Source organism: Trichosurus vulpecula, chromosome 1 (genome assembly GCF_011100635.1).
Source record: "Trichosurus vulpecula isolate mTriVul1 chromosome 1, mTriVul1.pri, whole genome shotgun sequence".
Taxonomy (NCBI): domain Eukaryota; kingdom Metazoa; phylum Chordata; class Mammalia; order Diprotodontia; family Phalangeridae; genus Trichosurus; species Trichosurus vulpecula.
Window position 1 is genome coordinate 439,762,432 of NC_050573.1, and position 60,948 is coordinate 439,823,379.

At 40.0% G+C, this 60,948-nt stretch overlaps 1 protein-coding gene and 1 non-coding gene across 4 annotated transcripts; both read left to right on the forward strand.

Moving 5' to 3' along the window:
- Window positions 1-25,019: 25,019 nt before the first annotated feature.
- ZBED3 (zinc finger BED-type containing 3) lies at window positions 25,020-60,608 on the forward strand. 3 transcript variants are annotated; one of them, XR_005010670.1, is made up of 3 exons: window positions 25,020-25,122; window positions 54,293-54,394; window positions 60,529-60,608. XR_005010670.1 is itself a non-coding variant. In XM_036763225.1 (3 exons), exon 3 carries the CDS (start codon window positions 56,451-56,453, stop codon window positions 57,108-57,110), a length of 660 nt encoding a protein of 219 aa, XP_036619120.1. In that variant the 5' UTR covers window positions 25,020-25,122; window positions 54,293-54,394; window positions 56,417-56,450; the 3' UTR covers window positions 57,111-57,143. The 3 variants fall into 3 exon arrangements, 2 of the variants coding, with proteins under 2 accessions (XP_036619120.1, XP_036619124.1); XM_036763225.1 differs by lacking the exon at window positions 60,529-60,608 and adding an exon at window positions 56,417-57,143; XM_036763229.1 differs by lacking the exons at window positions 25,020-25,122; window positions 60,529-60,608 and adding exons at window positions 49,886-49,959; window positions 56,417-57,143.
- On the forward strand, window positions 49,945-50,086 carry LOC118835123. Its single transcript, XR_005009465.1, has one exon. It is a non-coding gene; the product is annotated as a small nucleolar RNA SNORA47 (small nucleolar RNA).
- Window positions 60,609-60,948: the final 340 nt, after the last annotated feature.

Consider the following 60,948-nt stretch of genomic DNA (forward strand, 5'->3'; position numbering starts at 1 on the left):
TGGGGATCTCCACCCAACCTTCCACACAGTAGTGACAACCCCCTACCTTACTCAGAACCTACCAAAAGCAGCAGACACCAATACTGCCCACTCACACAAAGGAAAGAGAGAGAGACTAGAAGTGGATGTAGAAGATGTTGGCAACACAGAGGGAAGTGCAACGGTACAGGCTAGAGCAGAAAAGAATATAAATGCTTGAGGAAAAAGAAACTGGAAACCTAGCTGGAGCTAGCCCTTTTCTTCCCCAACATTACCAAGGCAGGAAACCAGGTTGACAAGCCTCATTCCCTCCAAAGCAAGGAGGGTGAGGAGAACCAGCATGCCCCCATTTTAAAGGTTGGTGGATCTTTGGAAGAAACCAGAGTAAGATAGAAGTGGAGACAAGAGACTGGCAGTACAAAAGACTGAAAGACCAACCCAAAGGTTCTTCATCTTTTTTATGCCGTAGATCTCTTTGGCAATCTCATAAAACCTATGGGCCTCCTCTGAACAATGTTTTTAAATAATTGAAGAAAATGCTGAATTTCAGCTGATTAGTGAAAATAAGGCTGTATTTTTTTTTCCCATCCAAGGTTGCATACGCCGTGAAATCTATCCATGGACCCCTTAGGGGTCTTATTCTCAGATTAAGAACCCCTGGACCTAATGTTCAAGAGAGAAAGCCTGAATAAAACTCTAGCTCACAATCAGATAAACCAGCAAAGAAGGTAATAAAAAGAAGAAAGAATGAACAAAACCTCGAAGAGGTTACAAACTACTACGGTCAAAAGGAAGGAAAATGAACAAAAATTATATTATGAAAAAAGAAAAGAGAATTTTAAGAACTTCTCAGAGATTACAAAACAAGAGCCAAAAACTCCAGAAAGCTCAAAATCAGACCTTCCAATGAAGTACTTTAAAATACAAAAAACAACCAGAGTGGGAAAAATTCAATATATAATGGAAAATCTCTACAAAGTAGTAGCAGCTCTGAGAGAGAATAACCAATTTAGACCACAAAAGTATAGTAGTGCAAGAAAAATATGAAGATAAAACTGGATGAACTCTAAAGTGCCTTCCAACTCTATTTCCTATGGCTTTATTTTCCTCTGGTGATTGGTCTATCCAAACTTAAATAAGTCAATCCTCAGATATTCGAAATATATTCTGTCATCAGACCCATAGTCAAAGTCTTTCCAATTTGGTAGGACAGGCCAGAGATTGTACTCCACTGGCATTGTCTTTAAGAACATAAGGTCACCTCCAAGCCACCATAAGGCTTTGGAAGGAGACTTTAGGAGTAGAAAAATTAGGGGAAAAACCCCACAATTATACCAATTTTCTGATAAAAGAGGTAGAAGGGACATCGAGTCAAGATGACTGCTCAACATGAGTTAGGCTGCTCACTTCCCGTATACATATGTCAGTAAACTGTGAAGTTCACACCAGAGAGAAAAATGTTTTTTTTAATCCACTGAGAAACTATAGTAAATTACTTATTCTACTTCAGAACTGCACAAAAATCCAACCAGATGCCCACATGGAATAACAACAAAAGCAACAACCACTATTTATACAGCACTTAAAAGTTGGCAAAAAAATGAACATTTTATTTTATCCTTACAACAACCTTAAAAGGTAGGTGCTATCGTTATCCCCAATTTGCAGATAAGGAAACTGAGGCAGACAGAGTTTAAAAGCCTTGCCTACTGTCATACAGCTAGTAAGTATCTGAGGTCAGACTTGAACATAGATCTTGCTGACTCTAAGTCCAGTACTCTATCCATTCTGTCACCTCATTCCAAGAAGAAAGGGCCTCCTTTGCCCTACCCCCCATCAAAGCCAGCTCTAGGGCCTACCAGCACCAAGATAGACTAGGTCTATGTAGCCTGAGAGGTTCTGTGTCCAGAGGCATCAAGAACCTGGGGGTCCCCTAAGAAAGCCCAAGATTAAAGACCTTGAAGCCTCAGGGAGTGTCAGCAAAAAACACAACACCACAGAACTCAGACTGATATAGCCCAGACCCAGGGGCTTTGAGATCCCTAACACTCCATTGTGAGATGTCAGAGGGTGCCCTGAAGTTCCAGTACTCTGAAGCTCAGTGATATGGGAGAAGGAGAAGGGGAGGAGGTTTCAGGTGGAAGTCATTATAAGGACCTCAGGGATCCAGATGAGATCAAGCCCAAAAGTACAGAAGGGAGCAAAATCTGTCCCTGACAAAAAGATCCAGGTCAAGAGCTCAAAATGGAGAGGTGAATAAATCAAAGAATGGACAGAAAAAAACTTTACAACTCTGACTCCATAACAACTGTAAACAGAAATTCAAAGAAAAAAATGGATTTTGCACATAGACTATATGAATACCTAGAAGTAAGAAAGAATAAAAAATGAAATAAAAGGTCTTGAGGAAAGAATTGGAAAAATGAAGAGCTTAGATGAGAAAGTGGTCAATTTTACCTAAGAAATCTAACCCCCTGAAATAGACTGGACCAAATAGAAATCAATGACTGCATGAGACAAAAAGAAATATTAGAATGGCTGAACAAACTGTAGCAGACAGATATAACAGAATATTATTATGCCATAGATAATGATTTCAGAGAATTCTGGGTACTGTGAATTGATGAAGAGTGAAATGACCAGAACCAGGAGAATAATTTAATCAACCATATTGTAAAAGAAAGAAACAAGCATTTATTAAGCACCTACTATAAGGTAGGTGCTCTTATTCTCCCCATTTTACAGTTGAGGAAACTGAGGCAGACTGAAGTTAAGTGATTTACCTAGGATCACTTAGCTATTAAGTCTCCGAGGTCAAATTTGAACTCAAGTCTTCCAGACTCCAGGCCCAGTAACTCTATCCATTGAGTCACCTAGCTACCCAGAGAAAGGAAAACAACTTTGAAAGACTTAAAAACTCTAATCAAAGCAATGTCTAATGATGTCTCCAGAGGAACAAAGGAGAAGTGACAGGTGCGAGGTGCGGAGATATTCCTTTCTGGCTACAGCCACTGTGGGGATCAGTGCATGGCGCAAAGTAACTGCTTAATAAATGGTTGACTTGACTCTGTTTTGCTTGACTACACTTATTTGTTCCAAGAGATTTTTCCCCCTTTCTTTCTCCCGGTTAATGGGGGAGGGGAGAGCAAGAGTGAGAAGGGATTAGCAATGATGATACCAGAAAAAAAAGAGAGGAGTGTTGTAACATTATTTTTTTTTCAATGAACAGACCAAATATGGTGGCACACACGCGTAATCCCAGCAACTAAGGAGATTGAAGTTGACGGGTCTTTCGGGGTCAGGAGTTCTGAGCTATAGTTTGCTATGCTGATTAAAAGTTAGCACAAAGTTCAGCATTAGTAATGGCAGATCTTCTTGGACTAGGGTATCACCCCGTTGTCCACGGAGGGGCAGACAGGCCCAGGTTGGAAACAGAGCAGCATAAAGTTCCCAAGCTGATCAGTAGGAAGATCAGAGCGGTGCAGTCAGATGACTACTGAGAGAGATGGGAATACCCAGTCTTTCACCAAAAAAACAAACAAACAACCAAACAACCAAAAACAACACTGAAGAGGACAAAAGTCATTTCAGAAGGAAACACAGGCAAGCAGGAAACTTTTGAAATTAACATGTAGAATTTATTTTGTACTTTTTTTTTAAAGCAAGCAGTGTGAAATGGAGATTTTTAGTTTCAGATAAAATCCTCTTTTTGTATGTATGGAAATGCTCTTTTTTGGTACCTAAGTTCAGAATAAAAAATACGGGGGGAGAAAACACACTGAAAAAATAGGAAAGTTTAATGTGATGTATAGTTTTGTAACTTTATAAGTAAAATAGTAGGACAGCAGAAAACCACAAACCCCACTAGAGTGATGAAATTACAGTATGCAGGCACTCAGCAAAGGGGTGGGAGGATTGACAGCAAGGACTGCCATTATCGCACTGACATCCAAGGGGAAATTGTCAATCAGTGAGTATTTATTGAAAACCTGCTCTCCTCTTGCCACCGCGCTAGTCTCAGAGAGCCTAGGGAGCCTGCCTAGGGAGACAAAACCAACATATAGAAAATAATGAAATGCAGTACTGACTCTAAGGTCATTAGAAGTTCAGAGAAGGGCAGATCAGTCTGGACTGGACTGGATTTTAACATTTAGAGTTGGAAGGGATTTAACAGTTTACCTAGTCAAACCCTTTAACTTAAGTTTTTTAAGTCCCATCATTTTATTTTATTCCACATCACATTTGGACCTTCCTTCTCTCCCTCCCTTCTCTCTGAAACCCATAAAAATCCTTTTGATAAGTTATAAAAAACCAAGGTAGACATATGACTTCTACATTTTGAAAATCCCTTGTCTTAAACTCTCAGATCTGTATTGGTTTGACCCTGGGTACGGAGGGTGAGATATCTTTTTGGAGCACCCCTCTTCCCCTCCCACTGTGAAACGCTTTAATTAAAAAAAAGGAAAGGGAACTGAGGTAGTCAGGACTAGGTGGAGCAGTGGATAGAACTATGGTCCTGAAGTCAGCAGGACTTGAGTTCAAATTTGGTCTCAGACACTTACTAGCTCTGTGACCCTGGGCAAATCACTTCACCCTGTTTGCCTCAGTTTCCTCATCTGTAAAATAAGCTGGAGAAGGAAATGACAAACCACTCCAGAATCTTTGAAAAAAATCCAAACAGGGTCATGAAGAGTTGGACACAACTGAAAAATGACTAAACAACAAAAAGAAGTGAAGTTCCACCAATCAAGACAGCCTTGCCCCAGGGAGGGAGTTCCCAAGTTCCTCCAAGTTCCAGTGGGAGGGCGCAGCTACAGAATGCCATATACGGTAAATACTTAACAAATGATTGAAAAGTTGAATTAACCGGATATCAGTCCAAACAAAAAATGTTCACAAATAAAGCCACTTAGGCTAGACCAAGGCAAATATTATTCTGAGAGGATCAGTAATCAGAGAAGGTATCCAGATAGACAAGGCACCTAGAATACTAGGTACGACAAGATCAAGGTTACCTTATAGGAATATGTGATCTCATAGGTCTGACATTTTCTATCCCTCCCTTTCAGCCTTAACTATCCTAGCTCATCCTCTTCATGTCTTAACTAAACTATGACAGTAGTTTCCTAATTGGATGCCAGACTTCCATTCTCTCTCCTTTCTACTTTCAGCACAGCCGTCAAAGTTCTACTCCTAAAGAAAAAGTTTGACCATGTGACTTTTATGTTCAAGATTCCTTACTGTCTCTCCATTGCCCCTATGATAAAATATAAAGCCCTTAGTGTGGATTCTAAAACTTCATAATTTGGCCTCAGCCTCCCTTTCAGACTTTTGTTGTTCAGTCATTTCAGTCATATCCAACTCTTCCTGACCCCATTTGGGGTTTTCTTGGCAAAGATACTGGAGTGGTTTACCATTTCCTTCTCCAGCTCACTTTAGAGATGAGGAAGCTGAGGCAAGCAGGGTTAAGTGACTTGCACAGGGTCACACAGCTAGTTGTGTGTCTGAGGGCAGATTTGAACTCTGGTCCTCCTGATATTATACATTATTTTCCTTCACACACACTACATTCCTGGTTTTAAGTCCTTCCTCTCACCCAAATGAGACATGTGATGAGTTGTGTGACTGTGGTCAAGTCACTTAACTTTTAAGTTCCCTAAATAATTGTCTAAGACTGTAAGTTAGAGATGTGTTGCTGATCTGTACCAGAGGAAGATTCCACAAGGAAATTCATATAATCATAACTTTCAAGATCAAAGGGAGATCATCTATTCCAACTGCCTCATTTAACAGATGTGGAAACTGAGCCTAAAAAGAGTAAGTGATTTCTCTAGAGTCGTACAAGTAGCAAATGACACAGGTAGGATTTGAATCCAGATGCTCTGGTTTGCTTCTCACAGCAAACCTGTGAGGTATAATAGCATCATTTCTGTCATGTCACGTATGAGAAAACAGGCACAGAGATATTAAAGGGTTTGCACATGGTCACACAGTCACTGAGTATCAGAGAGAAATCAAGCCCAAGTCTCTACTGATCCCAGGCCCAGGGATCCTTCCCATTCTAGCCTGAGGTCTGGCATAGTGGACAAAGCAGTCGACTGGTGTCAGAAACACCTAAGTTTGAATCCCGCTCCAAACGCTTACTTGCTCTATGACCCTGGACAAGTCATTTAATCTCTCCCAGCCTCAGTTTCCTTATCTGTAAAGTGGGTACCATAATAGCATCTACTTCACAGGGTTGTTTTGAAGATCAAATTATGTAATTAAAGTCTTTTGCAAACCCTTTAGTACTACATAAAATATTAACAGTTTTCCTTACTTCCTTTACCATTTAATCTTAGCTCTTAAACAGTCAGGATTCCTTGGCTTTGCAAGCCCCTCACACTCATCCCAGTGCTCTATTTCATATTACATCTAGAGGGTCCCAGCCAGAGCAGATAAACATTTATCCTCCACTGCACTAAGGCACCCAGACCACCCCACTAACCTACTGTCAATGTTTTCATAAGATATTATCTCTTCTACCCTGTTCCACTTTTATTTTCCGAGGCAGACTTTGACCCTCACCCCAAATCACTACCACAGCCAAAGGGGACCCAGACTATGGGCTGCACTCCAATCTTTACCCTCGTTCTCCCCTTCCCAATGGGATTGAACCTGTCTCCTCTGGGCTTCCTACTCTGCAAAGCACACATCAGCATGCACCCTCAGCCCCCCCGGGCTTTCCCCTCCACCCTTCTGCTGAACCTTTCTGTAAGTATTGCCTACCCTCCAGTTAGATTGTGAATGCCATGAAAACAGGGACTGTCATCTTTCCTGTATGATACCTAGTAAGGGCTTAATAAATGCTTACTTATTCATTCATATTGTTTCCGTTGATCAATTCTGGGGAATGGGCACACTGGCCTATGATTCCCTCATCCATTCCTTCAAAGAACTGACCTCTAAATCATAGTCTTCTGAGCACTATCCACTGAGCTAACTAGCCCATATTGCAATTGGAAAGCCCAAGGAAAGAAATAGCCTGGTTACTCTTAGCATCAGGGCAATCTAGACATAGAATGGGCTGCCTGAAGGGTGAAGGTTAGTGATGGGATTTCCCCCTCTCTGAAATCTTCAAACAGAGGCTAGGGATGCCTTAGAAGTATTTTCCTTGAATAGTGAAAAGTGTAAATATACAAAGAGATCAAAGAAAAAAGAAAAGGGACTCTATGTATAAAATAATTATAGCAGTTCTTTTTGTGGTGGCAAAGAATTGGAATTTGAGGGGATATCCATCAATTGGCTGAACAAGTATGATTCTGATAGAATACTATTGTATACTATATTAAGAAATGATGAGCAGGATGCTTTCAGAAAAACCTAGGAAGACTTACACAAAATAATGCAAAGTGAAATGAGCAGAACCAGGAGAGACATTGTACACAGTAACAAAGATTCTAGATGATCAATTGTGAATGACTTAGCTATTCTCAGCAGTGTACAATGATCCAAGACAATTCTGAAGGACATATGAGAAAAATGCTATCCACCTCCAGAGGAAGAGTTGAGGGATTCTAAATGCAGATTGAAGCATACTTTTTAAAACTTTCTTTATTATTCTTGTCTGTGTTTTCTTTTGCAAAATGGCTAATATAGAAATGTTTTACATGGCTGCATACATGTATAATTTATATCAAAGTGATGGGTCTTTTTAAGTAGGGGGAGGCAAGAGAGGGAAGAAGAGACTTTGGAATTCAAAATTTAAAAAAATGAATGTCAGAAATAATTTTTACATGTAATTGGAAAAGTATGAAAATTTTCACATAAAAAAGGGAAAAAAGAATTGCAGTACAAAAAAAAAACAAATTTCTAAATATGATTCTGAAAACCAGGATGAGTAAATGGGGGACAGGTTTAAGTATTCGAGTGTGAACATAGCACAATCAACCCTCAATTTAGTTCTGAGAACATGGGGGTAATTATGAAAAAGGGTATACGCAAATAATAACCACTTTCCCCCAACTATACCCCCACATCTCCTGTATACCGGAGAAAACATGCAAGACTTGCAGTGGAAAGGAAATAGGCCCTAATAAAACTGAGGGAATGAGGTGGAAAGAGGAGAGTTTCTGTGAGAAACTAAACAAAAACAAATTTAATTGGACCTGGCCATTCAGAGGGAAAAAGAAATAAAAAGAGAGAAAGATTGTTTGCCTCTTAAATTTGTTGCATGAAAAAAAAAAGATTACATTCATAAAGTTGGATAAGAATTTCCTTACAGGAAGGTTTTAACCACCAGGTGGCACTGCCAGTCATAATTCTGGATCTGTCTTAATATGAAGTTTTTGGAGCCTGTATTTCATGTCTGAGCCTCATGGAAGGAAATGTCAAGGAAGTCCAAAATTCTCTGTGATCATGAAAGAGAAGATGACCTGTCCCTCAACTCTGCTTCTCTGTATGCATTGGTAATTTTTTATGGGTAAGGGAGTTTAGATTGTTGTGGATCTACAAGGATAACCTTGGAGTGGAAAAAAAATTGATAAATGTGATTGTTCAGCAGCTGTCAGTGATAGCTGAAAGATCATGGAGAATAGGAAAAGCATCATAGGACTGATGAAAGGCAAATGTGGTCTTAATTTTCAAAAAAAGAAAGAGGATGGAATTTGCAAACTCTAGACCAGTGAGAATAATTTTAACGCTTGGTGAAATTCTAGGGCATAAAGTCTGAGGTTCTGCCTCCTTGACAAATGTAGCCAAAATGGAAATGACAAATATTGGAGGGGCTGCAGGAAAAACAGGCAAACTGGTGCACTGTTGGTGGTACTATGAATTGGTATAGCCATTCTGGAAAGCAATTTGGAACTACGCCACCCAAGTTACCAAACTGCATACAGCATTTGACTCAATGATACCCTACTGGTTGCAAAGGAATCAGAGAAAGAAGGAAAGTTTCCATTTGTGTAAAAGCATTTATAGCATCTCTTTTTTTTTGTGGTGGCAAAGAACTGGACACTAAGGAGTTAGTCCTCACCTAGAGAATGGCTTAACAAATTAGAGCATGTGAATGTAATGTAATACTATTATGTGATTAAGAAATAAAGAAGGGGTTGATTTCAGAGAAACCTGGAAAGACTTGTATGAATTGGTACAGAGTGAAGTGAACAGAACCAGGGGAACAATTTATGCTATATCAACCAGGATTCTAAAAGATGAATAATGATGAATGCTACTTACTCCCTGACAGAGAGGTGATGGACAAAATATGTAGGATGAGACACACATTTTTGGAAATAGCCAGTATAGGAATTTGTTTGGTTTAATTATGCTTATTGGTTATTGGAGGTTACCATTTCTTTGTTTTGTTTTTGTGGGGGGAGGAAGTGGGAGAAAGAGTAAATAAGTGCTTGTTAATTGAAAAAAAAAATCAAATTGAATTAGAAACTTCTAGTGTTTAACATCATCTTCATTTTCCAAAATATCCCTCTCCTCTCCCTTACCCAGTGATCCGTGTCTTATAACAAAGAAGAAAAAAAAAGAAAACAAAAGACAGTGAGTAAAACTAACCAACACATTAACTGGGTCTTGACAGACATGTCAAGACAATCAATGAGTATCTAGAGAAGGAACTGGTGGTCAAAAAGAATCAGCAAAGCTTTAATGAAAGCAGGACATACCAGACTAACCTTCTTGCCTTTTTGACAGCTATTAAATAGGGAATGCTGTAGATATAAAGGTTTATGGGGTTTTTGGTTTTTAGAAGTAAATTCATTTTTATTTATATTTCTAATCTGTCTTCCTCACCTTTATCCCCCAATTGAAGAACAGCAAACCCTCAGTCTAGTAAAACGATGTCTACATTGGCCATTACATGCATGCACATGTGCACACACACATACATACACATACAGCTTTCTCTACATTTTAAGTATGTCATGTGTTTTAAAAAAAATTTTTAAAACACAGAGACCTTTTTCCATTCTAAATTTTCACCTTCTCTCTGTGCCCTTCTCCACCCATTGAAAAGGCAAGAAAAAATTACAAATATATTTAGTCATGTAGACAAATTTTTGCATAAACCATGATAAAATAAAAGCAAGAAAAAATAGTTCAATCTACATTATGAGTTCATCAGTTTTCTCTTAAGATGGATAATATATTTCATCTTGACTTCCTTGGAATTATGGTGCATCATTGTGTTGATCAGACTTGCCAAGTTGTTCAAAGTTAATTATCTTTACAATATAATTATTACAATGTATATTGTTCTCCTGGTTCTGCACACTTTACTTTGCATCAGTTCATATGTCTTCCCAGATTTTCCTGAAACCAATCGCTTCATCATTTCTCACAGCACAGTAGTATTCCATCACATTCATGTACCATAATGTATTTGACCATCCCCCAACTGATGGGCATCCCCTTTAGTTTCAAAAATTTTGCTATTACAAAAAGAGCTGCCATAATTTTTTTTAACATGTGAGTCCTTTTTCTCTTTGTTTGGTCTCTCTGAGGTATAACCCTAGTAGTAGTTTTGCTGTATCAAAGGGTATGCATGGCTTAATAGTTTTTCAGGCACAGTTCCAAATTGCATTCCAGAATGATTGAACTAATTCACAGCTCTACCAACATTGCATTAGTGTACCTGTTTTCCCATATCTTCTCCAATATTTGTCATTTCCCTCATCTTTTTAAACCATATCAGCCAATATGATGGATGTGGGGTCGTGCCTCAGTTATTTTAATTAGTATTTCTCTAATTACTAGTTATTAGAACATTTTATATACCTATTGGTAGCTTTGGTTTCTTTTTCTAAAAACTGCCTATTTATGTGATTTCATCATTTATTAATTAGGGAATAGCTCTTATTTTTGTACATTTGACTTGGTTCCCTACATGTTTAAAAACGAGACCTTTATCTTTTTTCCAGTTTCTGCTTTTTCTTCTAATTTTAGCTGCATTGGTTTTGTTTGTGCAAAAAACTTTTTTATTTTATGTAATCAAAATTATCCATTTTACCTTCTGTGAACCTCTCAGTATGTTGTTGGCCATGAACTCTTCCCCTACCTATGGATCTGACAGGTAATTTCTTCTCTGCTCTACTAATTTACTTATGATATCATCCAATAATGCACCCATTTTGAGCTTATTTTGATATATGGTATGAGATGTGAATCTATGCCTAGTTTCTGCCATACTACTTTCCAATTTTCTCAACAGCTTTTATCAAATGGTAAATTCTTACCCCAAGAGCTGGGATCTTTCGGTATAACAAACACTAGCCAACTGTGTTCATTTTCTTTTGTATTTTGTGTTCCTAATCTTTTCCACTGATCAATCTCTCTATTTCTTACCCAGTATAAAATTGTTTTGATGATTATAGCTTTGTACTATATCTTAACATCTGTTACTGCCTAGGGCTCTTTCTTTCCTTTTTTTCCCATTGATTCTCTTGATATTCTTGAACTTTTGTTCCTCCAGATAAATTTTATTATTGTTTTCTAGCTCTACAAAGTAAATCTTTGGTTGGATTAGTATGACACTGAATAATTTAATTTAGGTAGTATTGTCATTTTTATTCTATTGGCTCAATCTACCCATGTGCACAGATATTTCTCCAATTATTTAGATCTGTCTTTATTTGTGTGAAGAGTGTTTTGAAGTAATTGTCATATAATTTTTGTGTGTGTCTTGGCATTTAGACTAATTTATATTGTCCATAGTTATTTTAATTTCTCTTTCTATCTTTTTCTGCTAGGTCATATTAGTAATATGTGGTTGTTGTCCTTCTTTCTTGAAGAGGACCAAAATTATATCACCATGCTAGGATTAAGGTACAGTGTGTCCAATTATAGCTGATCAGAACAATACAAACTTGGAAGTCTTTACCACAGGTTGAGCACTAATAACCCATATGAACATTTGGAGTGGAGATGACTCTAAATTTGTGCTTCTCATGTTTCATTTGAGCTACTGCAATTCTGCTTTGCTCAAAGAGCACAGTACCTTCTTTGATGTGGGCACATCATGCTTGGGTAGTCCTGTGCCAGTGTCTCCCATGTCTCACAATTGATTCCAAAGACATATTAAGAGTGTCCTTATATTGATTTTCCTGACCTCCATGTGAATGTTTGCCTTGTGTGAGTTCTCCATAAAATAAGTCTTTTAGGCAAACATACTTTTCGCATTGGAACAACATGGCCAGCCTATTGGAGCTGGACTCTCTATAGTAGAGTTTGAATGCTTGGCAGTTTAGCTCAAGAAAGTTCAGTATCCAGTATCTTATCTTGCCATGTGATCCTCAGAATCTTCCTAAAACAATTCCAATGGAAGTGATTCAGTTTGCTGGCATGGCCCTGGTACATTGTCCAGGTTTCACAGGCATACAACAATGAGGTCAGCAAAATGGTTCTGTAAGCCTTCAGTTTGGTGTAGTCTAATGCTTCTTCTTTCCTACATTTTTCTTTGGAGCTTCCCAAACATTGAGCTAGCTCTGGCAATGCTTGTGTCAACCTCATCATCTATGTGGACATCCCTGGAAAGCATACTGCCAAGGTAAGTGAACTTATGCACAGTATTCAATATTTCTTCATTTGCTGTAACCAGTGGTTTTATGTATAGATGGTGTGGTACTACCTGGTGCAGAACCTCTGTTTTCTTGGTGTTAATTGTTAGGCCAAAATTAGCACAAGCAGCAAAGAACTGATGCATGCTTTGTTGCATCTCAGCCTCAGAGGCAGCATTGAGTGGATGATCATCTGCAAACAAAAAATCATGCACCAACTCTCCTTCCACCTTAGTCTTGGCTTGTAGCCTTTTCAAGTTAAATAATTTATTGTCAGTGTGGCAGCTGATCTTGATACTGTTTTTGTCCTCATTGAAGGTGTCCAACAACTTCATGGTAAAAAGCTTGGGAACAAGCACACAGCCCAGCTCACCTCCATAAGTGACTGGGAAAGTTTGAGAGCATTGTCCATTATACAGAACCTGAGCTAGCATGGTAATATACAAAAATACTGATTATTTATGTGGCTTTATCTTATATCCTGCAACTTTGTAGAAGTTGTTAACTGTTTTGATTAGGTTTTTGGTTGACTCTCTAGGGTCCACTAAGTAAACCAGAATATCATCTGCAAAAAGTGATAGTTTTGTTTCCTCATTGCCTATGTTTATTCCTTCCATTTCTTTTACTTATCTTATTGTGATAGCTATCATTTCTAGTATGATATTAAATAACCAGGGTGATAATGAACATCCTTCCTTCACCCCTGATCTTATTGGAAATATGTATCCCCGTTACAGAAATTTGTTTGCTGTTGGTTTTTGATAGACATTGATTATAATTTTAAGGAAAGTTCCATTTATTTCTATGCTTTCTAATGTTTGTTGAGAAAAATAGATAGTATATTTTATCAAAACCTTTTTTCCACATCAGTTGAAATAATCATATGACTTTGTTCCTTTTGTTATTGAAATTTTCAATTACGCTCATACATTTCCTAATGTTGAACCGACTCTGCATTCCTGGAATAAATCTAGTCTGATCACAGTGTATGATCTTTGGGATATATTGCTGTAATCTCCTTGTTAGTGATTTATTTAAAATTTTTTGCATCAATATTTATTAGGGAAATTGATGTATAGCTCTTTTTCTCTGTTTTGGGTCTCTCTGGTTTCAAGATATCAAGGTATCAAGATCACGTTTGTGTCAAAGAGGGAATGTAGTAAGACTCCTTTTCAAAAAAACTTATTTTTGTAAATAGAAATTAATTCCTAAGTGTTTGGTAGAAATGATTTGTAAATACATCTGGTCCTGTGTTGTTTTTTTTTTCCTTAGGGGGTTCATTTATCATTTGTTCAATTTATTTTTTCTCAGATAGGACTATTTAAATATTTCATTTCCTCTTCTGTCAATCTGAATGGTTTATATTTTTGTAAATATTCATCCATTTTCATTTAGGTTGTTGATTTTATTAATATATAGTTCAGCAAAATAGTGCCTAATAATTGCTTTTATTTCCTCTTCAGTGGTTTTGAATTCACCTTTTTTCATGTTTGATACTGATAATTGGATTTTCTTTCTTTTTAAAAATCAAATGAGTTAATGGCTTATCTATTTTGTTGTTTGTTTAAAAAATACATTTCCTAGTTTTATTTATTAGTTCAATGGGGCTTTTTTACTTTCATTTTGTTAATTTCACCTTTGATTTTCAGAATTTCTGTTTTGGTGTTTAACTGGGGGGTTAATTTGTTATTTTTCTAGGATTTTTTGTTGTGAGATGAATGAAAAGTCTGAGAGACATAGTTTCTGGGTAATTAATAAACAGTTTATGAATTAGGGTAGCAGATAATCCATCAATTGAGGTCAGTGATTGTAACCAAAGACGCTGCATGGCGGCCATTGAATGTTTAAATACTTTTGGAAAAGGGGATGTCCCTGAGGGTAAGAATGAACTCTGACTGGTTAACAGTTAATGAGAGGATGAATATCATAATGAGACATGGGCTTTTTCTTTTCTTGTCAGTTTGTTTTAAATTTATTTAATATTTTTAGTTTTCAGCATTGATTTTCATGAGATTTTGAATTACAAATTTTCTCCCCATTTCTACCCTCCCCCCCACTTCAAGAGGCATATATTCTGATTGCCCCATTCCCCAGTCAGCCCTCTCTTCTGTCACCCCACTCCCTCCCCCATCCCCTTTTCCCTTACTTTCTTGTAGGGCAAGATAGATTTCTATGCCCCATTGCCTGTATATCTTATTTCGTAGTTGCATGCAAAAACGATGGGTTTTTTTGAACATCTGCTTTTAAAACTTTGAGCTCCAAATTCTCTCTTCTCTTCCCTCCCTGCCCACCCTCCCTACAAAGGCAAGCAATTCAACATAGACTGAATGTGTATCATTATGTAAAACCCTTCCACAATACCCATGTTGTGAAAGACTAACTATATTTTTCTCCTTCCTATCCTATCCCCCTTTGTTCAATTTTCTCCCTTGACACTGTCCCTTTTTGAAAGTGTTTGCTTTTGATTACCTCCTCCCCCTATCTGCCCTCCCTTCTACCATCCCCCCAGTTTTAATCTCATTCCTCCTTCTTTCCTGCGGGGTAAGATACCCAGTTGAGTGTGTATATTATTCCCTTCTCAGGTCAAATCCTATGAGAGCAAGATTCACTCATTCCCCCTCACTTGCCCCCTCTTCCCTTCCTATAGAACTGCTTTTTCTTGCCACTTTTATGCAAAATAATTTACCCCATTCTTTCTCTCCCTTTCTCCCTCTCTCAATATATTCCTCTCTCATCCCTTAATTTGATTTTATTTTTTTTGATATCATCCCTTCATATTCAACTCACCCTGTGCCCTCTGTCTATATGTGTGTGTGTGTGTGTGTGTGTATGTATGTATATATATGTATGTATGTATGTATGTATATTCCCTTCAGCTACCCTAATACTGAGGTCTCATGAATTATACACATCATCTTTCCATATAGGAATGTAAATAAAACAGTTCAACTTTAGTAAGTCCCTTATGATTTCTCTTTCTTGCTTACCTTTTTATGCTTCTCTTGATTCTTATGTTTGAAAGTCAGATTTTCTATTCAGCTCTGGTCTTTTCACTGAGAAAGCTTGAAAGTCTTCTATTTTATTGAAAATCCATATTTTGCCTTGGAGCATGATACTCAGTTTTGCTGGGTAGGTGATTCTTGGTTTTAATCCTAGCTCCATTGACCTCTGGAATATCATACTCCAAGCCCTTCGATCCCTTAATGTAGGAGCTGCTAGATCTTGTGTTATCCTGATTATGTTTCCACAGTACTCAAATTGTTTCTTTCTGGCTGCTTGCAGTATTTTCTCCTTGATCTGGGAGCTTTGGAATTTGGCAACAATGTTCCTAAGAGTCTTCTTTTTGGGATCTTTTTCAAGAGGTGATTGGCAGATTCTTTCAATTTCTATTTTACCTTCTGACTCTAGAATATCAGGGCAGTTCTCCTTGATAATTTCTTGAAAGATGATATCTAGGCTCTTTTTTTGATCATGGCTTTCAGGTAGTCCAGTAATTTTTAAATTATCTCTCCTGGATCTATTTTCCAGGTCAGTGGTTTTTCCAATGAGATATTTCACATTGTCTTCCACTTTTTCATTCCTTCAGTTATGTTTTATAACATCCTGATTTCTCATAAAGTCACCAGCTTCCACTTGCTCCAATCTAATGTTTAAGGTAGGATTTGCTTCAGTGGTCTTTTGGACCTCCTTTTCCATTTGGCTAATTCTGCCTTTCAAGTCATTCTTCTCTTCATTGGCTTTTTGGAGCTCTTATGCCATTTGAATTAGACTGTTTTTTAAGGTGTTATTTTCTTCAGTATTTTTTGGGTCTCCTTTAGCAAGTCATTGACTTGTTTTTCATGGTTTTCTCGCATCACTCTCATTTCTCTTCCCAATTTTTCCTCTACTTCTCTACCTTGCTTTTCCAAATCCTTTTTGAGCTCTTCCATGGCCTGAGGCCAGTTCATGTTTTTCTTGGAGGCTTTTGATGTAGGCTCTTTGACTTTGTTGACTTCTGGCTGTATGTTTTTGTTTTCTTTGTCACCAAAGAAATATTCCAAAGTCTGAGTCTGAATCTGAGCCCATTATTGCTGCCTGACCATGTTCCCAGTCAACTACTTGATCCTTGAGTTTTTCATCAGGGTATGACTGCTTGTAGAGTAGAGAGTACTTTGTCCCAAGCTTGAGGGGCTTAGGTGTTGTTTTCAGAGCTTTTTCTACACAGCAAGCTCTGCCACACCAGCACTCCTCCTTCCCCAAGAACTGCCACCCCAGACCTCGACTCAGATCTTAAGCAGGCTCTGTATTCCTGCTCTGATTCGCCACTTAATTCCTCCCACCAGGTGGGCCTGGGGCCAGAAGCAACTGCAGTTGTAATTCTGTAGCTGCACAACCTTCGCTGCCCCCAGGGCGGTGGCCGAACCTCGAATTCTTTTCACTCTGTCCCTGAAGTTTTTTTCCCATTGACCTTCTCTGTTGCCTTTGGTGTTTGTGGGTTGAGAAGTCTGGTGACTGCCACAGCTCACTGATTCAGGGCACTATGTCCTGTTCCACCTGGCTCCTGGTGTGGTTGGTCCAGGGTGCAGCCCATGCTGGGCTCTGCTCCGCTCGCTCCCAGATCCATGCAATAGACCTTACCCAGTGACCATCCAGGCTGTCCTGGGCTGGGGCCCTGCTTCCTGCTGCTATTTCATGGGTTCTGCAGTTCTAGAATTTGTTCAGAGCCATTTTTATAGGTGTTTGGAGGGTCCTGGGGGAGAGCTTTTGATAGACTTTTTCTAATGAGAGATTGGGGGATGGTGACTCTAAGAAAGTCAGCACTTTACCAGCTCATTCTGCACTAAGCAATCTATACAAAAGAATCTATTCTCCACCCAGTCCTACCTGAGTAGAACAATGGTGGGATTACAAACTAGATGTGAGTGAGGGTCAGGTGGCATGAATTTTTGGGCAAGGTCAGAAATATCTTTGAGAGACTGGCCTTTGGATGAGCAAGGAAAAGGAGGATCTTTGAGTCCCATATGTAAAATTGTTTATTAATATAAAAGAAAATAATTATTTTTCTCAGTTGAATTCCCAATTTATTGACCTGCCCTTTCTCTCTTTTATTAGTATAAATGTTTAGAAATGTAAATTTTCCCTTAAGTATTGCTTTGGCTATATCTCACAAATTTTGATATGTTGTCTCATTGTTGTCATTATCTTCAATAAAATTATTATTTCTATGATTTTTTTCTTTGATTCACCCATTCTCTGGGATTGTTATTCATTTTCCAATTAATTTTTAATCTATATTTCCAATGATTTTATTGAACATAATTTTTATGATATTATGGTCAGGAAAAGATGTATTTAACATTTCTGCTTTTCTACATTTATTTGTCAGATTTTCATGCCCTGATACATGCTCAGTTTTTATGGTACCTTGCACAGCTGAGGAAATAGGTATACCCCTTTCTGTTCCCATTTAATGTTGTCTAGAGGTCTATCACATCTACCTTTTCTGAAATTGTATTTCTCTCTTTAATTTTGTCTTCATTTATTTTATGGTTAGATTTATCTAGGTCTTAGAGAGGTAAATTGAGGTCCCTCACTAATATGGTCTTACTGTCTGCTTCCTCCTATAACTCATTTAACTTTTCCTTCAAGAATTTGGATGTTCCAACATTTGGTGCATATATTTTCAGTATTGGTATTAATTAATTAATTGTGATACCTTTTAGCAAAGTGTAGTTTCCCTGATTATCTCTTTTAATTAGGTCTAATTTTGCTTGTCAGTTATGTAGCCTGGTGCTCAGCCAACTGGAAGAACTTACCCTACACCCTTGTTATCATATTAGACTGCTGAAGTCCGGTTATGCATGCCTATCTGGTGGTGGGTAGAAGCATGTATTAGCCAGGCAAAATGGCATTTTTCAGGAGCCAGCTCTTTATAGATTGTAAACCACCTGGCTGCTGAAGCCTCTAGTCCAATATCTGGAATCCTGCCTTCAATGGCATAGTCACCACCTATTTGTGAAAATCACTAACATCGGAAGGACTCAGGCAAGCATGATTTCTAATGTACCATTTCTGTTTAGCAATACAAGCCTCCTGTGCTCTACCCATCTTGTTAGAGGGACCACCTTGCATCACCTAGCCCATAATAGGCAATTCTGGACAAAGGGGGATTACATGACCCTGCGTCATCTATTCAGCAAGTCATCAAGGTATATTGACTCAAATGGTCTCAGTCTCCCACTAAGTCTGAGTGACTCAGAGTACTTGTGGCTGGGATTTTTTATGCTCCTAGTAAGATGGGGTCATCAGAGAAGCTGGGTTGCATAGGGTTGGGGGTGGGAAATGCTGGTCCTACCATATCCTCCTATCTATCTAACTATTCCTTCTCATTCTCCCATGTTAGATCTTCATCCAGCTCACACCACTAACTGTGAGTGTCCCCCAGGGTGCTGTCCTGGGGCCTTTTTCTCTTCTCCCACTTCTGTTTCACTGGTGATCTCATCAGTTCCTGTGGGTTCAATTACTATCTCTATGCTGATGACACTCAAATCTAATTATCCAGCCCTAACCTGTCTGCTGGCTTCTAGTCTTGCATCTCCAACTACCTCTTTGACATTTCAAACTGGATGTCCTGGTGAAGTCCCTCTAAAAACCTATAAAAAATGGCTCTGAACAAATTTTAGAATTGCAGAACCCACAAAATAGCAGAGGGAGGCAGGGCTCCAGCCCAGGACAGCCTGGATGGTCCCTGAATGAGATCTATCGTGCACAGAGCTGGGAGCGGAGGGGAGCAGAGCTCAGCGTGGGCAGCAGCAGGACCAACCAGACCAGGAGCCAGGCAGAACAAGCCCTAGCACCCTGAATCAGTGAGCTGTGGCATTTACCAGACTTCTCAACCCACAAACATCAAAGGCAACAGAGAAGGTCAATGGGAAAAGCTGCGGGGATAGAGTGGAAGGAGTTTGTAGTTCAGCCACTGCCCCAGGGGCAGCGGAGGTGGTGCAGCTACAGAACTACAGCTGCAGTTGCTTCCAGCCCCAGGCCCACCTGGTGGGAGGAATTAAGTGGCGAATCAGAGCAGGAGTGCAGAGCCTGCTTAAGATTTTCATCAGGTCTGGGTTGGCTGTTCTTGGGGAAGGAGGAGGGCTGGTGTGGCAGAGCTGGCTGTATAGAAATAGCTCTGAAAACAACAGCACATCCCCTCAAACTTGGAACAAAGTACTCTCTACTCTTCAAGCAGTCATACCCTGACAAAAAACTCAAGAGTCAAGTAAGTTGGCTGGGAACATGTCCAGGCAGCGAAAAAGAACTCAGATTCAGACTCACACTTTGGAATCTTTCTTTGGTGACAAAGAAGACCAAAACATACAGCCAGAAAAAGTCAACAAAGTCAAAGAGCCTATTACCAAAAGCCTCCAAGAAAAACATGAACTGGTCTCAGGCCATGGAAGAGCTCAAAAAGGAGTTGGAAAAGCAAGTTAGAGAAGTAGAGGAAAAATTGGGAAGAGAAATGAGAATGATGTGAGAAAACCACGAAAAACATACCAATGACTTGCTAAAGGAGAACCAAAAAAATACTGAAGAAAACAACTTAAAAAATAGACTAACTCAAATGGCAAAAGAGCTCCAAAAAGCCAATGAGGAGAAGAATGACTTGAAAGGCAGAATTAGCCAAATGGAAAAGGAGGTCCAAAAGACTGCTGAGGAAAATCCTGCCTTAAAAATTAGATTGGAGCAAGTGGAAGCTAGTGACTTTACGAGAAATCAAGATATTATAAAACAGAACCAAAGGAATGAAAAAGTGGAAGACAATGTGAACTATCTCATTGGAAAAACCACTGACCTGGAAAACAGATCCAGGAGGGATAATTTAAAAATTACTGGACTACCTGAAAGCCATGATCAAAAAAAGAGCCTAGATATCATCTTTCAAGAAATTATCAAGGAGAACTGCCCTGATATTCTAGAGCCAGAAGGTAAAATAGAAATTGAAAGAATCCACAGATCTCCTCCTCAAAAAGATCCCAAAAAGAAAACTCCTAGGAGTATTGTTGCCAAATTCCAAAGCTCCCAGATCAAGAAGAAAACATTGCAAGCAGCCAAAAAGAAATAATTTGAGTATTGTGGAAACACAATCAGAATAACACAGGATCTAGCAGCTTCTACCTGAAGGGATCGAAGGGCTTAGAGTATGATATTCCGGAGGTCAATGGAGCTAGGATTAAAACCAAAAATACCTACCCAGCAAAGCTGAGTATCATGCTCCAAGGCAAAATATGGATTTTCAATAAAATAGAGGACTTTCAAGCTTTCTCAGTGAAAAGACCAGAGCTAAACAGAAAATTTGATTTTCAAACACAAACTAGATGTCCTGTCCCATAGTCATTTTTCAGTCATCTCTAACTCTTCATGACCCCATTTGGGGTTTTCCTGGCAGAGATCCTGGGATGGCTTACCATTTCCTTCTCCAGATCATTTAACAGATGAGGGGCTGAGGCAAACAGAGTTAAGTGACTTTCCCAGGGTCACACAGCTAGTAAGTGTCTAAGGTCAGATTTGAACTCAGGAAGATGGGTCTTCCTGACTCCAGATCCAAAACTCTTTCCACTGCATCATCTAGCTGACTTTTAGACATCTTAAATTCATAATGTATAAAACTGAACTCATTCTTTTTCCCTCCAAATTCTTCCTTCTTTCTAACTTCCCTATTACTGACAAAAGCAACACCATCCTTCTAATCACCCAAGCTTGAAAGCTAGGTGTGACCCTCAATTCCTCAATCTCTCACCTCTCATTTCCAGTGTTGCCATGGTCTATTAATTTTACCTTCATAACATCTCTTCAGTATGTCCTCTTCTATCCTCCACCACTGCCACCTCCCCCAAACAGGCATTCACCACCTCACACCAGAACTATTGCAATAGTGTGCTGTCTGGTTTCCCTGCCACACATTTCTCCCTACTCCAATCCTTCTTCCACTCAGCTGTCAAAGTGATTTTCACCAAGTCACAGGTCTTGCCATGTCACCTGTTACTCAATAAACTCCAATAGTTCACTCCATATCTGGAATGCTCTCCCTCCTCATCTCCAACTCCTGGCTTTTCTTGCCTTTCTTTTAAGAGCCAGCTAAAATCCCACCTTTTACAGGAAGCTTTTCCCAGTCTGCCCTAATAGTATCTTAGCAGATTATTTCAAATTTATCATATACATACATACATATATATGTATGTGTATATAGACACACACATATGTATGAATGTATGTATATATCCTGTTTGTCCATAGTTGTTTGCAAATTGTCTTTCCCATTAGACAAAGAGCTCCTTGAGAGCAAAGACTGTCTTTTACCTTTATCCCCAGCACTTAGCACAGTGCCTGGCACATAGTAGGTGCTTGACAAATGTTTATTGACTAAACTGACTGCTTACTATAGGCCAGGCACCATGCTAAGGACTGGAAATACAACAACAAAGAGAAAGACAGTCCTTACTCTCAGGAAGCTAACACATAAAGTGAGTTGAAAGAGGGGAAGGGGAGGAAGAGGGGTTTAAAAAGGAAGAGAAAAGGAAAAGGGGGAGAAAGAAATTTCCCATTTGGGGGCAGAAGAGGAAAATCCAGAGTGGATCAGTGCCAAGAGAAATGAGAGGAAATTGGGGAGTTAATGCTTTTTTTGTAGAAATACAGATTTTAAAAAATCATTATTGTCTAGAAAGTTCACCAATTTATTATTTTTATATTTTATTTTTTCCTCAATTATGTGTTAAGACAATTTTTTTTAAACTTTAAAAAAAAATTTGAGTTCCCTCTTCTTCCTCCCTGTTGTGGTAAGCAATCCAATGCAGTTTATGCATGTGCAATCATGTAAAACATTTCCATGGTAGTCATGTCTTTACTTTTTAAATGAAAGGTGATAAAGCTGGGAGGCTTTGATTTAAGCCATTAAAAAGTATAAGAGGAATAGGAAATAAGAAGAGGCTAAGGCTAAAGAAGAAAGAACCTGGTGGAAGATGGAAAAGAACAATAGGTGGTCAGTTTTTTTGGAGCTGTTTGAAGAAACCAACAAAAAGCAGTTAGCTGACCAGAAGGTTTTGGCTGCTAGTTCCTGATTTGCTGAATGACAACAGCAGTTTCAGCTATTGTCATCAAGTTTACCTAAAGCTTAGGAGAGGTGAACTTTCTGAGATCTTTATTTTGCTATTGTCTGACTCTGATTTGAAAGGGAGAAGTAAAACCGGGAAAGAAAGGTACTGCTGCTACTTTGCTGCATAAGAAAGGCAGGCTAGGTGAAGGTTGGTGTGCCCACAGAATCAAGCTGAGATGTCTACTGTGAGCTCCACTGTATTGGGACAATACCTCCCATCCAGATGAGGCTGGCCTGATTTGTATAGCCCAGAGGACTGATGAGCTTAGCGATTCTCTGCCTTAAAGTGAGTGCCCTGTTGGGGACATTAAGACACAACCCTTTTGATTGTAAGTTCATAGAGCTTGCAAATGTTATCTGGTAGAGAAGCAGTTTTGTGTGGTTCAGGCGTCACTCAACTGGCCAATGACGTCAAAGCTTGAATCCTAGAGTTCTGAGTTACCCCAAGCATGTGAGTTTTCTTCCCTCATGCTTCCCTTCCAGGTTCCTTTAAGTGTGTGCTCAATATCTCCACAGATATTGAGTGCATTGGTGCAAAAATGTTACCCAGGTTTATGTGTGGATAGTGATATATCTTACTTAGGCACTTGCTAAAATGACTACTTCTATTGTGATGTAAGAATTGATGAAGAGGAGGATTTCAGAAATTGGGGAAGACTGATGCAAAGTGAAATGAGTAGAACCAGGAAAACAATCTTCACAGGAATAGCAATATTGTAAGGATAATCAACTGTGAAAGACTTAGTAACTCTGATTAATGCAATGATCTACCACAACTCCAAAGGACTCGATATAAAATTCTATCCACCTCCAGATAGGCAACTGATGGACTCAAGAGTACAGACTGAAGTATGTTTTTTCCTTTCTTTATTTTTCCTGCTTTTAAATTCAGAACATGGCTAACGCAGAAATATTTTTTTGCATGAGTGTAAATGTATAATTAATATTGCAATTGTTGCCTTCTCAGTGGGTGAGGGAGGGGTGTATAGAGAAGAGAATGTGGAACTGAAAATAAAAATAAAATTTAAAAATATAAGTACCTATAATATAATTTCTTTTGCCTTATTGCTAAGTGTTTAATTTTAAATTCTAAAAGTACAATAGCTGTGAGTAGATGATTGTCTAAATAAAAATGCCTAAATTGGGGGTTGAACTAGAGTGGTGGGTAAGGAAGTCTATTTCCTTTTAATATGGTGATTCCTAGGATCCTGAGAAAATTTTGTGGTAATGGTATTTCTCTGGAATTCTAGATATGCTAGTATGAGAGCAGGTTGGATTAAATGAGTCAATGAGGTGTCTACACTCTCCTTACAAATATAACTGATTATCCTAACTCCATTACTTGAAGGCCAGGTGGGTTACACTTCATGCTTCCCCAGTACTCTCCCTAGTCTAGTGTTTTTGCCATTAGATGAAGCCACCATCAATGGTGTTTCCCTCAATTTTAGGGGTTACCCCTGTCCTCCAGTTCCATTTCACCACTTAACAATTAGACCCCTGCTTGTTCTTCCTGGTTCATCATTCAGCCCAGGTTTCATTTATCCCTCCCTTTCATTTATCCTTTACTTTGATTATAGTTAGTCAGTTCAACAATGAGTAACGACTTCACGGAGTTGGAGCCAGAAAGGGCCTTAGAGGTCCCTTGTTCTGAGATGGTTCATCATTTATTAGGCACCTCTGGGGATACAAGGAAACACAAAAACAATCGAGGCTCCCAAGGAACTTACATTCTAATGGGGGACCCAACATGTACATAAATCTGTAGATGCAAGATACTTCCAGACTATTGTTAAAGTGTGTAAAGTGTTCTGTCAACCATAAAAGTTGCATAAACCCGCACCACCATTATAGTTATGGTTGATAATGTTAATGATGCTAGGATAGTAGTAATAACGACGTTAATCATCGCAACTCCTCAAACACAGAAATCCAGACTAAACACAACACACACCAATTGATCGTTCACTGCAACAGGTTCTAAGTTCGGACTCCAGCGGTTCTGACTGCTGGCATTTCCCCTTAATAACATCACTGCGCCTCCCACTTGAAGAGAAGCAAACAGTCCAGGAGAAACACAGACCTGGGAATTCAGGTCTTGGCAGATCACATTTAAAAAAAAAAAAGTTTACGTTATTGAAAAAAAAAAGTAAACCCGCTTTTTCTCTTTTAAGCTAATGAACACCTGTAGCGTTTCATTCTAACACTGATCTTGGGCTTCAATATTTTGTGAATGATTTGTCTTTTGTTTAATGAGGTCTGCGATACATTTCCACGCGTCCGGACCAGACTAGAGAATGCAGTGCTGCGTCTTTAAGGGGAGGGGGGCCCAGGGCAGCCCTGCACAGGATGCCCAGGGCTTGCCAGAACAAGATGTCTGCAAGGCTGGATCCCCGAGAGAATCCCGGGTCGCCAGCGTTCCATTGTGCCGGCTGCTGCCGACTGCGCGCCAGAGAGAGCGAGAAGCCTGCGAGTGGCCAGGTGGGTCCGGGGACGCTGGTTTCTTTCAGGTTTCGGAAGCCCTGAAATGGGTTGCAAGGCTGGATGGGGTTTGCTTTTTTTGTTTTATTATTGTTATTGTTCCGCGAGGGCTGGGACTTTCTCTCTCTCTCTCTCTATCTCTTCCCTGCCCCCCCCCCCCGTCCCCCATTTGTATCCCGAGTGCCCGGCACATAGTATGAGCTTAATAAATGTTTATTTGAATTGATCTGTTCTTGTGGTCGTATGCTGGGGGTGGGCGGGGAAATCCAGCCCCTGCATTTGTCCGGGGAACTTGCATTTCAGTCCGGGCGGTAAGTTGGCACTTAATGAATATTAGATGGAATTCAGTTGTTGCTGTTTCTTATTGTCGTGGTTGTTTGCTGGGGGAAGGGTGGGTAGGCGAAAACGCGGAGGTGTTTACTAGCCCAGCCTCTGGATTGTTTTTTCTCTTCTTTTGCGCCTAATTAGTCATAGCTTCCCCAGGTTTGAACGTACGGTGTGTGTCTCGTAGTAGTCACCTAGTAAATGTTTAGTGAATTGGGTTGTTGCTATTGTTCTCGTGGCGGTTGTTGGCGGAGGCTGGGGGAGAACGTGGTACGGCGGAAAAATCTGGGCTGTTTGCAAGCCCGGCCCTTGGATTTGTTCTTCACTTTGTTCCTAGTTTGTCTTATGTTTCCTAGTTTAGAATATACGCTCCCGGAGGGCGAGTAACTGTCGGCATTTCTGACTTTGTTCCCCGGCCCGGTGGTGCGGTACTTGGCACGTAGTAAGCACTTAATAAGTGTTTGTTAAGTTGAATTGAATTAAATTATTGCTGTTGCGCTTGTGGTTGTCGTTTACTGGGGGTTGGCGGGAAATCCAAGATGTTTTCAAAGCCAGCCCTTCTCTTGCGCTGCGAGTTCGCGCTGGCTTCCCTGGGATAGAAAGTACTGTCGCGGAAGGCGAGTAACTGTTGCATTTCTGCCTTTGTTTCCCAGTGGCACAAAGGAGACGCGTCCTCGTGGCTTGTAGATTGAAAACTTTTGCGGGGCCCGACCACTTTTCTAGTGGCTGGATTCCCAGGGATCCGCCTGGTGAAGGTGGGGGAGGGTAGAGGCTCTAGACGATCCAACCCGCGCACCAGCGGAGAGATGAATGGCCTTGGCCCGGGGCCAGGCTGAGGAAATCGAAACTAAGTTCACGCAGGCTGTCCCAGGACGGGCACGTAACCGAAGGGAACTAGGGCTGTTTGGTTTGGGAAACTAGCTCCAATTTTGAAACTTGCCACCAGAGTCCTCCTGGCCGGAGAATCCAGACCCTGTGTGTGACCCTGGGGGATCTGCCCTCCGGCCTCTGGCTCCCCTGTACTCTGGTCAATTACAACAGGAGGGTGGCAGGACTTACCTGTGTCAGTAAATCTCAAAGTGCCATAAGATCAGATGTTTAATTAACAACACATTTTACATTTTTGGTGGTGGAGAGGAAGAGAACCCAGGATCCTAGAACCAGGGCTGAAACGGAGACCCTCAGAGGGTTATCTAGCCCACTCATTTCCTTTTACAGATGTGGAAGCCGAGGCCCAAGGAGATTTTAAGTGAATTGTTCGTATTCACACAGGGAGTAAAAAGGTCAGAGGTGGGATTTGAATCCAGGTCCTTGAGCAGCAAGGCATTGCCTCTCTCGACCTGAAAGTTTGGTTAAAGGAGGCAAACAGGCTAGGTGATACATAAATCCATATTGTTTATTCCCTTAAAGCTAGCAGATACATACATGTATAGAGTCAGACAAAATCTGACTGTGAACAAAAGAATAATAAGGCTTAAATGCATTTCAGGACAGTCCCAAGTCAGAATGTCTGTGTCACTCAAAATTTATGATCTTCATGTATGTTTAATCACAGTATAAGAAAGGAATTTCTTAATTGGATAGGTTGTAAATACAATAAGATAAGAGAGTTGACCAAATGTCCATTGAAATTCCGATCCAGGACATCTGTATTTTATTTGTCATTAACATACCATAATATACTATATGTCTATAAAATACTGAGATAACAAAAAAATCCCATTATTCAAGATAGTGTTTTGGGTTAAGGGTCTTCCTGAATGGCCATCAACAGAAAAAAGAAATGTTCTTAAGTCAGCCCCATCTGGGCTTGTTGACCTAAGAAGAGGTGTTCTGTTTTACTCAGAGAACAAAGAAGTTGTTAGGTCCAAACTTTTCCTCTGGTTGATTAGTTCAGGTTCTGGCCCTTATTGAAGTTATTAAATTGATATTAAATGGTTATCACCTCCTCTAGCTTTCGCCTCCTTAGCTTTTGTGAATTTATTGTCGTTGAATTTTTTTTACTTTGGAGTTCTAAAGAAAGTCTTTTTTAAAAATTATAGAAATGAGTTTCCCACCTTTCTACAACACTGCCCCCCCCATGACTTGTGAACTTCCAAATTTGCTACCATTGCACTTGGTCTCATTCCATTAGTCACCTTTTTTTCCTTTTTACCCCCAAATCCAGTGGTTGTATATCCTTTTGCTTTCCCTACCCTTTAAAAAAAAATAACTCAAGTGATAGGTTAGCCTTTTACCTTGGAAATGACTGAGAAGTCTTTGCAGCCTGTTGGTACCACCTTGAAATCCCCCAAATGCTCCTTAATATGAAATAATTTTTGGCCTATCTTGTGACTGGAACCCCAATTCAGGACATATGGTATGAGAATTTTTTCCTTCCTATCATTTTTGAGTTATATTACTTTCCACTTCTTACCTTAGTATTAGTTGCTGAACTAGCAAAAATCTTATGAAAAAGTGGATGTGGGCTTCCCACAGAGATAACCAAAACTTCAAAGAATTTTTCAATTTGTTCCAGCACTTTAATGAAAATTCTTTATTGAACAAGGAGCCTTGTCTGGGTCTTTTTTGTATGATTAGATGACTCTACCATGCTAGACTGGAAGTTTCACCACTCTGAGGGGTTGGGATGTCTATTCTTTACTCCTATAAATTTGAGCTGTGTTGCTGCCATCATTAGGAACCTGTGACAAGTATCACCATTTCATTTAATATAAATTAGTTTTTACGGAGGCGTATTTACTTCCAAGATATAATAAGAACAAATGCACATTTTCCCTGTCAACACCTCAGTGCTCTTTCCTGAACCACCTTGGTTTCTGGAAAATAAGATCAAAACTTAGCCCTGTTCTACATAGCATCTGCCCCACCAAGTCGTCTCAGCTGCCACTGACCTAGAACCCTAAAAGTTACTCCCAAAGGTTGCTTCTTGCTCCTTGAGGCATTGATGTAAAACCTGGCTTGTATTCTGGTTCCCAGAATCCTGTGGATTGCTCTCAACTTTTGGAAACTCCTAATGTCAAAGACTCCACTTGTCGACCTGAAAGTTTGGTTAAAGGAGGCAAACAAGCTAGGTGATATGTAAATTCATATTGTTTATTTCCTTAAAGCTAGCAGCATACATGTATGGAGGCCAGGCAAAATCTGACCGCCTGAGCAGAAGAATGAGAAAGTTTAAATACATTTTTAGAACAATCACAACTCTGCATGTCTGTGTTACTCAATTTTATGATCTCCATGTATGTTTAACCATGATACAAAAAAGGATTTTTCTAAATCAAATAGGTTGTAAATACAATCAGATAAGAGAGTTGACAAAGGTCAATCGAAACTACAACCTAGCATTTCTGTGTTTAATTTACTATTAACATGCCATAACATAGTATATGCCCATAAAAAAGTCACATTATTCAAGATAGTCTCTCGGTTTAAGTGTCTCATCCTTAATGGCCAGAGGAAAGAATGTTCTTAAGTCAGCCCCATCTGGCCTTGTTGATATAGGTAAACTCAGAGAACAAAGAGGCTTAGGTCCAGGCTTTTCTTCTGGTTAGCTAGTACTTCAGGCTCTGGCCCTTATTCAAGTTACTAAATTGATATTAAATTATTATCAACACATAATAGAAAAAAACAAAAGGTAAGGCCAAGGACTGAGGTCTGTTTCTTGGGGCCAGCATGGCTTTACAGCATGGTCTCTTACATGACGGAGAGGGGAATGAATCGAAAAGAGACATCCAGTGCTGACCCAGGCCTGTTTGAGGTGCACACAATTGTGGCTAAGCAGCCAGGTGATGTCTCATCTCAACCATGTGTTTTAGCCAACCAGAATCGGTTACAGAATGTCTGTGAATGATCTCCTCTTTCCAAAGCACTTAGAAATCATCATGATTCTCTCAGAAGCAAGTTTCTTCCACATGGAGCGACTTCCAAGATGCTCTGATCTGCTAGCTACAGGACAAGGAGAAATAGGCAGGCAGTTTTATAAAAAATAAATAAATAAATCAGCCCCGAGTTTTTTTTTCTAATCTGAATATAAGCTCCTTGAGGGCAAGTTATGGTTTTTCTTTTCATTGTCTAGCACAGTGCCTGATACAGGGTAAGAGCTTAATAAATGCTTGCTGATTGATTGACTATAATGTTGGAGTTGGTCTTCAGGCCTCATCTCGTAGGTGGTTCCAGCTGGCTTAATTGCAGCTAAGAAAGGCTATAGCATGGGAAGAGACCAGAAAATATTCATTTTATAAAGTTGAATTAAAAGCATACATAAAAATAAGATACATTTTGCCATTTGCACTCATTTCAACATTAAAAAATGTAATGAAGTGATTTTGAACATCTCAATCTTTGAACTACAGAAGCAGAGTAAATAGGAAAATGGAGATTATTTGACTTTGAATCTAAGTAATATCATCTTGGTTTTCAGTAATTCTAGGACTACTATAGTTGCTAAGTTAGCTCAAAATATAACAAATGTTTCTGAAGAAGCACTTGATATTTTTCATCCTATTCCAACAGATATTTCTTTGCTGCAGCTAATTTTCTGGACCATGTATAATTTATCTCTTTTTAAAGCAAATGTTTCTAAGAATGAGTCTGGGGCTCATTTTTGTTTTCTCATATTCCCGCATGTTCTTGTACTTCACTAATGTAGCCAAACAGAGCATTTCCTTTGATTTTGTTGCATAAAAAACCGTCATAGTAAAATCTAACTGTGCTCATACACAGATACTCTGTGTGCATCCCCCCTTGCTTGCGAGTTATAAATCTGTTGACTTGAGTGACTGTCTTGGAGTTGTTTCTTTTGCTTTCCACAGTACTCTACAGCCTTATAGAAAGTGGAAATAATCATTTTTGTTTCCCCATCAGTGCAGTCAGTGAATTTGGCTTTGTTGCTAAAGGCATCTGTGCTTTTCTCTTGGTGCTTATAGTCTTCATGTGTTGGGTTTTACTGCTAGCAATGTTGTGGCTTGCTCCACATCTCTCCACCAACTTCTCTCTACTTGTTCAGACAGGCATAAAATAACACAGGCTAGTGAGGAAGCATGGGGTTTCTTCTACCTGTGACTCTCAATCTTCTGTGACCATGTATTTCATTGTAATGGTGGCTGACTTGACATACTTAGATGCTATTTAGTGAAATATTATAATCTCCAGGACATTTAGATAGTTTATGGGACAATGGAATAGAATATTTGAAATCAGACATATGGTTGCCATATCTGTGTGAGATGCAATAGTGAGTTACAGACTGTCTTTGCTTAGGAGATAAAGCAGTTCCCTCAACCTTTGGAAGAAAAGACACACTTTTTAGAAATATATTTGTGAATAAAATGGAAGCCTCCTTTCTAAAGTGGCAACCTTCTTCTTTCCTTTTGGTTGGGCTTTCTAGCAGACCATCTGCAAGACTAAAGAGAGTTTGGAATATCTAACAACTTGGCAATGCAATGGACTGTTGAGCATCCCATTACAGGAGCCTACGTCAAATGAAGTAATTACCTTTCCTTGTACAGTAGGACAATACCCCTTTGATGTGTTTAAATGATGCAAGATATTGCTCATTGTATAACATAAATTCTACCTTTCTATATAGCTATATAAGGATATACTATTTCCTAAAAAAGTTGAAACTGCTTCCATTGAGTGGCTTCCTTTGCATGTTATTAAGTCTTTTCTCTTTAGTTTGGCTCCCTAGCTTTTTAGATAACTAGTTTGTGGATCCACTGGTGGATGAGATTCTCCCAGGGACCTTCCTATTCAAGAAATTCCCTAACAATTTGGTGTCAGACTGGAGATGACTAGAACTCCCCTCACAGTGGTGGAAACAGCCATTGCTCAGGACCGCTGAGGTGCATCAGAAGGTAAGATGTTGACCTAATTAGCCTCCTAGAGTGCCCAACTCTGTCTTCAGAGGGGAAGGAGGAATCATTTTCCCCAAATTAATCACATACAAGTGACCATTAAGATTGGGTGGACCTGAGTAGGACTGTGGGAATAGAAATTGTTTTGTTGGCATGAAAATTAACAAACTCTTATTTACCTATTTCCTTTCCCTCTCTCCTCTTCTGTTTACTCCTTTTCTACCAATGTCAGGAAATTTTCTTAAATCGTAATGATTATTTAACTAGAACTGTCTAACCACTAAGCAGTTGTACCTACTATCCAAGGAATAATGAAGCTGGATGTGTGACCTAGGTATCTCAATGGAATGGACTCTCTCTCCTCTCCTGGCAGACACCAGGACGGTGACTGTGGGCCTGTCTCTGAACCTTGCGTTTTCTCTTTTTTCTTCTCTGACGCATTATTGGGACTACTCCTTTTCTCTTCCTTTATTCCAGCCTGTCAGATCTCTCAAGTTTGAGACTAGACCTGAGGATAGAGCTCCTCATTGCTAGGTCTTTTGTAGTGGAGTCTCTGAGGATTCAGACTCCAATTCAGCCTGAAAGTTAGGAAGAATCACAGGCATCCAACAAAACACTCTCACTTGTAGGTCTTCCTTGCTCACATGATCAAGGTCCTCTCTTAGCCCCTGTCAGCTAGCTTGTCTCTTAGTTTCTGACATATTTGGAGTGGGCAAACCAAGAGGGATCCGATGTGGATCTATGTGAACCAGTGGGATCTGAGTGCCAGTGACTAGATGAAGGTTCTTTTGATTATGACAAATGTACTTATCTTAGAAGGTCCTGGAAGATTCCCATCCTAAACAGATGAGCTGTTAGTTCCTTTGGGCAGATCACGTTGAGATGAAAAGGCAGGAAAACATTGGTGTTAGCCTTAAGGATTCCCTCAAAAAAGTCCAAGACTAAAGTAAAGAGCTCATAATTAAGCTAGGAAAAGATATGGATCAAACCCAAACCTGAATCCCAGACTCAAATAGGGAAAAGTTCAGTTCTGAATGAACGGGATAAACCCAACCTTGTTTTCCGTCCAGTTAGTTCAAATTCCTTTAGAAGGATCAGATGCTATTAAAGATCTAATCCTATATATGAAAATAGAGGTAAGAACAACACTGTTGGTAGGTACTTTCCACTCCTCGGCTCAGTGGTTGTGCAAATGAATTAACTTACAAGAGGCCGACTTTAATTGTAATGAAAGACCCAGGATAGGATGTGTAGATATACAAAGTAATTAATTCCCAGTTATATACAGAGAACAATTTATATCAAATGGGTTGCCTGTAGCAAAACAAGTTTCATTGTTAACCACATTCAAATGGAATAGATACTACACAAGCATTGTTCTCCACTAAGGTGACCAATTGCAATGAAATTCTTGTCCTTAAAACAAAACAGAAGTTTCTGACTTTAACCTCACAAATGAATATATTCACATCTTTGTCTCACAGGGTTTTTATCTTTGTCTATTTATTCCCATAGCATTCTGAAAGGAAGAGATATTTCAGGCACTTAATCTTGTACAGGCCTATATAACTATTAGCAGGCAGATGACAAGTCCAAGTACTAATTTACTTTGGTGTTTGGGATATGGGATGACTATACATTCAGATTGAAAACAGTAAGATCTTACATAATTGCATTATGCCCTTATCTTATACTGGCCACTTGCCATGATTGTAGAAATTTACTATAAAAGGAAAAAGCAGAGATATGATTATAACAGCATTAAAACTGGTCCCCCCAAGCCTAAGTCTAAGGGCACAGATTGACTTAACACATGTGTACCCGGATAAAGCATCCTTAGCGCTGTTTGGTTTCAGATAAGAGTCACAGTGGACAACTAATCATGAAATAACAGTTCCACCTCATAACCAGACTCAGGATTAGCCAGGTAGGAGACATTTCTGTTCAAAAGGAAGTTGTTGCTATTGTCCTTCATATTTGAAGAGGACCAAAATTACATCATTATATTGGGGTCAATGTACAATGTGTCCCATTGTGGCCAGTCAGACCAGTATAAGCTCAAAAGGCCACACCACAGGTCAGACATAAATATCCCATATGAACATTTGGTATGGACAAAAGGAAGTAATACAATGGGGAAATCGAGTCAAGAGGATCCTACCTTTGGCCAGGCCAAGGTTGTTAACCTCAATCTTTTCTGAGATACAGACATCCACACCTGCAGTTCAGTATCACAGTGTCTTTGAGCCACTTGTAGCATTTCTCTCGAATGGTAGATTATTGGCTTCAGACAAGCATTCCTGAAGGCAAAACTTAGAACAATATCAGATTACAGTCCCAAGAGATTTTACCTCAAATAGCAAGTATCCAGAAGCAGAGGGCTGGATACAATAATCGTTATTCTCATGGTGTTGCAATAAGCAATAGAAATTTACCAGAACACACACACACACACACACACACACACACACACACACACACTCACACACTCTCTCTCTCTCTCTCTCTCTCTCTCTCTTTCTCTCTCTCTCTCTTTCTCACTCTCTATCACTCTCACACTCATGATTTCGCTTAACATCCTTCACTTGTTCTTTCTATTTTTCTTTTCCTTAGTGAGTTTAAACTCATCCTGGTGTAAAGATCAATCATTAGAAATCACTTCTATATCATAAACTTGTAAATTCTCAGCAGCCCAATTCATTGTTTAGGAATTCCATAACCCTAACAAGCTCTTTCCTAGGGATGATAAGAGCTGACAACTTTGTCAAAGCAGATGGTATAAATTTACAGATAGGGGGATTCTACAAGGTTTTTTCTTTGTACCTTTCTGCACACAGTAATCACCATTTTTCCCTTTTTTCCATAATTTTTCCAGTCCCTATTGAGTCTCATTACTCAACTATGGACCTAATTGGCAGGATTTTTCTCGAGTTGTTACAGTTTGGGAGTCCTCAGGAGGGCTTGCACTTGCTCCTCCTGCTCCCTTAAATAAGCTTCTTCTTTTGTAGGGAGGAGGCAAGGCCATTCTTAAAATTCAAATTGAGCGTAATCTGTTAAAAATATGTAGGAGTCTCATCTAATTTATAGCAAAATTTCTAATTCCAAGACATACATCAATTTAAAAAGTTATTTCTAAATTGATTAGTATTTAACTTTAGTTTGTAAGACTGCCCAAGTATCTAATTAGGTGTTCTATTCAAACCTATATGTTGGTTGTTTCCTGAGGTACCCAAACCTTTTCTCTCTTTTATTTCATGAACTGGGAAAGAGTTAATACTAGGTAAACAGTTTATTAGTGCCAGATCTATTCTAAAGTGTAATATTGCAGCTTTTTTTTTCACTTTGTAACTTCCCTGCTACCACTCTCTGTCTCTTCCCCACTCCCCCTGCCTTCACTTGCCCCCCGTCTCTGCAGTCAGTAAGATGAAGTTCTTCTCTAGCTGTAAAACAATAAATTTGTCATCCTGGGGAATGGTGGCAAACTCTTAGAAACAAATTCTAAGGAATGTTAACTCAAAACTTGCTAGAATATTTCAGCCTCTATAAAAACATTTAAACCACAATTCAGGGATTTGCAATAGAAAATTTACATTTTAGTCCCAAACTTAGTTTTTAATTAGTTTGTGATATAAAACATTATGCGATATGAGGGAAAAGATTCCCTTACTGCTGAACCTGGTCATGGTTCAGGAATGTAAAGGGAAGGGAAGAATCTTTCTGAAAATTTAGCAAACTTCCCAGAGTAGTTCACATATTTTTCCCCAGGAAAGGGTTAACAAGACACACAGAGATTTGCCCATGAGGTTTTTTCCCTCTAAACTCCATGCATACAATTGCAAATACACACACTCTTGAGACATACACAGATGTAGGCACAGAGAAACACAAAGCAGACCAACAGATAGTGGGCCTCAGTATTTCCTTAATAGGGATGTTATCAGATACTGGCCTTTTGAATATTGCCCGATAATAAGCAAAACTCACAAACTTGTTGCTATTCTCAGTTTGGTCCTTACTAAGATGTCTCCAGTAGCCATGCTCACTCTTTCTCTCCCTCTTTTCCACACACACACACACACACACACACACATACACACACACACCCTACACAATTATTACCTTTCAAAACTCGTCTTGTTTCCTGCATATACTGGTCCGACATTTCCTTTACCAATCATATCCCAAATAATCTTCACTTCATTGAGTTTTTTCTTTCTCTATCTGTCCTGTCTGTCCTTTGACTCAGCTACCATCAGAAAGAAAGGAAGAGAGAAAGAAAAACTCTCCCTGTTTTCTTTTCCCCTATACCATCCTCTGTCTTCTCTTCAAAAAATTACTAGTCACCTCCATCTTTTTACCTCAAGGTTATTCTGTACTTTGTATGGTGACAACGAGGGTAGTTGCCATTTCAAAGTCTCTCTTAACAGGGCTGAAAGTCTGATGTTTGCCTAGGCTAGGGGTGGGGAACCTGCAGCCTTGAGGCCACATGTAGCCTTCTAGGTCCTCAGGTGCAGCCTTTGACTGAGTCCAAGTTTTACAGAAAAAATTCTTTTCTTAAGGGGATTTGATCTGTGAAGTTTGGATTCAGTCAAACGGCCATACTTGAGGACCTAGAGGGCCACAGGTTCCCTACCCCCGGCCTAGGCTATAAATCTTCCACTAAGTAACACAAATAGCCAACCTAGTGTACTACAAACTGGTCAAGGTACCAGCCAATCAGCTTTTCTTAGGCATCTCCATATTCACACCAGGCATCTAGCATGCTGGCCAGCCCTCCTCCCAGGGAGGTGAGTGACCAACTTGGGATTAACCCTGTGGAGGCTTTTTCCCCCAATTTCCCCAATACCATTTCTTTAGTATCCCGGCAGCTATACCAGTTGTAAGGTGGCAGATCTGTTCTGTCCTGATTATGCCAATTATAAGGTGGTAGACCATCCTAAGGGACAGTCCCACCTCCAAGAGAATATTGAAATGCCAAAGAAAGAGAGGAAGAAGCAAATAGATTTTTATTGGGGGGAGCTTATTCACAAGCCCACCCTGGACAGCAGCAGGAAACAGTTGTAGATCTTTGCACTAACCCTCAGGCCAGGCCAGGTATTTTATAGAAATAACAAAGAAGGCGTAGTGCCAGAGATGGCCCATGGCCACATACAGATCTTCCAATGGGATAGAGCTTCTTTTGCTATTTCATTAACTGTGGAGTCACAGGGCACATTCTCATTGTCTTGCTCCCACTGTTTAGAGGATCCCCCTCCTTTACCAATTCTGCCTTCCCCCTTCCCTTCCAGCTCAACCCTCTCCTGACCCTTCCCCTTAATTCTCTGACACATCCTCCATCCATGCCTTCCCCATCATTCTACCCCGCTCTTGTCCAGCTGTTCCTTGAAACTTAGACTCTCCAAACACTTTTCTGCAGATCCTTGAGGGAAAGTGGAGCAGAGATCATGGGAATGAGGTTAGAAAACCTTAAGAGAGTCCTTACCTTGCTTATAAGTGGGTTTTAAGAAGTATCTACAGTTATCCTTTCCACATTGTGGGAGTTAGGGGTATGGCACTCCCATGATCTGGAAAATTCATGTAAAATTTTTCGGCTCTCCCTTCATACCAGAGAAGAAGTCTAAATTATTATGGTGTTAAAAGATAAAATATGTTGATATTATACAATACTACATATATATTTTATGCATTTCTGAGTTTCCGAACTTTTTTGTGTCATCTGTGGCTTCTGCAAAACTTCCCCAAACTCGCATTTCTTATGCTGACCCCACACTGTATCTAAACCACGATGGGGAAGGACAACTTTATTCCCTATAACATTTCCTCTTTTTCCCCTTCTTCTGAAGACACAGTACCTTCTCTTCCTGAGATCAGTAACCATTATTCAGTGTGTATATATCCAGGCACTCTGGAGAACAAAGCTCAAAGAATGCATGTGCCCTGGACAGCTGCTGATACCGTTAATCACAGACGTCTCTTCCCACCCCATCTGAGGACCTTGTAAAGCTTAGGGGAAACTTCAGTGGTCCTTGGTACTCTACAGTTCTATTCATAGGGTTTTAAGGTAACTTCCCTGTATGCTCTCTCCTCCTGTGAGTATACAATTTTCCTCCACTGAACCTGCTGCCTGGCTAAAAAGTTACCTGGAATCCAGAGTAAAAGAGGGCCTGACCCATCACTGGAATTCCCTACCACAGATATAAACCAATACTGTGTAGATAAGAGGACCCCAGGTGCCATATTACAGAAACCGAAGACATAACTGGATTAAAATGGATTTGTGCAAATGATGTGGAGAAGAACATCCTACATCTTTGTAGGATACTTTATGGAAACTTTTCAAAAAGATACACTGTGTTAGATACAAACTCTCCTTAATACTAGCTCCTTCTCATTTCTGCCCTAGTGAAGAGTCTCTGACATTCAATTCTCCATCAAAAATTAAGTGGTGGGCTGGTATGGGTTCCCATTTAGTGTCATTAACTCTACAGCTACTGAGTTTTTTGTGTTTTTTTTTTTAAATGTCAAACAGAAGGCTAAAAAACGAAGGAACTGAACAGGACTGTTTTAGTCCTTCATGTAGAATGACTCCAGAATAAGCATGCAGTGATTGAAATTCTTGTTCCTGTGTAAAAGGGTCCCACAGACAGAGATAAGCATCCTGGGTGATATCATTATCATGAGAAGATTAGACTTCGGTGAAATGAATCCGTAACAGCTCAGGGACCAAGAACAGCAGGGAAGGAGGGGGCTCCCTCAGGACCATCCTTTCTATGATCTCTCTGGTCCCAGAGAAGCTGGCAAATTTCCTAACTGCCTGTTAGGAGACCCAGTCCGCCCTCAATAGGACCCTGAAATGCCACATCTAGCTCACAGTTGGAATTGGGAACTGAATTTTCTCATTGACACTGGGGCTACCTTCTTAACTATTAAGGTGGAAGGCATAGAATTGTCTATAACAAAGTATGGTGCAGGAGTGGGGAACCCTGTGGCCTCGAGGCCACATGTGGCTTTCTAGGTGCTTGGGTGCAGCCTTTTGGCTGAGTCCAATTTTATAGAATAAATCCTTTTATTGAGGGAATTTGTTCTGTGAGGGCCATACTTAAGGACCTAGAGGGCCACATGTGGCCTCGAAGCTGTAGGTTCTCCACCCCTATTGTAGTGTATGCTATAGGGATAGGAGAGGAATCCTATTCTCCATCCAGTTTGGGCCCTTTCATTGGGTCCTTGACCCCAATAGGCAGTTCCCTAATTGGTCCAAATTCTGACACCCCAATAATGAATGGGAACCACCATCCCAGCTCTCAGCCCTTAGAAAAAATTTGCTCTGCCTTGTGAGTAACCCTTTCGGAGTATATGGATTTACTTCTTGGGATAGCACTGGTCAAAATTTACTATAAGGCCAACAAACCTTTTCCAACTCTGTTCTCTAGTATCCCATCTTGAGGGATTCAGAGCAGAGAATCACATTTGTAATTGAATCACTGCTGTCCAAAGGAGTGCTATGTTACACAGTTTCACCCTGCAGTACCTCCAGAACCCCCCATCCTCCAGCTTAAGAGGGAAAACTTGACCCAGAAGGACCTTTCCAAGACCTTTGAGCTTTTAATATCTTTGTACTTCCTGACGCTCCATTGTTCCTAATCCTGCCATTTGCTGTATATGGGGTAACACCCTAAATCCTCCCACCCTCCTTCTCTTTCCACAGAGATCCAAATTCTCTTCTGCATAACTGCTTTTGGACCTTCCCCCAGATACCCATCTCTGTTTTCATCCTTTTCTTTGATAAGTCCTTTATGCATTCAAGATTCCTGGGGCCTTATTTTCTCCTATCCAGTGGTCACCCCTTATGAAACTTCGGGGCTTTCATCCTCAGTACAAGCTGCACCTTGTGAGGGCTAACTGCCCTTACTTGAGTTCAACAATTGGTAAAAGACACATCAATCAATATCTCTACCCAATTCCAAATATGCTTTTGGAGTCTGTCATTCTGTGGATCAGATATAGAAGGAATCCCTCAGCTTGGGAATCTCCGTTTCCCATGGGCCCTTCACAGCTGCTCTCCTCAAGGCCATCTACTTCTTCCCAAATTGCTGTAACCCTCTGCCCTCCACACACTAGATCCTGTTTCTGACCCACCTGTGCCAACGCTGCTGCTTGAGGTGCTACAGAATTAAGAGATCTCACCTTATCCCCACCTTCTTTTGCATTCCTCCCACTCCCAATGTCACTTAATGACACCATTTCCTCTTGATGGGCCATACCCCATCTTGAGAGATAAAGGTGGACATCTCTAGGCTGCTTCACAAACTCTGCAGGGCTCATGATGAGGCCAAATGGAAAACTTATTGTCTCCCAATCCTACTATTTTGGCATATACTTGTAACCCATTTAAATGGGCCATATGTGCAAAGGCCATGTGGCATAGCATTGAGACTAGTGAAAAACTGGCATTGCCACATTTGTCACAAATTGCGTATTTGAAGAAACTACCATGAAGGAAAAGGGGTAAAGATCTGTGGGAGCACCTTATGGAGGCCTAATCTTTCATTCTAGAGATTCTACATAGACTTCATAGAATTTTTCACCCTCTCTGGGTTTTAAATATTGCCTGGTAATAGTCTGTTTGCTTCATAGAGAGGTAGAATGTTATCTTTCCCAGAGAGCAGACTCCATAACAGTGACCCAAAAAATTACAGAATTAATCCCTCCCAGCCTTCCAATATGGATTGAGTCATACCAGGGGAACCACTTCACTTCTGAGGTCAACCATCAGGTAGCAAAATCTCATGGATTCTCCCTAAAATTTCATATTCCTATGCCATCCCCAAACCTTAGGGCAAGTAGAAAGCAAGCTTCCCTCTAAGGGAAGATCTAGGTCTAGGTTCTGTCAGGGGTATGGCACTCCTATGATCTGGAAAATTCATGTAAAATTTTTCGGCCCTCCCTTCATACCAGAGAAGAAGTCTATATATAAGTAGTATATATAAGTATATATAAGATATAAGTGGGCTAAAGCTCTGCCCTTGATAATGATCCAGTTTAGAAATGCCAGTCTCCCCAAACAGAAAACACAGTTTCCCCTTGTGAGATAAACTTTTGAGTATTTCATGCCAACCAGAACTTGGGCACCAGCAACAGGGGAGCTCAGTGAACAGTTTAAGGCTGTCATAATATGCTTTAGTAACTTAAAACTGTATTAAGACTTTGAGAATATTGTGTATAGTACAATCACTGTGTTAACTCAAGTACTATCTACCCTTTACAGGAAAACCAAAGCATCGTAGGCTGATCCAGATGACTTTCCTTGTCACAGCATCCAGCCAGGGGACAAAGCATACATCAGGGTGCCCCACTAAAAGTCTGACATGTCCTGGGTGGGAAAGTAAATCCCAGGACCTATTCGTAGCCCAAATTCTCCCAAAAGTTGAGGGGGAAAGACCACCTGGAACCTTGCTAGTCACTTCTACCAAGCCACTTCTGGCACTCACAACCCAGCAGGGGAGGACCTACTACCTGAATGCTAAATCCAGGGATTCCAAGGATCAGAAGCTCATATTATGTGAAAACCAGCCTTCTACTTCTTGAATTGAAGAGGGATTCCATGAACCTAGCCTCTTCTCTGACAAGCAATACCTGGTCCTGATTCTCCTAATCCCTAGATATTTTACCTGCTATCTTACTTTTCACAGCTTTGAGCCCCCTAACCTTTTTGGTCCTAAAACTACAGATCCCTCCCTGTGCTAGGACAACTATGGTTTTGGTGTTTGGCCTTCTGTTTGTCCTGGGGATTCTATCTTCTGACTGGTTAGGGGCTTATGACCAGCTCATTTTTAAATGCAATTCTCTGTTTCTGTACTCTCTGGTAAAGCACCCACCCGACAGTCTCAAAGTTGCAGTTGGAGATCTCTCCAAATGCCTTAAGAATTACAAATATTTTCATACCCCAGTAGACCAACCCAATGAATTTCAGTGTCCAAATTCCTCATTGTTTCTTGAAGGGCCCTGGACCCTGTTCCTGATCACTTCCACTCTCTCTCTAAATCTCACGTACCCCAAAAATTTGAAACATTGCCCCTTTGCTTCACCTGCAGCTAACTACTTGCCAAAATGTGCTGCTGACCGCAGGCTTTGGGATCAGTACTTGGGGCACCTAAAAGGCTTCCTGGTTACCCACCGACAATCTCAATGCTCTAGATACCTTGTTTTTACTCAAGTTCAGCATACAGCCGGGAAGCTGCCTCTGGCCCAGTCAACAAAAATGAGAGGCTATAACACATCCTTTAAATCTACTCCTCCCCCGCTTTCACAAAAGCCAGGGAAAGAGGCCCTGAAGAAGTTTCTAGGAAAACCAGTTAAATCATCTCGCTCAGGCAGTAGGGTCTGGCCCTACTGACTCCATCTTATATAATAATTTAATACCTAATCACTAGATGCCAAGCTTTTCCTGTCACGCCCATATGGTTTTCTATTCTTTTCCCTTCTCCAAATGAATAACCAGGGTTTCAGACAACTTGTCTATAGATTGAAGACCAAATATCGACAGCCAGCCGTGGAAGATCCCTCTAGTAGAATGGATGCACTATCTTGGCAGAATATTGGGTTTTCAACCTGCAGACATACAGTAAGAAACAGTAGGGAATTCAGCTTCTAAGGGCCTAGGTCAGACCAGTGACCCCAACAACTTCCCTTTTATCTTGTCCAAACCAGAACCTGAACCAGTACCTGTTAATGCATCCTGGTGAAAGCATATCTATACAACAGCTGAGATGCTGAATGGTTGGAGCTTCTAGACTTCTTCACCTGTCATTTGACCAATCTCAAGGAGGTGATTTGAGTTTTGAGATGTACAGGTCTGATCTCAAGGAAGTCATCCCTAGTCTTTGCCAGAAGTGCCAGAGATCAATTGCTCCTTCTCCACATGTGACATCACATTGACTTCTTGGATCTGACCTTCTCAGGGTGGGCATAGGATGAAGGGAAATCTTCCTCAGTTACACAATTAGAGGAACTCTATGTGTCACTCTCACCCCTGCCCCCAACTTCCGACTCCTCCACTTACGACTACATGTCCTTGCCCAGAAGCAGACTATCCTGGGGATGTTGGAAGGGGAAAGTCACTCCTTTCTGAGTCTTAATACTAGGCATCTTATCTCAGACACTGTTGGGCTGCAGACATCCCTAGAGGTGTAGTACATATCACAGGATTCCACCACTTTGTCCAAGGGTTCCTATGTATATAGGTATTCTTGAATTTTAGTGAACCATCTGTAATCTCCCCTTTATACTCATGAAAATAGCAAAGGTGAAGTAATTGACTTCCAGGGTCCCAAAACAGGCAACGTGGTTCTCCAAGGTTTGTTCTCATGGCTAGGCCTTGGATTGGGTGATCTTCTTCCCTGGGCATTTTTCAAGACTTTCTGTCTTATAATAAAATATAACATAATAAAAACTCCATCTTATATAATAATTTAATACCTAATCACTAGATGCCAAGCTCTGCCCATCATGCCCATATGGTTTTCTATTTTTTCCCCTTCTCCAAATGAATAACCAGGGTTTCAGACAACTTGTCTATAGACTCAAGACCAAATATTGACAGCCAGCCCTGGAAGATCCCTCTTTACAGGCCCCACTGTCTAACATAGGAACGTTGACTGATTGACTTCAGCTAAGTCTGATCTGGGGGTGGATTGGGGATTGTGGAAGAAAAGACATGCCATTTAGGAACATCTTTGTGACTAAAATGGCAATCTCATTCTTTCCTTTTGGACAAACTTTCCAGCCAGTCATCTGTAAGAACCACAAACGAAGCTGCAAGAACTAACAGCTTGGTTAAGCAAGCTGGTGATGCCCCTAACTGTTGACTCTCCCATTGTAGGGCCCAGAATCAAGCTCAGTATTCGGCTTTCCCCACTGGTCCGGTTAATTGCCCCAGAAAGCTGCTTGTTGGCTGTTTAAATCTAAACTCTGCCCTACTGACAGCTGTATGACCAAGTACTATCTTTTGAGGAAGCTGAAACTGCTTCCCTCGAGTAGACTTCTTGACGTGCTAATCAGTCTTTTTTCTTTATTTTGGCTCAACGTTTTTGACCTCCACTCTGCTCCTCTGCCTTTTTTGACCACCTCCTCTGGTGGGTGAGGTTTTCCCAGAGTCCTCCCTGGTATAAAAATATAAAAATTCTTTGACCATGATCATCTTTAGAGAGGGCTTGTAGTTAGAACAGGAAGATGGGAAGGGTGTAAGAGGAAGAGATTGAGAATGAAAGGGAATTTTAACTATGCAGGAAGATGAGAAGTCCAGAGCTCATAGAAGAAGGATTCTGCAAAGGGTAAAGGACCTGAACGAGATTAGATTATAGGGAAGACAGATTTTTACTTAGACGAGTGGTGTTCCTGTTTTATTATCTGTAAATAACAGAAATCAGAGGAACTTGAGATTTGAGAGGACTGGGTGGGCAAAGGAAGCATTATAAAGTAATTCACTCCAAGCGTCTCCTCTACCAGAAGGTGAGCTCCTTGAAGTCAAGGAATGGTTTTTGCTTTTCTTTTTTTTATATTACATTTATTTATTTATTATTTTTAGTTTTCAGCATTGATTTTCAATAGACTGATTTCAATGGACATTGATTTTCAAGGACTTTCTGTCTTATAATAAAATACAATGTAACAAAAACTCCATCTTATACAATAATTTAATACCTAATCACTAGATACCAAGCTCTTGAATTACAAATTTTCTCCCCATTTCTACCCTCCCCCCACTCCAAGATGGCATATATTCTGGTTGCCCCATTCCCCAGTCAGCCCTCGCTTCTGTCACCCCACTCCCCGCCCCCCATCCCCTTTTCCCTTACTTTCTTGTAGGGCAAGATAGATTTGTATGCCCCATTGCCTGTGTATCTTATTGCCCAGTTGCATGCAAAAACTTTTTTTTTGAGTATCTGTTTTTAAAACTTTGAGTTCCAAATTCTCTCCCCTCTTCCCTCCCCACCCACCCTCCTTAAGAAGGCAAGCAATTCCACATAGGCCACATGCGTATCATTATGTAAAACCCTTCCACAATACTCATATTGTGAAAGACTATATTTTGCTCCTTTCTATCCTATTCCCCTTTATTCAATTTTCTCCCTTGACCCTGTCCCTTTTCAAAAGTGTTGGTTTGATTAACTCCTCCCCCATCTGCCCTCCCTTCAATCATCCCCACTTTTTATCTCCTTCCTCTTTCTTTCCGGTGGAGTAAGATACTCAATTGAGTTTGTATGTTATTCCCTCCTCAGGTCAAATCCGATGAGAGAAAGATTCACTCATTTCCCCTTACCTGCCCCCTCTTTCCTTCCTACAGAACTGCTTTTTCTTGCCACTTTTATGTGAGATAATTTGCCCCATTCTATCTCTCCCTTTCTCCCTCTCTCAATATATTCCTCTCTCATCCCTTAATTTGATTTTATTTTTTTAGATATCATCCCTTCATATTTAACTCACCCTGTGCCCTCTGTCTCTCTATATATGTATATTCCCTTCAGCTCCCCTAATACTGAGGTCTCATGAATTATACACATCATCTTTCCATATAGGAATGTAAACAAAACAGTTCAACTTTAGTAAAACCCTTATGATTTTTCTTTCTTATTTACCTTTTCATGCTTATCTTGATTCTTGTATTTAAAAGTCAGATTTTCTATTCAGCTCTGGTCTTTTCACTGAGAAAGCTTGAAAGTCCTCTATTTTATTGAAAGCCCATATTTTGCCTTGGAGCATGATACTCAGTTTTGCTGGGTAGGTGATTCTGGGTTTTAATCCTAGCTCCACTGACCTCTGGAATATCATATTCCAAGCCCTTTGATCCCTTAATGTAGAAGCTGCTAGATTTTGTGTTATCCTGATTGTGTTTCCACAATACTCAAATTGTTTCTTTCTGGCTCCTTGCAGTATTTTCTCCTTGATCTGGGAGCTCTGGAATTTGGCAACAATATTCCTAGGAGTTTTCTTTTGAGGATCTTTTTCAAGAGGCAGTTGGTGGATTCTTTCAATTTCTATTTGACCCTCTGGCTCTAGAATATCAGGACAGTTCTCCTCGATAACCATGGCTTTCAGGTAGTCCAATAATTTTTAAATTATCTCTCCTGGATCTATTCTTCAGGTCAGTGGTTTTTCCAATGAGATATTTCACATTGTCTTCCATTTTTTCATTCCTTTGGTTCTGTTTTGTAATATCTTGATTTCTTATAAGGTTACTAGCTTCCACTTGCTCCAATCTAATTTTTAAGGTAGTATTTTCTTCAGTGGTCTTTTGGACCCCATTTTCCATTTGGCTAATTCTGCCTTTCAAGGCATTCTTCTCCTCATTGGCTTTTTGGAGCTCTTTTGCCATTTGAGTTAGTCTATTTTTTAAGGTGTTGTTTTCTTCAGTATTTATTTTTTGGGTCTCCTTTTAGCCAGTCATTGACTTGTTTTTCCTGGTTTTCTTGCATCCTTCTCATTTCTCTTCCCAATTTTTCCTCTACTTCTCTTACTTGCTTTTCCAAATCTTTTTTGAGCTCTTCCATGTCCTGAGACCAATTCATGTTTTTCTTGGAGGCTTTTGATGTAGGCCGTTAGATTTTGTTGACTTCTTCTGGCTATATGTTTTGGTCTTCTTTGTCACCAAAGAAAGATTCCAAAGTGTGAATCTGAATCTGAGTCCGTTTTCGCTGCCTGGCCATGTTCCCAGACAACTTACTTGACCCTTGAGTTTTTCATTGGGGTATGACTGCTTGTAGAGTAGAGAGTACTTTGTTCCAAGCTTGAGGGACTGCGCTGTTGTTTTCAGAGCTACACAGCAAGCTCTGCCACATCAGCACTCCTCCTCCCCCAAGAACCACCAACACGGACCAGACTCAGATCTAAGCTGGGTGACCCTGGGCAAGTCACTTAATCCTGTTTGCCTCAGTTTCCTCATCTGCAAAATGAGTTGGAGAAGAAAATGGCAAACCATTCTAATATCTTTGTCGAGAAACCTCCAAAAAGAGGTCACAAAGAGTTGGGCATGACTGAAAATGACCGAACAACAAAATGTCATCTTGGTTCTCAGTGACATTAGGACTGCTATAGTTTTCTGAATAAGCTCAGTGTATAACAAGATGGAAGAATCACCTGATATTGTTTATCCTGTTCCAACAGATATTTCTTGGCTGCAGTTATTTTTCTGGACCACATGTAATTTTTTTTAAAGGCAGATGTTTCTCAGAATGATGCATTTTTTTGTATTCCCATGCATTCCTGTACCTTGCTAGTGCAGCCAAATAGTATTTCCTTTGATTTTGTTGCATAAAAAAAGTCAAAATCTAATTGAGCTCATACACCTACACTCTGTGCACATCTGCTTTGTTTGCAAGTTAAAAATCTGTCAACTCGAGTGACTTTGTCTAGGAGTTGTTTCTTTTGATTCCCACAGTATGGTGTTATAGCAAATGGAAATAATCATTCTTGTTTTCCCCTCACTGCAGTTGGGTCCTGCTGGTAGGGGTATCTGTGCTTTTCTGCTGATGGAGACAGCCCACATCTGTAGGGCTTTGGCTTTGAGCAATGCTGCTCCACACCTCTCCACCAACATCTCTTTCTACGTGTTCAGACAGGCATAAAATAGCACAGGCTAGTGAGCAAGCATGGTTTTTTCAGCTTGTGACTCTCAGTCTTCTGTGACTGTATATTTTTACTGTAATGCTGGCTGACTCGACACACTTAGATGCCATTCACTGAAGTAATGGAATTTTCAGAACATTTAGTTGGTTCATGGGACAATGGAATAGAATGTTCGAAATCAGACATATGGTTTCCATACCTGTGTGAGATGCAGGAGTGGGTTACTGTCTTTGCTTAGGTGATCAAGTAATTAGAGTTCCCTGCCCAAGGTTAGGAGAGCCTATCCTCTCCACCCCCGCCCCCTTCTTAAAAGTGTTTCTTCCAAGAAATAAGTAAGGTAACTAGAATAGGAGGCAGCCAATGGCTCAGTGGATAGAGGGCTGGACCTGAGACAGGAAGATATGAGTTCAAATTTGGCCTCAGGTACTTATAGCTATGTGACCCTGGGCAAGTCACTTAATCCTGTTGGCCTCAGTTCCTCATCTGTAAAATGAGCTAGAGAAGGAATTGGCAAGCCCCTCCAGTTTCTTTGCCAAGAAAGCTCTAAATAAAAAAGGGGTCACATAGGGTTGGTCACAACTGAACAACACAATAGTATAAACAGTGATATGCCCTCTCTAAGGAAACTGGATATAGACATGGCCTACTTTAAAGTGGTGCATTGGAATAATTAATAATAATATTAATAATAACTAGCACTAGGTTTAAGGTTTGCAAAGTACCCTGTAAATATTATCTCATTTGAGCCTCACATTTGAGCCTGGTAGGTAGGTGCTGCTATAATCTCCATTTTACAGATGAGGAAAGTGACATAGAGGTTAAGTAACTTGCCCAGGATCTTACACTAGCGTCTGGACTTAGAGTTTAACTCAGGTTATTTAAAGGGATTCAGAAGCTTGCTGTGCAAATAAATCTTCTTAGTACATTAAAAAAAAAAGGATTCAGTTTACCAACAAATGTTTTCCACTCAACTTTTAGGAAATAGCTCTGTTGCATAAAGGCATAATCTTAACTATAATTTGAAACCCAGTATACATTCAGCGCATTTATTAAACTACTATGTGCAATGTGTTTGTGGCAGCTGTTTACAATTTTTCATCGACTCTCACTTGGAAGGTACATCTTGGGTGCAGTCCAACCTGAGCAAGCACTCGCCCTACATCATTCATAACAAGTGATTCTGCAGCATTTGTTTGGAAAGCATCAGTCTACCACCTGAGACTACTCATCCATTCTGGGAAAACTAATTATTCTCCTAAATCTGGCTCTTGGCAGTTTCTACCTATTACTGCTAGCTTATACCCTTGGCACCAAAGTAAGTCTAATCTCTCTTCCAAATGAAGTATCACTTCAAATGATACTAATTGTGAGATTTTAGTGAATAAGCATTTATTAAGTACCCCTAAGCACTTGGGATGAAGAGAAAGGCAAGAGGCATCATAGGATAGTTTGAAAGTATCCCTAACTTATCAATCACCTGGATTTCAGTTTTCATCTAGAAAAATTTTTACTAGATTTTCTTCTATTTGCATTTATCATTGAGAAGGCATAGCTAATGGAAGTTTTCTACCTATAATTATTTTCTCTAATTCTATAAAATAGCCCACTGGTATTGCATTAATCCATAAATTAATTTAGGATTGCCGTTTTTATTCTTACTTGTGTATCTATATCAACATCTTTAATTAGGCCACTGTCCCTTTAGAGAAGAGAAGCTAGCAAATTAATGAACTGGGATTTCATTTACACTTCTTTTATCAAGGATAATTATTTGTTTTAAGCAAGTTGGTCAGTCTTGATTAAGGCCATTCGTGTACTCGATTGAATAAAATCATTTTTAATCTTTTTGCAAGGCAGTCTGATTCTCACAGCGTTTCATGGTCCACATCTGGAACCCAAACTCAGCTGAGACTTGGAAATGCTAATTCTGTAACCAAGGTACAAGGTTTTAAACTAACAGATAATTAGTCTTAATATTGTAAGTTTAAACAGAATTATAGTTTATGGATATCTCTTAATAAAGACATTAACTGGGTGTTCAGTTGTTAGCCAATAATAACAATACTGTATTTACGTAAAACTTTTAAGTGCAAATACTACATTCCTTTATCATCACATTTCACATATGTACAATATGCCATCTGGTATTTGTCTTTCTCTGTACTTTGTTGAGGTTTTGTATTCCCAGTTTATTTTCAGTTTTCCATATTCCTCTACTTTTGAGGATTCATCCTGTCTTTAAGTCAAGAGGTCATCTTGAAGGAAATCTTTGTTTCCTTGTGTGTGTGTGTGTGTGTGTGTGTGTGTGTGTGTAAGCCCATAAATGATCAGAATAGAAATTGTGCCTGATCCTGAAATACAAAGTAAAATGTTTTCTTAGAATATACAGAAGCCTCTTTTTTCTTCTTCTTTTTTTAATTACTAAAACTTAAATATACAATAAGAGAAAAAAACAAACTTAAATATTGAAATTTAAATACAAAATAAGGCCAGGAAAGCATGTCATGTGCACTCCATTTCAAGAAAGCCTATAAACCTCTTTTTTTATATCATTTCCATTTTCCAACATGCATGTTCCCCTACCAGAGAGCCAAACCTCATACCAAAGAATGGAAAAGATTTTTAAAAATAGGTTAGCCAAACTAACCAGCACAGAAAATATCTGATGTTATACGGACTGTTTCATACTCCTATTTCACCACATCTTCAAAGACAGCAGGAATGTTCCTTTTCATCTTTTCTTTGGGGCCAGCCTTTGATCATTACCATCTTCTGCCCTGAACCCCTTAGATACTGGTGAAGCCTATGGACCCCTCCTCCAAAGAATCTTTGTTACTTACATTCATAATTAAAAAGCTAAATTTTAATTATAGGTTAGTGAAAATAAAGATGTTATTTTCCCCCCACAGACCCCTTAAAAAATCTGTCTCTGGTCCTTAGGTTAAGAAACTCTGCTTTAGAGAGTTGTATTCTCCCTAACATCTGCAGTGTAGGTCCAGAGACCAGATACCCATGTTATTCACGGAGGACAGAGAAGGTAAGGCAGTTGGGTACCGTACTGCCCTCTACTGGTTATTGCCTCCAAAAGTAAAATGATGCTGGAAACATTTGCCTTTCCCTAATATGTAGAAGGGAATGAGCAGTGCTTTGCTTGCAGACAGTAACTTGGGTCTACATTTCCTTTTTTTTTTCTAACTTAATAGTATTTTATTTTTCCCAATTACACATAAAGATATTTTTCAAAATTCACCTTTGTAAGATTTTGAGTTCCAGATTTTTCTTCCTTCCCTCCCCAAGATAACAAGCAATTTGATATAGGTTATATATGTACAGTCATGTTAAACACATTTCCCCATTAGTCATGTTGTGAAAGAAGACTCAGAACAGAAGGGGAAAACAACAAGAAAAAAAACAAAAAGTGAAAATAGTCTGCTCTGATCTGCATTCAAACTCCATAGTTCTTTCTCTGGATGTAGCCAGTATTTTCCGTCATGAGTTTGGGTCTGGATTTCTAACTAGGCTAAAGAGCTCCTGTGGCAAGCTTCAAAGCATCAAGTTGTATGAGTGGTTCTGAGGCTTCCATGCATTTCAGGTGCTTGTTAGTGGAAATCCATGGAATATAAAATAATGAGCTATTTCTAAGGAAACTGAAGGTTTTCTAGAGATTTACAGTAGAGGGTTATCCTCTCCCCACCTTCCCCCCCCCCCCCCCCAGAAATCACCTTAGGTACTTTGGTGCTAAAATTGGAGATAGATCTGGGTTCAGGCCCTTCCATTGGTGCCTTCAGAACTGCTTTTATGTACTTAAAATGCTTTTTAAAAGACATTTTTTCTTTTAATGTAAATAGTATTTTATTTTTTCAATTACATGTAAAGACAATTTTCAACATTCATTTTTATAAGAGTTTGAGTTCCAAATTTTTCTCCCTCCCTCCCCCAAGATGGAAAACAATCTGATATAGGTTATACCTGTGCAGTCACGTAAAAAATATTTCCACATTAGTCATGTTGTGAAAGAGGAAAGAACAAAAATCATGAAAAAACAAAGAAAGTGAAAATAGTATGTTTTGTTCTGCATTCAGACTGCATCAGTTCTTTTTCTTGATGCAGATAGCATTTTTCATCATGAGTCTTTTTGAATTGTCTTGGGTCATTGTATTACTGAGAAGAGCCAAGTCAGTTATAGCTGATCATTGCACTATGTTGCTGTTACTACTGTATACAGTGTTCTCTTGGTTCTCCTCATTTCACTCAGCATCAGTTCATGTAAGTCTTTCCAGGTTTTTCTGAAATCCACCTGTTCATCATTTCTTACGGGGCAATAGTATTCCATTACATTCAAATACCACAGCTTGATCAACTATTACCCAGTTGATGGGCATCCCCACAATTTCCAATTCTTGGCCACCACAAAAAGAGTTGTTATAAATATTTTTGCACATGTAAGTTCTTTCCCCTTTTTTATGATCTTTTAGAGACATTAGTGGCATAGGATAGAGAGCTGTCTTTGAAACCCGGAAGCCCGGGGTTTAAATCCTGCCTTTGAAGGATGCTGTGTAACCCTAAGCAAGTCACTTAATTTCTCAGTACATTAGGCAGCTAAGACTATACATTTCAAGGAGAGTACCATTCCACCTTGGTAAGCTGAGTTTCCTCTCTGGGAGTTCTCAAAACCAGTCTCTACTCCTATTCTCTTAATTCTTTTATTATAATATTATCTGCAACATTATTCTTCTAATTAATTTTTTTTATTTTATGGTATTTGTGAATGTAAGGGTCTTATCTCTCCTACGAGATTGTAGGCTCATCAAGGGCAGGGAGCCCTTTTATTAATCTTTGTATCTCTACCACCGTCTAACACTGTGCTTTGCACCTAAGTGCACAGATGCTCAGTAGATAGTTTGTTGGCACTGTAGATCCCTAAATAGATCTCTAAGCCCATTGCTCCTTTCTGGTTTGCCAGGATTCGTAGCACAGAGGGAAACAGAGCTAGCATTGGTATCCCTTTCCCCAGATTAGCCACTTTACAATTAGCATTTCTCCTCTGACCATCTAAGAATTTGCCTCCAAGACTTTGGGAGAAATGAAAAGTAGCTCTTGTAAAAATGGAGCCCCTGATGCAGGACAGGAAAAATGCTGTTTGTTCCAAAGCAGTCACTTTTGCAGCCTTTGAACTTTAGTATAAAATTATTGATAGTTTTTCTAAATATTCTCTAATATTTCTACCCTCCCCCCATCCCTACCACATATGTGCCATAATATGGAGGTGTGGGGTGGGAATTCTAGGAATAAAAGAAACCAATTTGGGCTTCTAAAGAATGGGAGAGGTGACAGCCCCTCAGATGTTCCTTTGGCATTTAGTGAAGGAAGTCACAGAATTTAAAAACCCCTTTTACTTAGGAGAATGGAAAAGGCAGCTAGCTTCTCTAGGACACCTGAATCCACTTAGGATCAGAGATCTAGGAGTTGGAGGGAACCTTAGAGATCTTTACTGAGGAGGAAGCTGAATCCCAGAGAGATAAATTGACTTGCCTAAGGTCACACAGATTAGTAAAAGAGCCAGAATTTGAACTCAGGCCCTCTGACTTCAAAACCATGGCTTTTATTTTGTGGATAGATGATGCTTTATTAGGTAATTAATCATAAATATGTTTAGACTACTATAGCATAACTATGACTGTAAGAGGTTAAGAGTCTAGAGTTGAATGCTTACATGATTATATATTTAGTTTGATCTCAGTATACAGCTTTTATATTATGAGTTAATTATCATTTCAAGCAAAGAGCTTGAAACTAAAAGGGTATCTACCAGTTGGGGAATGGCTGAACAAATTATGATGTTGTAACAATGCTGCTAGCAGCTGCTATGGGGGCGAAAGACCAACAATACCAGCACACAGAAGGGCTGCTATTACAGGTTCTTTGATCTGCTTTTCTAAGGAAAGCAACTTTAAGGGGTTAACAACCTTACTTTAATTAAACATACATATACTATTCACTTAGTTCAGGGGGAAAAGCCAGCACCCTGAACTTCAGAGTAAATACAAACAGAAATTACAGAGATGATATAAACAGATCAACAGACAGATTTCTGTCTGACAAAATCACAATATACATAGTCACCAGAGAAGCATCAGTCTCTGGGTTTTTCAAAGCTGGGGGCTCCTTAACAGTGGCTACCCAGAGTCTTGTCTGGTCAAATCACACGACTTCCAGTGAGTGAGAGCCCCAAATAAAATGCTAACCTCAGAGCATATATACCCTGTTTCGGGCCCTGGGGCTTCAAACCTCTTGTGACCTAATTAGCAAAAGGGTATGGGCCTTCCTACAAACAAAGGCAAGGCACAATCAAAGGTACTTGATTACCTCAGCATTCCAAAAGAGAAAACAGTTAAAAAAAAAGTCCCACCTTAATTACCATAACAAATGTACAAATAGGATATTGTGTCATAGGAAATGATGAAAGGGATGGTTTCAGAGAAATCTGGGAGGACTAAAATGAACTGAGAGTGAAGTAAGCAGAACCTGGAGAAGAATTTATACAATAGTCACAACATTTTTGAAGAAAAATAACTTTGAAAGACAAGGAACTCTGATCAGTTCCATCAACAACCATGATTCTAGAGTAATGGTGTTGAATCAGGCTATCCACCTCCAGGCAGAGATGAAGAATGAATCCATTTTTGGACATGGTTGGTGTGGGTATTTGCTTTCCTGGAAACTACTATTTTTTATGAGGGTTTTTTTTTTCTTTTTAGCTTGTGGGAGGAGAGGAGAGGGAGAAAGGAGGTAGAAATAGGGCTCCTCCTTTACCTCCAGAAAAAGAGAACAGAAGGAATCACAGACAAGCAAAATAGGTTCAAAATTTTCATGTTGAATTTATATATTTAAAAAGAAAAGAAAGTTCTTCACAATAGAGATTCCCAGTTTCACTATACTTTAGTGAATATGGAAGTGCTCATTTTCCTTGATGTTTGTTAAATTTGGAATAAAAATTCAAAATTTAAAAAGTCAGCTATTGGTGCATGATTTTGTTGAAATATTACTGCACTCTAAGAAATGATTAAAGGGAATGATTCAGAGAAACCTGGGAGGACTTGTATGAACTGATGCAAAGTAAAGTGAGCACAACCAGGAAAACTACATGACAAATCCTTGTAAAGGAAAACAACTTTGAAAGACTTCAGAACTCTGATCAACCTAAAGACTAGGTGGGACTCCTCTCACTCAGGTTGTCAGAGCCTTAGTTTCTTCATCTGTAAAATGGGATTAATAAGGCTTGTATTAGTGATCTCCTGGGGCTGTTGTGAAGAAAATGAACTGTTAACCTTGAGAGTGTTAATTTCTTCTTCTGTTCCCTTCTTCCATAGGCATGATGGTGAATCAGTTATCCTGTAGAAAAGGCTCCTGGAATTGGTTTCACTGAATCTGTGATCTTTTATATGGATATTTTGAAAAAACATTCTGACTAGGTGAGAACCTACTGCTTTTCTTTTGTTTTTATTTCCTTCCTAAAGGCTTTAAATAAATGAATAGCCACACGTTTGGGGGGTGGGGCCGAGCTTTGTCTTGGGTCAGTAGAAACAAAGTTGGGGTTTTTTGTTGTTGTTCTTGCTGTTTTTTACTGCACTGACCAAGTACCTGCTAGAGGCTGGAGGGGGGAAAACCCAATTTTCTGGTGTTAGGAAATTTTTGATTATTCCCCCCAAGGCTGGCTCCTGAATCGGAGTTTCCCATGTCTCTTCTTTGCCAGTATCTGTCCTCAGAGGTGACGGTTAACACTACCAAGCTACGCTGCTGAATTCTCATGTATCTTTCAGGTAGAAGTTTTGTCCAGATCCCAAAGACAGGTCAAAGGTTCAAGAACTGGATTCCCAAATTTCTTTCAGTAGAGCTGCCTTTAGCTACTACAGGCTTTCAGAAGAACTAGGAGTAAAATAAAATGTGGAATGTTTCCTTGTTTCCAGCGTCAACAGGCAATCACAACGTCACGAAACTTACTGGGTTTATTACAAGAGAAATGAACATGGATGTGGAACCCAGAGAGTTCACAGTCCATATAGAAGTTTGCATATTTATGACAGCAGGACAAAGGAAGGAGGAGGAAACAAAACTCCATCTAAAGGGGTGTGGCATGGGAGAAGGAAAAATGTAGTAAAAGTGGAAAAAGGACAAAACCCCTCCCAAAGGGGAGGAGCAAGGCAATGGCAAAAGCCACATTCTTTTCCTTTGGAAAGGCTAGATAGACAATGAAGATAGGATGGCCTGCGTATCTACAGGGACCCAGCCACACAAGCAAACTTCCCAGCCTGGCATGGCCTGACTTTGCCTATTTTGACTCCCAAGGACACACAGGGAATCCAGCTTAGGGTACAAACAATAAATTGTGTCAGCTGGTGGGGTGGGGGTGGGGGGGCCCCTGCTTTGGCCTTGGCACCTTCAGAGTGTGATAAAAAATTCAAGAGATAGTTTCTGGGTAATTTAATCATTTTATTAATAAAGCCAGCATGTTAAATAAAAGGATGCTCATTTGGCAGTCTTTATTAGACCAAAGACCCCTCATGGTGGTGGGCACACAGTTTATATGCCCTTCCAAGAATGGGTGTTCCTGAGGAGTAGTAGTCGACTCTGATTGGTCAACAAGTAATAAGAAAATGAATATTACAGTGAGAGGCTGGGCTATATTACAATGAGGGTCTTGGGGTACATGACTTGATCACCCAAATCTTGGTCAGAGAAACATCAATTTCTGTATCACCCGTCTGACAAAAGGAAGAACACTTCCCAGATATGTCTGGGCAAACACAATGAGCAGGAGTGCACCCATTAGCCCAAATGTAGAATTCCTTTTACTGTCTGATTTCGTATTGGCAAGGGTAAATCTTTAAGAGAAATTTCCCATGCTGGTTGATTTCTGGATGAGGAAGTAGAAAAGGGGAAAAACCTTGATCGTAATATAATAATTAGTTATCAAATATGAGAGAACTACTCATTTCTCATAAGGGCCTCCTGCATGCTCTGAGTCCAATGTTTCTAGAAAATGTGGCAACTCAGAAAGACAAGTTCAGAGGACCCTTTAACACCACTGAGTAAAGCAAAGTGGTTTGATTTTTTTATTTTAAAGTGGTCAGAGAGAGACCAATTAAAATTAGACATACTATAATTATAACACCCATTTACGGAGCATTCACCTTTCAAGGAGCTTAACCCAGTTTTCTGGCCAAAGATCATTAATTTGAGCATATGTATTGCTGAAGCATATTTGTTAGAAAAGGAGATGTGTTTGATTTGTAAGGGAATTTCTGGTCGTTTGGCATAGAGTATTAGAATAGACTCTCTTACCTCAAATACCTAACTTTGAGAAAGCTCTTTCTGTATGAAATAAAAAAAATGGTTTCCTTGAGGGCAGAATGTTTGTAGGTACTGTGATTTTTAAGGTTTGGGGCAATATCACATTTTAATTCTTTTTTTTAATTTCTCCCCTCGATGTAAAGGGCCCAGAGTAATGATTGAGGTGTGACAAGTCAGATGAAAAAAATGGAAGAAGGTGGTTCTTATATTGACACCCTCAGAAGTGTTGCCCCTGCAGCCCATGGCAGGGGAGCCCGATACTCAGAAGCCTGGGAGTATTTTCACCTGCCCTTGGCCCACTCTGGCCTTCCTGCCAGTCAATATGCCACTTGTAGGCTGTGTGGAAAGCAGGTCAGCCGGGGCCCAGGGTTCAACGTTGGAACCACTGCTCTGTGGAAGCATCTGAAGAGTATGCATAAGCAAGAACTGGAAAAGAGTGGGCACCGACAGGCTGGTCCTCGCCCAGAAGCACCACCTCCTCTTCCACCCTCCCCACCAGGTGTAGAGGGAGACTGGGGACGCCTGATGGAGCAGATGGGAGCGCTGGCTTTACGGGCGAGCCAGCGAGAGAGGGAACTGGAAAAGAGGGAGAGGGCAGTGGAGAGGAGAGAGAGAGTCCTGGAATTGAGGAAAAGGGCCATTGAAGAGGAGGAGAAAGATTTATCAGAGAAGAGGCAAGAGCTTCAGGCTGAGAAGGAGGGGTTGCAAGCCCGACTCCTGGAAGTATGCCAGAGGGAAAATGCTTTAGCCCTGGCCACTGCCCCTCTGTCTACCCTGATCAAAGAGGAGCCAGAGGATCATGGTGAGGGCTACTTAATAACCAAAGTCCTTTTCTAGAGTGTTGGTCTTAGGTCAGCCTGAGGCAAAGCAGAACCCTGTCAGAGAAATGGGTCAAATGCATGGGTCACATCATTTCACTGCCCAAATATTTTAGGGGTTCTCCATTACCTCCTAGATGAAGTCCAAAATTGGTGTGCCTGGCCTTGGTGACCCTCTGAAATCTGATCCCAGAATTTTCTAGCTGTATTTCACCGGGCCTCAAGTTCCTCATACCTAAAATAAGGTGATTGGACTAAATGGTCTCTCAGGTCTCTTCCCATTCTAAATCTATGGTCTGCAACCCTTCCAACTCTAGTATTCTATCATTCTATCAAGCTTTAAAATTTTGAAAATAGATCTGACAAAATTTTTATGAACAAGAGCAAACAACATTTTTATACGACAAGAGGGGAATAAGAGATGGCTTCATTTAGACAGTGGCTCTTAAGCGGAGCTCAAAAGACAGCTCGGGACTGTAATACAAAGATGAGGACAGAATTCATTCCAAGCCTGAGGGACAGCTTGGGTGAAGGCAAGAAAACAGAAGCAATATGCATGTGCAGAAACAGCCAGGAGGCTGGGCTGTAGGGTACAGGGAGGAATTGGGTTTTTTGGTATCCCTAGGACCTAGCATGATGCTTGATACATAGGAGATGCTAGGTAAATATTGAATGAATGAGTGAAGGCTGCTCTGCTACAAGTAGCCTGTGTTTCAGTGAAACTGGGCTGTTTACTATTCATAAAAGAACACCTTTTTTATATGAGAAAACAGATCATATAGACCACCTAGCTGCTTCCCTGACAATGGTCTTACTAGCTATGATTTTAAATAAGTCCCATCCTTCTGTGGACCTTAGTTTCTCATTCTGTAAGAGTAAGGGGTTCTTACTCGAGGTTCTTAACCTTTTTGGTACCACAGACCCCTTTGGCAGTCTGGTGAAGACTATAGACCCCTTCCCAGGAGATTGTTTTTAAATGCATGGGATTACAAAGCAAACCAATTATATCAAAATACATTTACCAAAATTTTGGGGGAAAATTTTTATGGACCACACCGCAGATCAAAACCCCTGGCTTAGATGATCTTTGAAGCTTCCTTCCACCTTTAAATCTTATGATCCTATGACTGGTAGGCTAAGGACCATCTCAGCTAAATGCTGAGAGGTTCATCTCTAGACATGCTTGTGATTTGTTTGGTTACAGCAACACATGAGAACTGTATATTGTGGGGGTGGAAGGAGGGCCCACCCACACTGATGAAATCACAGACGAAAATTTTCAAGTACTGAAGATGTTACGGATTGAAATGCAGCATACACATTGTTTAGGGGAGATTTTAGTTAGACATAAACCTGACAGTTTTTCCAAAATAGCTTCCATATGTCAATAATGAATTTTAAATAAATCAGTAATAAATTTTAAAAGCTATTATAAATAAATCCAAGAAAATGTAACAAATTATAGTCGTTTTCTGCCTATTTTACTGTTCTGGAGACTCTGTCCTTTCCCACTGATAAGGGAATGTTGACGTTTATTTAAAGCCCTTTACAATCTACCTTTCCAGTCTTAGTACATATTACTGCCCTCCCTGTACCCTACAGCCCAGCCTCCTGGCTGTTTCTGCACATGCATATTGCTTCTGTTTTCTTGCCTTCACCCAAGCTGTCCCTCAGGCTTGGAATGAATTCTGTCCTCATCTTTGTATTAAAGTCTTGAGTTTTCTTTTGAGCTCCGCTGAAGAGCCACTGTCTAAATGAAGCCATCTCTTATTCCCTTCTCCACCGTGACTGTCCTTCCCCCCTGAAATTGTCTTGTGTTATTTTGTTTTGGTGGAGGGGTGGATCATGCCCAGATTCATCCTACCTGGGTTCTAGATGACCATGTGGAAACTTGGAGGGGGGCAGTACTTGCTTCTAGCCATGTGTGACTCATTGCTGAGGCTTTGGGCTTTGAAATATCAAGGAAACTCCTTTTTGGCTGTGTATCTGGAAGAGCTGATGACTCTGTGGATGCACAAAAGGGAGCATCCCACCCCTCCATCTCTTGCTTTCTACCTGTGGATGGCATTGAGACTGTCAATATGGTATCAATACTGAAATTGTCAGCTGTCAGTACGGTGGCTAAAAATCACATCAGGCTGGGCTAGCCCAAGGCTGTGTCTGGGTGCTTTACTTCTTAGACAAATAAATACCCCAAGGTGGCTATGTCTAGGCTTGGAGGCAACCTTGTGAAACTAAGAGGTCCAGAGGTGTATGGTGCAATCAGGTTAGATCCATTGACTGGTGGAAAGGGAAGCTTCTTCATCAGAGAGGACAGCCATGGAAAAGAAGATTTGCCTGAGTCTGGCTATTTTATCAGCAGAAAAACTGGAAGTTGTATATACAGGGCAGAGCTGAGGTGAAATGTCATGTGCCTTATTAGTGCAGCTACAGACTGCTGTTCTGATGAAGTTTACATCATTGCCTTCCCAGCAAGCTGGGATGGTCGTTAAAGGTTGTTACTGAATCCTGTTTTAAGTTTGATTTTGTACATATGCACTACAGTGAAACTACTTTTGTGTTTCACATTTCTCATTTGTATATATGAGTAACTTAACTCATCCCTAATTCATATTATACATTAAGTACCTTTCTACTTTGGGGGTTGGTGGGGAGAAATCTAGATGTGAGCCATAATCTGATTTACTGTAAGGAAAATCATCTTCCAGACCACTGGGGTGGTAGTCTTAAATGAGAAATCTCATTACAGGGCAGGCTCCCTAGGACTGAGCTTTGTCCATATTGCATTCCTGGGTGTGAAGGTACAGGTTATGAACTGGGCACATTACTCCAGCCCATGTGTTGTGTCAAGGTGGATACACATATTTTGTATATACTTATATGTATACATGTTGTTTCCTTCTACAGAACATTAACTCATTGAGAGCAAAGATGTTTTATTTTTGGTTTTATGTAGAAGGCAGAAATTTGCAAAAGGCCTTATATGAAGGCCTACATATAGCGGAGGAGTTTCCTGTACTGTCCTCTTTTCCATACGATATGTGGAAATGCTGTTTTAGAAAAAGGAAAGAAAGGCAGCCATTGAAGCAAATTTTTGTTAAAATGCTGAGAAGAGAATAAAATGAAGGCCAGAAAGAAGCATAGACAAAAAGGACGTCTTTGAAAGCTATGGGTTGAGATACACTTTAAAAAGAAAGGCCAGCTACACATGATAGAAATCTCTAATTTCATGGACAATCCTTGCCCACTCCTACCCCACCAAACCCACCATTCTGTGTATGTGGAAATACTTTATTTGTTCATTTCAGAATAAAAACAAATTTTGAAAAAGAGATGCATTTTGTGTTGTTTACTGTGAAACAAACTGAATGACAAAATAAAAAAGCAAACTATACAGAAAGCCAGGCTGAGTGAAGGTCCTTGCTCCTTGTTTCCAGCTCAACTAGAGGCTGCTGTCTGACCTCCCCCTCTTCATCAAAACAGGAATTATCAACACCTGTTCAAGGCATGTGGTAACTGGGATTTGCCTGAGTCTGACCAGGTGAGTTCCCTTCTCTCTAACTGCCCAAAGGCATAGCAACTGGCAGTTCTTGTTTGTTACTTCGTTCTTGAAGACTATGACCATCAGGGAGGTGATACCATGATGTGCAAGTGAATTGGATTTAAGTGAGGGAGGGCTGTGCAAAGTGTTGACCTGAAAGTTTGGTTAAAGGAGGCAAACAAGCTAGGCGATAACGTAAATTCATATTGTTTATTCCCTTAAAGCTAGCAGCTTACATACATGTATGGAGCCAGACAAAATCCGACTGTCTGAACAAAAGAACGAGAAGGTTTAAATACATTTTTAGAACAGTTGC

Excerpts from the sequence above, each read along its gene's own strand:
- ZBED3 (XM_036763225.1), top strand. The coding sequence starts at position 56,451 with ATGAAAAAAATGGAAGAAGGTGGTTCTTATATTGACACCCTCAGAAGT.